Below are 72,089 nucleotides of genomic sequence, written 5' to 3' on the forward strand. Positions count from 1 at the left end.
TCGCCTACGCTCGAATTCCTTCTTGGATCCGATTTCTCCACCGTCGAAGGGGGGGAGATCAGAACGTTGGAGTGATGCATCAAATGTTGTAATGCTGTTCAAATACTGGTCATAAAGTCTTGGATGACGGATGATGGATGACGGACGACGGATGGCGGATGACGGGTTATTCTGATGAGGGACAACTAGGGTTTGACGGTCCTGGTCCGGTCTCGGTTTTTAGCAAAGACCTAAACCTTACCTAAACTTCGGTCCAGTTCTGGGTCATTCTTGTTCAATCCCGGTTTGATCAGGTTGACTTGTCAATATCAAAGTCAAAGTAGGAAATTTATGTTTATAGTAATGTTAAATATTCTCTACATTAAGTGGGTGCCCATGGATAGTCAAATATGTGGTGTCTACGAGCTCAATAGAAACCTCTCTGTCGAGTTGGATTTGATATTTTTAGAATTTTATAAAAAATATTAAATAAATATCAAGTAATATACTTTTAGTTCTGGTACGGATCGACCCTTGGACCTAAACCTGATTGACCAACCAGTCCACTCTCAAATGGAGCACCTACGGTCCCCGGTTCGGTCAGGTCAAAACGGTCCTGTCCTAAATGTCCAACCCTATGGACAACGGATGTGTGAGTTATTCTGACGACGGATGACGTATGGGGCAACGGATGACGTATGATGGATGATGGATGGGTGATGGTTGAAGGTGAAGGTGAACGATGATTGGAGGTGGATGGGTGACAGATGACAGATGAATGATGGTGGACGATGAATGCCGGATGAAAGATGAGACACGGTTGAAGGTGGATGAGCGACGGATGATGGTTTTGTGATAGTTGACGATGGATGTTAGACGCCGGATGACTGATGAGTGACGGCTTTGTGATAGTTGATGATGGATGATGGATGATGGATGATGGATGATGGATGATGGATGATGGATGATGGATGATGGATGATGGATGATGGATGATGGATGATGGATGATGGATGATGGATGATAGAAGAGTGTCGGTTGAAGGTGGATGGGTGACAGATGGCGGATGAATGATGGTGGAAGATGGATGCCGGATGAAAGATGAGAGACGGTTGAAGAAGGATGAGTGACGGATGACGGCTTTGTGATAGTTGACGATGGATGTCAGACGATGGATGTCAGACGTCGGATGACTGATGAGCGACGGCTGATGGCAGATGGGTGACAGATGACAATGATGGATGAGGGATGAGGGATGATAGATGACTGCCGGTTGAAGGTGGATGGATGAGGGATGATAGATGAGTGCCGGTTGAAGGTGGATGGGTGACAGATGGTGGATGAATGATGGTGGAAGGTGGATGTCATATGAAAGATGAGAGACGGTTGAAGGTGGATGAGCGATGGGTGACGGCTTTGTGATAGTTGACGATGGATGTCAGACGTCGGATGACTGATGAGCGACGGCTGATGGCAGATGGGTGACAGATGACGATGATGGATGAGGGATGATAGATGAGTGCCGGTTGAAGGTGGATGGTTGACAGATGGTGGATGAATGATGGTGGAAGATGGATGTCATATGAAAGATGAGAGACGGTTGAAGGTGGATGAGTGACGGATGATGGCTTTGTGATAGTTGACGATGGATGTCGGACGCTGGATGACTGATGAGGGACGGCTGAATGCAAATGGGGTGACAAATGACGATGATGGATGATGGATGATAGATGAGTGCCGGTTGAATGTGGATGGGTGATGGTCGAAGACAAATGCCTGATGACAGAAGGGTTGCCATAGATGACAGAAGACAGAATCAGATGGAACGGCATTTCGGCCAATCATAAAGTCTGTAGTTTCATTTCAGGGGCTGCATCGAATGGATAATTGAAAGGACGGAGGACAGTTTTAAATCTAGAGTAAATCAGCGGCACCTGATAAGCCCAAAGGAGACTCATTATAGATCCTTATATTCTTCTAGGACAAAGGCATTTTGCAACAATGAGAGAGATTTTCCAATTCTCTTTTATCTTCAAACTTTGATCAATGAGAAACACCAAGAGAAAATAATGGATCTTAAAATCATTTTCTTTCACTCGGCTCAATAAACTAGTATCATTCAAATATTTTTTTTACTTGAATAAGGGGTCTATTTATAGATCTAACTGTGAAGATAGGTAGATGAGAGAGATGAAATGGCCCTCAAAATTCTAGCTCAAAATTCCTTCTAGATTGTCAATAACTAGATTTGATGTTGAATCATTCTCAGCCACTAGATTTTTATCTCTCCTTCTCAACCCACGCATCAGATTGTGATCATGCAGAATCCTTAGATTTTCTGAAGGTTATGTAACTTTTATATATTTTTAATCATGAACTGGCCTGTATTTGTCAACAAAAGTTGTATCTCAGATTCTTAAAAAAAGTCATTATAATCCACAATATTATTGCAACACAAGTAAAAAAATGTGTTTAGGTGCTTTCATTCCTTCCAAGGCACATCAATGGTAAGTTCTATCCTCAGTTTTTTCATTAATCATCTTTTCATTGGTCCACATAGGTCAATGTAATGAAAAGAAGGAAACGTCAAAAAAATGATTCATGATGCCTTTGTTGGTAATGAGATAATAAAGTATATCTTTTTTCATTTTCTGCCAATCATGTCATGCCACCCACCTGTACCAGATTTTATGACTTTTAAACTTTGAGTAAAACATATAAATTAATGACTTTTCCATCGTCTCTGCACGTGCATTAATTTCAATTTTAATCGCATATTTTTCTATTGGTCCGCGTCACCCTAGGGTTTAAGAAAATAAAAAAATAGCAGCTAATTATTGGTTATTATGGTATCATGATTTGTGATCTCATAATGGAAGCTGTTCACAATTATTAGCTGCATGAATTATCACCAAAAATTGTGATTGGATGCCATTCAATAGAATAATAGGGCAACACTTGGCAGGGTGGGAATTTAAGACCAAAAAATGCTAAATAAATTTTGGTGCACAAAAACTATGCCATAAAATACATAGAGCATGCACTCCAATTTAGAATGTCAATGTTTTCCTGAAAAAAATCTCAAAATTTTAAAAATATATTTACTTTAAAAGAATCTTTAACATATGATGTCCAAAAAATCATTAAAATACCAATAAATCAAAAAATAAGAATATCTCTTTGAAAATATATTTAATTATTTTGGTTTGATAACATATTTTTATACGTGTGATAATGAAGAGAAATATAAATTTCATAGTATTAACCTAATAATCCATGTGTTATCAATAAAAATATGACAACCCTTAAACATTTTAATGATAATACTACAACTTGGACTAAGAAAAAATGTACATTAAGATAATGATATCATTCAGAACGTATATAAGATTGACTCAATATTACCATAAGTGGAGAGCTCTTAATATTTAGAACACGTCTTACAAAGATTGGAGGATGAAAACCCTGGTAGTTTTAGTATGGAATAGATGTTACATGAAAGTGGCGATATTTTGTGCCTTAACTCTGAAAGATTATATTGCAGCTCAGATCTCAGATGTAGGTGACCTTGGTATCTATGGATTTGCCTTGATGTGTAGAAAATGTTTGTGAATATTTTTAGACAGACAACATTCAAAAGATCTCAAAAGTGGACAAAGGCCCCTCCATTATTTTTTTGGGGCTCACAAAATGATTTTCAGAAAGTTCACAAATAAAACAGTATCTACCTTAAATTTAAACAGTAACATTTCAAAATGACATATTTGCACATCTCCATTATGAACGATGAGGTACAGACTTACATAGCTCTCATAACAATTATGATCAAGGTGATACAATTCAAACGTTAAATGTGAAATTTTAATTAATTAAAGCATTAAATGGTGATGTGTCAGAGAATGATAATTTTCAATAAAGTATTCTTAATGAACAAATATTCCTTGGATTAAAATTTAACCAGTACAGTACTTTGGGACTATACCTGAGTTGAGAAGCACACATCATGGAGGTAAGACAAGTTTGTGTAAATGGGGGTATCTTAGTGAGGAGGTCAGCCCAAGGGAGTAAGGGTGTTTGACAAGAAAGGGGATCAAGGCCAGAGTGGTAGTGATATAGGCCTCGGTGGGTGGCAGGGATTGTTATATTGGTGTTATATGCATCTTGTATCAAGATAGTATTACAGCCCTGGTTAGGGATGTACATATCAGGATTCCTTGGTGACTTTTTTGAGGAGTTGAGGCAGACATACTTGGGAATGGACATATGAGACATTGAGGTTCCTGAACCAGGATAAATCTACTTGCATACTGTGAGATTGGGAGTTGAGTGATAAATCCATGAATCAGTAAAAACAATGTAGGAAAGATAACGAAAAAAAATAGTAATTCACCCCCCACCCCCACTCCTTAGTAACATCACCACCAACTCAGGACTTTCATTCGAGACTCATTGAAGACCCACCATCTCTCCTTTCTCTCTTCCTTGGAATTAAAAGATCTTCAATTATTCATATATGTGTGTATGGTGTTTTCAATTCCTAAAATCTAACTTTTCGATGTTGGACCCCCTCTTGCATAAATGTTTTCATACTCATGGTCTCTCCAAAGATTTATAAACATTTCAGGCAGTTAATTTTATCTACAATGAGATTTATAATAAATCATTCTATCATCCTTTCACCCACTCCAATACTCATTGGCCTGCTAACAAGTCCCAATAACCTTTGACCCTCCAGAATGATCTTGAAAACTCATTGGCCTTACAATTCATCGATGCAAACTTGCAAACCCATTTTGATTAACATACAAGTTTGGTAGGACACAGAAACCTTTAAAATATATTAAATATTTGTTGGGACACTGAATTATTCTTAAATTAAATAATTATCATAAAAGTTTGGAAAAAAAATAGAAATATCAACAAACAAAGCAAGAAGAATCCAAAAATAATGTTTTTAATTCATTTTATTCATAATGTTTATGTTTGATTATTTTGAAATATTATAAATATGAATTTATATAATAACCCATGAATGGATAAATATGTGTGTAATAAAAGATAACTCGTTTATATGCAATAAAAGGTTTACAGAATCTAAGTCGACTCTGACAGCCAAAAACAAAGAAAAAATAAAGCATCACATTTGCACGGGTCTAACGTGGGGGTAATTGGCTCCTTGAATAAGCATCTTTAAGCCATTCAGATGTCCAGCCTATAGACATACCAATGCAATCTTTAGATGGTGGGATCTCCTCTTCTAGTCTCCCTAAAAGCAACACTTGTGAAGAGGAGCATAAGCAAAAGGGCACTCAATTGTCTCACTTCGATATAAAATGAGGATGCACACTCTACTTATATTTTTTGAGGGATTTATTCAAAAATATCCCTAGATTTTTTTTCAAAAATCTCATGTCTCTAAGAATATCTAACATAGTTTTCAAACTTAAAGTATATCCACTGACGTCCAAGAATCTTGTGCATGACCCTCTAGGTTATCATATTATAACTTCAATGGCCCAAGAATCTATAATGACGAACCATGTTAATTAATTATACCTGATATATATTAGTTAATCAATAATTTAACCAAATTGATTGGTTAAGTCGTTAGATCATGGGGTGCCAAGCTACTCCATGCCCTCTCTCTCATGGGCCTTTTATGTCATCAATTATTGTATGCACATAATCCCCTGTTCATGTGAATCTCCAGAATGACTTATGTTACGGTTATTTGTTAAATCCTAATCCATCATTCCATTTAGTAGTGATGTATAATAGTGATCATTGGAGATAGTCTTCTCCAATGTCTCGACTACCCGGTTGAGGGATTTAACTCATCTTCTATTTGAAATCAATCTCCTATTCTACTGAGGGTGGATGATCTCTTTTTGACCCCTCAATTTCCTTCACATAATTCATCCTATATTCAAGTTAAAGTCTAATTTGAATATCATAATTAAGGACTCACAATGAAAACATATCAATCCATCCACAAGGTGTCTTTGGTATCTCAGGTCTAAGGACTACTTATATGACAGTGAGATGAATCAACCTAATTGATGTGTAGGTACAATATCATTCAAGGATTCATACGGATCAATTCTGTGAACTCTTTACCTAAAGAGCAATCCCCATTTTTTGTTAGTGTTATTACACTATTGCCCACAAAATCAGCCATACTTATCACATAATCAAGTTAAATGCTATTATTCTTTACATATAGTTGAATTTCGTTCAAGCCCTTTCCCTATTTTTGACAAAATGTGTATTTTCCATAAAAAACCAAAATTAAAGTATTTCTTATGACGTTTAAGAGACCATTTGTGCTTGACCCCTTATGCTCATGTATCGGTCTAGTTAACGACTATAATGGCCCAATACCCTTTATTTGGCTTCCAAATTAATTAACTATATCCTTATATAGATTAGGACACCATTCACCAAGTCTTTGAGTGCCCATTGTACCATGAGATTGATCAAGACTCTTAGGATCTAGTAGCTGCCCCTGGCCTAGGCTGCTTGTTAATTTTGACTCTATGTCTGTTAGTGGTATGTTCGTGATAAACTCAAATGAGGGGTAAAACTACGTCATCGTGAAACTGAGTTTAATCACTAATATTTATAACCTTTAATCGTAAAATAATTTAATTAGTTAGTGATGAGTAAGGGTCATCTCCACAAGTAACTGATGTTAGGGAAGGAACTCTCTCGATCGGGTGAATTCGAGAAGGTGAGAAGAGTTATGATAGCATACGAGGTAGCGAATGGGTGACGATAGTTATCGCGATAGAGGTAGTAGTAGTTTATAAAGATGGACGAATATCGTGCTAGTACTAGTAGTGGATTGTTGAGTAGGATGAGAGGATAAAGGTATATGGAAATGATGGCATGAGACAAGAGTAGCGTCAATGATAAGTAGTTTTTTTTTTGTGTTGAATGATTTATGGTTTACTAATTTAGGGTTTAATGTAATATGAGATTATGTATACAAGAATCGATCTTGACAGTGTGATGTGGATGGTAGTGGATGCGTTGTGGAGGTAGTGAAACTAAAGTAGAATGATGATTAAAATGGGATATATAGTTATGTATGTCTTCTTAAACGAAAGGAGATTAGTAGGTGGCAAGATCGTAATAGTGTAGTTGAAACATGAAATAAATGATAGATGAGAATAGATGGGTAGGATATTGGTTGAAGATGGAGGTAGATGATTGATAGTGATGGATGATGATGATATTTTAACTACCTAAGTGTGTTGAAGAATAATCAATGTAAGGCAAGAGGGTAACCTTAGATCCATATGTTCCGCATAGATCAAGGCATCTTCCAAATGCAGACCTCCTTACTTCTTTGTTGACCTTCTCCAAGTACTAGAGACACCAAGAGACCCTTGATGGACCTTCAAAAATTCACTTTCTTTCGATCAGCCTCTTAGGAGGAAGTGAAATTAAAGATTTTTTTCACAAAGATCAAGAGCTCAATTTATAGATCCATCCATATGGATCTATAAATTTTGGCTACCCTTAAAATTTTGGCCCGATGGGAGTTCTGGATCATCGAATATCAAGCCTGGAAGTTGGGCCATTCCTAACCGTTGATTTAATCAAAAGATTTCTCTCTCATCATCTTCGTTAGCACCATCACATCATTCGGTTAGGGTTTTGTATTGTCATGGATTTTAACGTAATGATTGGCCTAGATTATTCCTCATCATACACAATCGACGTCTCCTTTTGCACCATGTGGCACCCCTGGGAAAAAGACAAAATAGTACAAAATGGTATGTTATTTAATAATTGTGTCACGAGTGACATGACGGTATGTCAGCACGTGCCACATCAATGCATTCATGTTTTAATCCAATAAAGGGATGACACATGGGCACATGCACACATGGCGCCATGTGACACGTGACACATCCGTGCAACTAAAATTGTTGACCAATCAGAGAAAAGGAAAAATAATTTTTTAATTCCTCGCTCTTAGGTCGTTGTGTGACATTTATTACAAACAAAAGATTCCCTTTTTTATTGGGCCACTTCACCCTGCGCTAGAAAAAGTAAAAGTAAAAACTGTTATGCTTGAAATGCCATTATGGCATCACTAGTCACGATGACGTAACAGTTTAGGCTAATGCTTACCTGACACCAACATTATTCCTACCTGTGGTTGGTCGCCATTTGAAGAACCTAACGGCGACACGTGGCATCGCAAAAATAAATGTGTTAAAGATATTCATATTAAATTATTAAATAAAATACCATTTTGTACTATTAAACAGGTTAAAGATATTCTAAAATTCATATTAAATTAAATAATGGCCCAAAAATTACAAGAAAATATGTATTTCAAATTAGAAAATTCATATCTTTATGCCTTTAATGTAGAAAAATTCCAAAATAATTATATTCTGACACAAAAATTATCTTATTTCATAATTTTAAAAAATGCATTTTTACATATTTTTAAAAAATTCCTAAAAATATGTAAAAATGCATAAAATTCAGAATATTTTTATAAATATAAATTTAATCATTTTAAGCTTGATAACATACATATAAAATTAATATAATGCAAATAAACATGTAAATATGGTCAGATTAAGCTAATAAAATGCATGTTATCAGTTTGCAACGTACAAATAGAATGTATCTTACTTGTTAATCTTACATGCTGAGCCATTGCATCAAATCAAATATCAGGTTCAACATGAAGCAATAGGTTTCGTTTTGCTTACTTCATAACTAGTCATTTCAAACACGAAGCAATAATGGTATGAGTTGTCATAAGATAACGAGGATGCAATTCACAGAGCTGTGGTAAAAAAAAACATTCTTCCCTTTTAATTAATGATAGGTTGAGTCTCTAGTCCATGGGGTGCCAAGCTACAACTTGTGTTGTAGAAAATACAAAGGAGTCTGTATCAACTCACTCATGGAATCTGTCTATCACTGGTTATAGTGTACATAGAGTTCATCATCTACTTGACACACCTAGGATGACTTAGGATGTGGTCAACTATCAAACCCTAATCGGCCATCCGAATTAGTCTTGATTTGTTTAAGAATCATTGAAGAACTCTTTTATGATATTCAATTACATTGTCTATTGACTTTGTATCATCCTCTTCCTTGAGTTGTCTCCTATCATACCGAGGGCAGCTGATCCAATCTTCAACTCTCAATCATTTCATGAAATTTTTTATGCACTCAAACTAAGATTATTCATAATTTCATGATTAGGAACTCATAGTTAATAGCCCGAGTACATCCATCTGTTCACAAGACTTGTCTAAGTTGTAAGGACCACATACACAACTATAATGTGAATCGATCTGATTAATGGTCTGTTATAATACCATTAAGATATTATTATGGATAAATTTAGTGAATCCCTTTTGTGAAATAGCATCTACAATATATTCTTGGTGCCTCCACACTAACTGGTAAGGGACCAGCCATACTCATATCTGTGATATTAGATAGTGTTATTCTATCCTGATACTTAGATGCTCTTCTTGAGTATCCTTAGAATATGAATATTCACTTAGAACAAATGCGTAAATACTAGTGATATCTATATTATGATCTCATCATAATTCTCAAAGTTTGATCATGTATTGATGGAATTATTTGTAACCATCACATATCATATATTGTAATTCTAAACATGGAATGATAAATGGAACGTGTGATTGGCTTGCGTGCCATAAATATTTTCATCATTCTGATCACATTATAATCCACTAAGTCATTGTATGTATTTGATGACCTCATTACAAACATTATACTAGGTGATAATGAATAAAATTTTACTTTAGTGAACATAAACATGAGATAGAGTGGGTTAACGACGACATAATATCCATTAGATCTCCCACCTTATTGCACATGGTGAGATCATGTTAAGCTTCTCAAAATTACGAGTAATTATTTGGGATATGAGATAAAATGCAATATTGATAGGTTAAGATGACAATATTTATATATATGTGTGTTATCAAGCATAAAATGATTAAATCCATTTTTATAATGATATTTTGAATATTTTTATTTTTAAAGTATTTTTTGGGATTTTCCTAACAAGAACTTCTAAAAGAAAATACTTTTTTGAGTCATAATATGATTTTACTTTATTTTTTGACATTATATTAGAGATATATGGATTTTCTAAGTCAAAATATATGGATTTTCTAAGTCAAAAAATATATCCATTTATATTTTCTGTGATATATTTAATTTTATATGAATTTTAAGATGTTTAATGATTCAGTGACCAATTAGTGCTTACGGTCAATGATAGGCAACAACAGATCACTAAATACACACTATTTTGGCATTGAGATTAGCAATGCCATAATGACAATTAATGGTAATGTTTTTCATTTGTGTTTTTTTTAATCGCAATTATTTCATGTTGACTGGCCAACAAAAGTGGTGCACCTGGCGTGCCACAGGACATGTGGTGACATGTACACACGTGGCGCACACATGTCCTCTTTTTTTTAAAACATATGTTGATGTGGCATGCGCTGACTCAGCAGCATGTCACACACTCATTCGCTTTATTATGTGAAAATTATAATTATAATATCAAAACATTATACTCTTATTTTGTCTTGTCCAATACATAACTTGCAGCATGAGGAGAGCCATTGATCAAGGATGATGCGGGGAAATCTAAGCCAATCATTGTATCTAATTATTTGATGAGAAAAAACCCTTAAAAATGGCATGACGATGCTGACAAATATGAGGAGAGAGAAATCTTTGAATTAAATCAACATCTAGGAATTTTCCAACTTTAGGGCTTGATATCGGATGATCCAAAACTCTGATTGAGCTAAAATGTGAGGCTAGCTTAGTCTTTTGTCCTCTATCCATCCATGTAGTTGGATCTCTAAATTGAGCCTTGGATCTTTGTAAAAAATATTAAAGCTCACTTCCTCCTAGAGAGGAAGATTGAAAAGATTGAAGTTTTGAATGTCCATCGAGAGTGTTCTTGGTGTCTTGAGTGCTTGCTCCTCATTCATCATTCAACTCCTACTTCTACCGCCGTCACGACCATGGTCTCTATCACATGTCACCTTAAAACCTCCTATCTTATATTTAAACCCTAATTTGAATATTAACCCTACATCAGATATGTTTTGTTACCATTTCTCCTTAGTTTTCATCTCATATTATTGTCACCTCTTCAGATCTTCCTTCGTCCTACCCTCTCATTTCCACTCACTATGTTTAAGATCACCAACTACCACTCATGGTAATATTCATCTTGCTCTTATTTTATCTATCTCAGCTCACCATCTCTATGTTATTGCTATCTCTTACGCTATATGTATTCCTTATTGACCTCTCAAATTCACTCTATTGAGAAGGCTATTTACCTAAGATCCATTCCCTATGGAGACGACCCTGCTCACCACTATCTTGTCAAATTTCTTTGAGCAAAGGATTATAAATTTTATTTATAAAGCTCAAATTCACAACGACATACATTTACCCTAAACTTGAGTTTATCAATATGCCTTTGAAATAACAACACAGTTATCAAACATATTACCTCAAAAGTTTGCGACTTCAACGACACATAGGATGTGAAAGGAAGGAAACCCATCTTTATATATACTAGATTATTGAGGTGTCCGAACCTTGTAAAGAGGCATGACCTAGATAAGCTAGAACCAAGAACTGTGTTGTGTAGTTTCGTAGGATAATCAAAATAAACAAATACTGTCGGCTGCAAAATGGGTTATATTCTAAGAGGATGAATATATTCTACAACTAGTAAATGGGAGTAGAGTAGTATTGGAATAAATTTAAATCTAAATGCAAATGCTATAGAAATTGAATGATATTTCAACTATATGTTTAAGTACATACACATAAGTCACATAAGTGAATAGAAGTACTAAGACTGCCTAATCAATTTGTTAGACATATCATTGCAGGTGAACTTGAGACAACCCAAAAAATTCAAATAAAAAAATTGATTTGGATAGAAAATATCATATATATAAGAGTAAGGGAACCTTTAGTATCTACCAAAAAATAGCTGATATTATTTTTTGTAGTCAGTAAAATAAAACAAATGAAAAACTCCTTTTTTATGGAAAAAAAGATTGATATCAATTATTTCACAAAATCAATAAGAAAAAGAAGAAACAAAGGTCATGCCAAATTTCAAGTTGCTAGTTTCACCGACAAGGTATGAAGGATTACTTCCCATTGGGAGTAACATCAAAAATAAATTTTCATCCCAGCGAGGTTTACAAATGATCCTGGGAAAATGTCAATTGTCTCTGGCGTATTTTTCAAAGGAGAATAGAGCATGTTATACTAAATTTAATGTTAAGTTGGATACTGGGGAACCAATAACTCATTAAGTTAGTGCAAAGATTTTATCAAATTAACTGGTTCATAAAAAAATGAGATGGCGATGAGCCATGGATTCTGAAATTCAATTATGATAATTGGTTGATCCTCCCTAAGAGACGACATCTGTCAGGTGCAAGTGGAAATTGAAAAAAAAGATCAGTACAAATGAAAAAGTTGACATATACATGGCAAGGTTTGTTGCAAAGGTTTATCATCAAAGACAAGGAGTTGACCACAAAAAAATGTTCTCACCTATTTTGATTCTTAAATCAGCCAGAATAATTCTTGTCGTGACTACAAATTATGACTACGAGAACGGGCAAATGGATTTTAAGACTGCTTTACTCAACAGAAATTTTGATGAAGACGTGTATACAATATACTTAGAGGATTTTGCATTCAAAGAGTTTTCAGTAAAAGTGTGAAGGTCACAGAGATCAATTTAAGGGTTAAGGTAATCATCACAAAATTGGAATCTAAGGTCTGAACCTAGAAAATGCCTATTTTCAACTTAGAGGGTGAGAGGAGTAACAAAAGATGTATATATGATGCGGAACATTCAACATAGCTTTACTAGCAGTCAACATGCTCATTTTTGAAGTATAGCCCTAAAGTACTTATCACAAAGGACAATAACTATACAATCACTAGACTATTACTTAGTTCATCAATAAGTTAAAGACCAAGGGGGACATCTATATGTGCATTTCAAGTTTGTCTCACAAATTTGTCCAACGCAAAAAAAAGGATTTAATAGACTTTATTAAAACACCTTTAATTCAATGAATAAATTATATGAAAATAAGGATGACTAATGGAATATATAACTAGCAAAAATGTTCTCATTCCCATGGAAAGTTTTTTGTCAAACTAGTAACTCTTTATTTATGAGTCAAACAAAAAGACTTTAAACTTAATAACTACATAATATAGGCCCATCTTCATAAGTACCCAGTGCTCATGGTTAGACCCTAATTATCCAGTTTTAAAAAATATGTAAATAATGGAGACTTATGAAGATGTTAATGGAGACTATATTAGGATTCATGTTAATGTTAATTCATGTTTATGTTTTTCGTGTTAATGTTAATGTTAATGGAGACTCTCTTTTTTTTGCAAATATTATTCAGTAAAACATTGAATGCCATGTGTGATTCATGTTAATGGAGACTCTCTTTTAGTTTGCAAACATTAAACCAATCCGTTGATTCAATTTTTTGTAACATTTAACTTGTCGCCTGCAATTTATTAACATAAAAAATTAATTCAAAAAATGGTTTAAAGGTTTCACTATATTCTCTCTCCATATAAATACGCGTATATTCCTCCATTGATTATCTAATAAAACACTGAATGGCGTGTAGGGAACGTGACGTCTGGGAAGTGACGCGACGGATAACGAACAGTGACGGATGGGAATGTGACGAGTATTTCATCACGTTCGTGTCTTGTGACACGTTCCAGGTTTTTTAAAAAATCCTTCACATTCTCGTCACGTGTTACCGCACGTGTCATCCCGTCACCGGACGGTGTCACCGTCACAGGTGACAAAAATTCAAAGCTCAGTTCTCTCTCTCTTAAGTAGATAAATTTTAAAGGTTTTTTTTGCAATTTTTCAATGTTTTTACAAATCTGTCACCGACATCATCTGTGACGTCTGTCTCGTCACGTCACCCCTCCTAGGACCTCCGTCACCGTCACAGATATTTCGTCTCCATCACCGTCACGTCATTTGTCACCGTGACGTCTGATGTGACGGATGACATCTGGCATTGCCTAAATTGGCGTTTGCGACTCATGTTAACGGAGACTCTTTTTTTGTTTTCAAATATTAAATAAATCCATCGATTTATATTTTTTGCAACATTTAAGTTATTGCCTACTACTCATCAACATAAAAAATTAATTCAAAAAATGGTTTAAGGGTTTCACTGCATTCTCTCTCCGTATAAATACTTGTATATTTCTTGATGGGAAATTAAAAAGCAGTTGAACTTGCTGTGAAGTTATTTGGAATGCGCATTCAATTGCGGAGGGGGAATCCGAAGGTTGGGGATGGCGTCCTTCCGGTCATTGAAATCCGGCGTGTTCGACAGAGAGGAGCGTAAATTGTGAGTTGATCATTCTCGAACTTTCGCCATCGTAATTTTTCCTGGATTTTTCGAGCTCTGTGGTGCATAATCTTCTTTGTTTAGCTCAGGAGGGAAAGCGAACATGAAATACATATAATAATTGCAATGTTATGTTTTTATTATTTTGATTTAGTCTGGTCATTGAGATCCGGCGTGTTCAACAAAGAGGAGTGTAACCTGTGAGCCGATCATCGTCGGATTTTTGTCTTCGTTATTTTTTGGGATTTTTCGAGCTCTATGGTGCATAATCTTCTTTGTTTTATCTCAATAGGGAAAGAGAACATGAAATACTTTTATTCTAATTGCGATGTTATGTTTTTATTGTTTTGATTAATCTTGTCATTGAAATCCGGCGTGTTCACCAAAGAGGAGTGTAACCCGTGAGTCGATATTCTTCTTTGTTTTAGCTCAGGAGGGAAGGAGAACATGAAATTACTCTACTATTCATAAAGTTTATGTTTTTATTCATTTGATTTAATTTGCCGTCGGGACCCGAAGAATTTGTGATTCTTTCTTTTGCAGGCAATACCAGTCGTACATCCGAGGGCTCAACGCATATGAGCGTCATAAAAAATTCGTTAAAGACTATGGTACCATATCTTCTTCTCATTGTATCATTTTTTTATGTTCTGTGAAAAATTTGCCCCATATCTTCTTCTCATTGTATAATATTCTTGTGAGAAGAAATTAATATGTTGAATAAACTTAAACTTAAATTTTTATCATTTATGAATGATAAAAATTCCAGCCGGCTCATAAAGAGGGTATGTGGTAGCCACTTGTGAGAAAAAATTAATATATTGAATAAAGTTTATCGAGGAGGCCCGTTATAATTGGCTGAGACGTTATGTTGTAGTCCGGAACTGCAATCAATTTTTCGGTGGCCCACTTATTCTCACTGTTTATCTCAGTTGCATGTGAGTATTGTGAACTGTTCAATGTAATCCTATTAACTCATAAAGCCCCGTCTTAGCGTGATGAGCAGTATTAATTACTTACTGGTGGTTCAAATGCTCGGGTGTTAGCTTCACAATTTCCCAGGCGACGGTAATATTAATTTTTATGGAGAATGCTTTGTTTTATTGGTCGGTATATGACGGCAATATAATTCGTGACCAAACTAGTGTGAGAAGGGAGGATTGAGGCAAAACCGAAGAATTTTCAACCAGATGTTTTACCCTTCTCGTAGGAAGAGGTTATTCTTTAAAAGGTTTAAGGTTTGTCAAATGCATCTCTGACCAGAGAGGTTGTAAAAGGCTACTTGAATGCTTACCTAATTGCTTTCTCCTGTACTAACCTGATCGTTTTCCAATGCTGCCTAACTACTGAGACTTCTGGTTGGTTCTCGGGAGAAATTCCATTCAGGATTACATTTCTTCTCTTTTTTTGGATCCATGATCGATAACTGTATAATTAGTTTAGAACTTCACGAGAACAGTCTTTGTTGTAACCCATGTGCATATATCCTGGTAAAACATGTGTCGCTGTTTCTTCCTCTCCTCTTGTTTCCATGCAAGATTTCGATAATGATGATTACAACTTTAGGGTGCCCTGGATATTTGTGAACAGACTATATGACTGGTCATGAGGCGCCTTATTTTGCTCTAGTACTTTTATTACCACTCTCAGTCTGTCCAGAAGCTTTCATTGATATTGTACTGTTTAGTCGTTTGGCATATTTTTAAATTGTCTTTTTTAGGCTATTTCTTCTACGCTCTCTCCATGTTGTAGGGGCGAGCTTTTAGTGACTTTAGAAATTTCAGTTTGGGTTTGGGGTCACTCTCAGAGTTTTCTGCGGCTTTGTGCTTTGTTATATACTAGAGATTTATCTGATTCTATTTTTTTAGCAATTCTTACCTCTTCATACGGTTTAAACAAAATGGAAAGCAAAATCGATGCATATAATGAGCTGTTTATCTGCAGGATTTTGCATCCTAAAGTCACTGAATGAAGAACAGTCCCCTGGATGGAAGCCAATCAGGGGGCTACTTTCATTCATACATTTCATTTGCTCTTTTTTCTGGGCTGCCTCACATTTCTCTTAAACAAAACCTGATAAATGTTTTTTGGATATTTATCTATGAATATTTTCTCTGTCCTCGAAGTCGTTGCAGTCAGTAATTCAATTATATTCGATAGTTTTTTCCCTAGAAAAGATTTCCCACTGGTGGATTCAAATGCTTACCAACCATGTTAAAAGCTTTAGCTGATAGCAAGGGTGCTACTTTTCATCTTTCAGCAGGATGTTGTTCTTTGATACGTTCTTCACAAGAACGTATCATCGGCTTTCAAATAGAAGAACCCAACAAAATGCACGTGCGAATGTTCGCATGTGTGAATCAGATTAAAAAGAAGAGCAACCTGCGCCGGGAGGGAATAGGCATTTTCTTGGAATTCTTACCGGAAATCGGGAAGAAGCAGCCGAGCTCTGGAGGCCGGAGCAGTGGAGGATCCATCCGCGGCCGGATGGGAACTCTTCCATCAGGGCCGTTCCATTTCTATCCATCTTTCATCTCTCTCTGTCTCTGTCTCTCTCTCAAGACAGATTTGTCAGAACATTCTTGGACATTTCTTGATTTGTTGGCAATAGAGCTCAATCGTGTAGTCCTGGTTAATTCCTTTTGTGATACAAGCTGGATGTAACATTCTTCAACACTCCCCCCACAACACCTGCCGCTAACCTATTCATGGTCCAAGCGTGCAGTGTTTTGCTTCTGGGATGGGAACCTGTCACCTGGCTCTGATACCGTGGTGGATTCAAGCGCTCACCAACTGTGCTAAAAGCTATAGTTGATAGTGAGGGCACTACTTCACCAAAACATTTATCTTCCAATTACTTCTAATTTCAGTCTAAATTTTTTTCCAAAACTTTGGTTCTTGTACACTAACCAATATGATGCCTGAGCATTAAACTATTTACAAGTATAATCAGACCGGATTCAATTTATATACCACATCCAGGAATGGAAATTTTATGTTCTTTTTAGTAAAGGCAAAACTGTGACTCTATTATTTATATATCCCACATCTCTTGTTAGCCTTTAATTGGTTCATATGTTCTTCAGTGATGATGGGACAGGGCTTCCACCTTTTCTTCTTAAAATTTTGCCGATTGATGTGAATGACTTGATGCCCAAAATTACTTCCTGCCATCCTGTCCTCAAGTGAAAATGTGGGAAACTTGTCTGATTGCTGTTGAACTTTTCAAGATTCTGAGTCTGGAGACTTGGTTAATGTCGTCAATACTTCTAGGACTTGTTCTCCATGTTCATCAACATCTGGAGACTTGGCTGATGTCAAATTTCTTCGTTAAGATCAGTGAAAGAACTTATGTTGTAATCTGGGCCTTTGACATGTTTGAGCAGGATGCAAGAAACAATTAAAATTTTCGACATGAAGATTAAATGACCTTTTAACCTGTTAGGTTGTGAAGCATTATGTGGAACAATTTTAGTGATAAAATGGACAGGCATTTAGGCTGCACAATGAAGGCAAGGGGATGGTATCTAGCGGACAAGTTCTAAGGCAATATGCAACTCCGAAGGGTGATGGATTCTGTAGGGTGCAACAAATGAAGACTGACACGCCCTAGATGTATGCATCAGCCAATGAATGGAACATTTATTTCTTAGATTATGGGACGTGATTTGTTTAAAATGAGAAAGGCGTCTATAATAGCAATATATTGTGCTTTCTGTATCAATTCTCAGCAAATATACAATGTGATGAGCCACTTCTTGTTACATACCTGGGTAGGAAGTAACATTCTCTCAGCACCTGACCATCCTGCCCATGCATCTCCAAGAGCCTTTTAAAATACCGTCTGGGGGTTAACTTCAGCATTCGTGGTCAAGGTTTGAGAATCCCATAACCCCTGTGGTTTAACTTCGCCGGTTTCTTCATGGGGCGGGGTGTTCTGGTCTTCACATCTTGGGTAATTTCCATTAAATGTTAGTATCTGTTTCTCTGGGATGTGAAATAATACTCCAGCAGTTTCTCGTAAGCTGCCAACTGGGGAGTTAGGTTTTGAGAATTGAGATTCGTTTTTCGTCATTTTCATCCATATCTCAAGGGCTGAACCATTATCTGTTGTGGATCTTATCGCCAAACCTCATATGCTTCGTTAGCACTCAAGACGATTGACCAGCACTTGCTAAAGTCAGGGTCAAGAACCTGACACAGTAGATTGCCTGTCTTCCTCTTGTTTTAGGAATTGTACACGTTTTGGTCCACTGTCTTGTTAGAGTGTACTAGCTGGCCTAAAAGGTATGCTTCCTGCATTCAAGCAACATTCGTTATGAGATTCTGACCAGAAAATAATTCACTCGAAATTCACAGCTTCTTCGCGCAACCCATTCCTAATTAGCTTTTCCCATCTAAATATTTTTTGTGATTTGCCGACAAAGCTTTTAATTCTACATGCATTGGATGAGTTTTTGTATCATCAACCCAGTTCTGTAATAAATGGAGATCAGATAAATTGTTTAGAACTCAATTTAGAGTCTAATTACATCTTTGTCATTGTGCTTTCTTATTGTAATTGTGGCCATCTATATAAATCTATTTGTCAGCAAAAAAGTGACACATTAAACTATACACTTTACTTCCTCCTTTTGGAAGCCTTGAAAACAATTTTATCGCGCCTCAGAGTATTTATTTTCTGAATTATTTATCTTTAAATTTTGATTCGGGTCTTTAACAACGTATAAGTTTTACAACACGAATATGCCTGTGTTTCAGTTGATTTCTATGGAGAAGTAAAGAAGGCACATCAAACCATCCCAATCAAGACTGATCAAGATACTTTAAGAGAAGGTTATCGGTGAGGAAGCAGTATACCCATTTCCTTTTGGTTACAGAGAATATCAACGGGCCCCCCCCCCCCCCCCCCCCAATACTAATGGGGTTACAAGTGCTTCCTGTTTATGATAGGCCTATTTGGGAAACAAACAGTAAAATATAAACATAAAGAAAAAAAAATAGAAATGATGCTTCTCTGGCTAACATTTTTTTTTGTTTGTAAAAAATTTGGGATATGTGTCAAGGTGCGGAGGAGAAAAGGGAAGTAACACACTCAATTTTGAGAAAAGAAACAACACTATTTCCATTAGTAAAACTACTGTATATATGCAGATCATTAAGCTGCATAGTAAAGACCCATTATGAGGTGGTTACAATGGTGATATTGCCTAGAAGTGTGCGTAGCACGCGAGGAACATCTGCTATGTTTTAACAAAATGAATTTTATGATGTTTGTGAAACACTGCAGGCGCAGTGCTCGTCTGGATGTAACAATCATTGGGTAGGGTTTGGAAAGAAGAACCTGAAATTCACAACTCAAAAACCACTGGCTTAAGTACCAGTTACTGGTGAAGGTTCCATAGGAGTAAGTCACTAATGGGCCTAGAATAAAAAAGACAACATAAGTGATTGGCTTATGTACCAGTATGGGCCTAGTCATGTCGGCCCAATACCAGTTACAAGGAAAATAGATAAAAAAACACAGGAAAGGATGCCTGTATTTTTTTTTGAAAGAAAGATAGGGGAGATCACACAAAGTCAGTGATCCTCCCCATGAGAAAAATAAATGATCTTTAAGTATATGCAGGGCTTAAAAAGGCTGGCCGGGCCATTGACCCCGAGCTTTTACACCATGCAGCGGTAAAAACCACAGCTGTTTGTACCACAGCATTCATGATGCTTCCCGTTTGTGGAAGATGACTTTGTTCCTGTGCAGCCATAGTGCCCATAGTATTGGGAAGGGTGGAACCCGCCTCTCGCACCCCCTGAGTGCTCCACTTTGTATAGAGTCCCAAAAAGCCTCCTCCAAGGAGGCATCCACTCCCGTAATTGGCTGACAGGACCACACCACTTGGGTAAAAGAGCAGTAGAAAAAGAGGGGAACTCAACCCTTATCACTGTTTGCACACATAGCCCATTGCGCAGAAGCTTCTGGGAGCCATCTCTTTCAGACAACCTTTGTCAATGATCTGCGTTGAAGGAGCAGCAAGCAGAAAATTTTCACCATAAGGGGGAACTTTTGTCGCCATATGATGCGCGTGGAGGATCCTCGGTTACTCTCTGCTATGTCTGCGGCTGAGCTTCACATAAGCATCTCGGACAGAGATGGATGCATGGATGATCACACCCATCCTGTGTCCCTCCCAACAGGAAGAATGCCGATATTCAATAATGTTAATCCAATACCCTTGGATTTCAGTCAGTTGCTGTTTGGAAAAAGGATGAAAGCAATTCAGAGCAGCTCTAAATTGATTTAAAGTGAATATGTTTACACAAACTGGAACAACTTATATTTTGAAAATACTTTTATAACCTACATTCTTTCATGAAAAATTTGACTTATAGTGTTTATGAGCTCAAGTTTATTTCTTATTTCAAATGTATGCCTTGTCGAACTCCAAGGGTATTGGATTAAAGGAGCGTGACGTCGGAGGAAAGGAGCGTGACGTCGGAGGAGGACCGCACAAAAGAGGGTGGTGCAAAGCTCGCAGGTTTCTGTTAGTTCTGCGTAAGGCAGTGTAGGTAGGTCAAGATAGACATGCCGGGGCAAGAGAAGGGGTGGACGGAGGTGAGAAAGGGGGGGGGAGAAGACTGTCAGGATGGGGGGAGCATGGCGGTGGCCGTGGACAGCCATGGCGAAGGAGGACTCAGGCGATGGAGGAGTGGGGCCGGGAGCCGTAGAGGGCATGCTTTAGGTGTCTGGGAGGGGGGCACCACGCACGTGACTGTCGAAATTCGCTCGTTTGCAGACGATGTAGGGGGGTGGGCCATCGACAAGCACAATGCCCAGATGCAGTCTCCGACCATGAGAAGGCAAAGGAGATTCAAAGTGCGAGGCGGGTGAGTCTTACCCAGGCCGCTTGCATTGTTGGGAAGATAGAAGCAGGTGAAGTGAGAGTGGAGAAAGTACGGGAGGCTTTGGTGCAGAAATTTCTGGAAATGGAGAAGTCGGAGGTAAAGAGGCTGGAGACGGGGGACGTTTTGGTCCGAAAAGTTCCGGCGTCTGATTGCATCGCAATGTGCGGGTGGAGGCAGGTTATTGGTGACGTAAGAATTAAATGGCAGCGCATCATCTGGACTGGAAAGGTCAGGGATAAAGTGTCGAGGCCGGCTATTATTGATGTCAGGGGGGTACCAGCCGCATATCGATCCACCCTGAACATGGAGGCACTAGTCCGATCTATTGGGAGGCTGCGAGGGGTCGTTACGTCGGGCTTAGAGTCAGGTGACCCTGATCTGGCAGTTTTGGATGTGGAGGTGAAGGAGGATGCAGTGGCCTGGTCGGTGGTCCTGCTACAGGGTCGTCAGGGCACATTTCATGTGCGAGTAATGGAGCGCCAACCACCAGCCCCACCTGTTGCAGTGGGTCATGAGCCTCGCATTGAGGAGATGGGAGGCGGAAGGCGAGAGAGGTTGCCTGCAAGGGAGGGGGAGATAGGGCTGGATGCGAAGATCAGCGGAGGTGTGGTGATAGAGACGGAGGCAGGAACCAGGACGGTGGAGGAAAAGGGGAACAATGGAGAGGAGAGCTGGCGGGTAGTAGAGGATGCAAGCGGAAGTGAAGGCATGAGGGAGTCACAAAGTTTGGGAGCGAATGAGCAGAAATGGACCAAGAGAAAGGGCACCCTGCGGTTGTCAAGAGAGAGGAGATTACTGAAGGGGGACCTATTGGGTCGTTGCATTGGTTATGAGAGGCAGCAACTCTATATCAAGAACGCCAACGGAATGAAGATATGGCTGGAGGTTGGGAAAGGTGGGCGAATGCATTTCCCCCGGAACTGGATGGCAGTGAGAGTGGGAAAATCAAGGCGCGACAAGACGGAGAGGAAAGCAAACAAAGCGAGAAGCGGAGCAATGGAGGCGATTGAGACCGAGGAGACACTCGAGCTGGCGAGGGAGCCGGTGGCGATCGAGGTTGATAATGCAACACGAGACTCAATGGTGGGTGTGTTCGGAGGTTTCACGGAGACTCAAAAGGACAGGAGGGGCTGGTACCAGGATCCATGAGATGCATATCATGGAATGTGCGGGGGCTCCGGGATGTCAAGAGGAGAGGGATTGCGGGCAAGTACTTACGGGAGTGGGGTGCCACGGTGGTGTGTTTGCAGGAGACGATGTTGGGGGATTGTGGCGTAGGGGAATGGCGTGGGGTTGGAGGGAGTTTGCTGGAGGGTTTCATTTCGGTGAATGCAACTGGGCGGTCGGGAGGGGTGGTAATTGCTTGGAACGAGAAGCTCTTTAAGAAGGAGGAGGCATGGCGTGGTCAATTTGCGGCAGCGGTAAAGTTGACAAGGAGTGATGGTCTGGGGTTGGCCGTAGCTTCAGTGTATGGACCAGCGAACGCCAGCCTGAGGGAGGGGTTATGGGTGGAGCTGGCGGAAATTGAAGATAAGTGGCGAGGGATGCCATTGTTGATTGGGGTGGATTTTAATGTGACGCTGGAGATCAATGATAGGCCCAATGGAGCAGGGGGGGCGTGACCAGGGGTCGGAGGAATTCTGGGCCTTCTTGGCGGCAGCAGGCTTGCAGGAGATGGGGCCCAATGATTGCTGCTACACATGGTGGAGTTCGAAGGGAGCAACCTATAAGTCTCGGTTGGATAGGTTCTTGTGCTCAGTGGAGTTGACGGAGAGGTTCCCCGGGACAGATGTACAAGCATTGCTAAGACCGATATCGGACCATACACCGATCTTTTGGCAGTCTCATGAGGGCGTGGGGCGGAACACATATTTTAAAATTGACAGGTCATGGCTGCGAGAAGGGGGCTTCAGAGAGGAGGTAAAGGAGCTATGGCGGACGCATTCAGAGCAAGCGCCAGGGACGAATAGATTTGCAATTCGCATAGATGGGTTGAGAGAGCACTTGAAAAGCTACAGAAGGAGGATAAGGGAGGCGAGATGTAGAGTGAGATACGAGGCCCTCACAAGGATTAGAGAACTGGACGAGGTGGAGGATAATCGTACATTAATGGGTGAGGAGATTCAGGAACGAAAGAGGTGGAGAGGTGTGGTGGCAGAGGAAGATAGGAAGGAGGAAATGGAATGGAGGCAAAGGTCCCGGCAGCTTTGGCTTAAGGAGGGGGACGCCAACACAAGATTTTTCCACCTTGCAGCAAATGGACGACGGAGAGTGAATCAGATTCTTTCAGCGAAGGTCGGTTCACAGAGGTTTACCGGTACGCAGGCAGTGGGGCGTGCAATGGCGGAACACTTTCGTTTGATGTCACGGCGGGGGGGGGGCAAACAGATGGCGGTGGACGGGCCAAGGGGCGTCTCAATTAACCCAATGTCAGAGAGATGATTTGGTGCGGCCTTTTGATATGGCAGAGGTTCGAGCAGCTATGGCAGGATTGAATGGCGAAGGCGCCCCGGGACCAGATGGCATACCGGTGTTCTTCTACAAGGAGTTCTGGAATGAGGTTCAGGAGGATGTGATGGCCACATTGGGGGAGTTGAGAAACCCTCACGCAAATATGGATAGGATAAATAAATCTTTTCTCTTTTTACTACCGAAGCGGCAAGGGGCAGAAAATTAGGCGACTACCGGCCCATATCGTCATCCAACTCCATATATCTTATAGCTGCAAAGGTACTGGCCAATTGGTTACAAGGGGTGCTTGGGGACTTGGTTGGTCCATTTCAGTCTGCTTTTGTTCCAGGTAGACAGCTAGCTGATTGTGCAGTATTGGCAGGGGAGATTATTGCTTCGTGGAAGGAGAATGGGACCAAGGGGTTCATGTGGAAGGTAGATTTTGCGAAGGCATATGACTCTATGGATTGGCGATTCTTATGGGCATCGTTACGAAGGAGAGGCTTCCCGGAGGAATGGATAAAATGGGTGAAGCGACGTGTGACGTCTCAGTCTTTTGCGGTGTTAGTTAATGGACGTCCAGAAGGTGGGTGGATTAGATCACAGAGAGGGATCAGACAAGGGTGTCCTCTAGCACCAATGTTTTTTGTGCTGGCAGCTGATGTATTAGCCATAAGTACATCCTTGGTATGTGGGAGGGGATGTATTAGAGGTTTCCAGACGCCGAGCAAGCCATTGGGCATCCCTCTGCTACAGTATGCCGATGATACACTGTTCTTTATCGAGGGATCGGTGGAGGAGGCCAAGAATTCGGCACTCCTGCGGGTGTTCGCGGATTGTACGGGACTGCACATCAATGGAGGAAAATCAGAATTTGTGGGCTTTGGTATGTCTCCGGAGGAGGAGACCCAATGTGCCAGTGCACTTGATACGCCAGTGGGATCACTGCCGATGAGATACCTGGGATTACCCCTATCTGTCTGCAACCTACAAAAAGCAGATTGGCAACCAGTGGTGGAGAAGCTGGAGAGACGTTTGGAGGGAAGGAAACAGAGAGTGTTGTCGCGAGGGGGGAGACTTTTGCTACTGCGATCTGTACTATCAGCAATACCAACCTTTTATCTTTCCGTGTTTAAAATTCCGGTGGGTGTTGAGAAACGACTAAGCGGGATCATGCGTAGATTCTTTTGGAAGGGGGCAAATGCAGGGGAGGGGCGTGGCATGGCTCTGGTTTCATGGAATGACATCTGCATGTCAACTAAACTGGGTGGACTTGGAGTACCTCACCTAAATACACTAAATGTGGCTCTTTTGACAAAATGGGTTAGACGGATCGTGGGACCGGAGGATGACTTGATTAAGGATGTATTGCGGGACAGATACGGCTCTAACTTGAGTTGGGAGAATTTGATGAACAAGGTGAGGGGGGAGTCGGCTTTTTGGAGAGGGTTGAGGAAGGTGTTTCCCATGGTTAGGAATTTCTTCCGGGCTCAATTGGGGAATGGCGCGTGCTGTAGGTTTTGGATGGACAATTGGACGCCACATGGACGATTTCAAGACTTGTTTCCTCGACTGTATGCCATAGCCCGTCATCGGCAAGCTTTGGTGGAAGAGTGTTGGGATGGTATGTGGTGTCCAACCTTTGCGGCCAGTTTATCTAATCAGCGGGTGGAGGAATTCATAAGCCTTCAGCAAGCATGGAGCAATTGGAGGCCATTGGAGGGGATGACAGATGGGTGGGTGTGGGCATTGGGCCCTTTCTCCAGCCGAGGAGTATACCAGAGGTTGACAATATACCGCATTGAGGACCCGAGCGTCTTAGGGGCATGTCGCTCAATTTGGAGGCAAAAGATACCTCTAAAGGTTATGGTGTTTGCCTGGTTGCTTGCCAGGAAGCGGATAATGACCCGCGGGAGACGTCGAAGGTTTGTTCTGGCTGAATCCTCATTGTGCCTTCTGTGTACGGAGGAGGAAGAGGAGTGCGAGCACCTTTTTCTCCAATGTCGGGTTGCTCGTGCACTATGGGCTAGCCTGGGGCTAGCAGAGATTACGTCGAGCTCGGCATTATGGGCCACACTGCCGCGGCGTCAACGTGGCTCTGACAAGGAGCGGGGGCTGAGATTCGCGGTGCTTTGGGCTATTTGGTTCCACCGCAACGAGGTCCTATTCAAAGGAACGGCAATATCGGTGGACAGGGCAATAAATGAGGTGGAGAGACTTGTGTATGTTTGCTTTGGTCTTGGATGAGGTGGGGGGGTATGGGGGGCCATGATGGGCCATTTTTTTCTTGGCCTAGAACCCTCCTGTTCTCGTGTACTGAGGATCACCAAGATGGGTGATCTTCTTTATTGTTTCACAAAAAAAAAATGCCTTGTCGAACTGTCATTCTGCCATCCTAGATACAAAGCAGGAGGAAGTCACATGCAAGTTCTACTAATTGTCAGACTAAGGATTTATGCATGTATTAAGAAAACAAAATATTTGAAAAAATATTTTTCTTGAAAGAATGGAAAAAATATATATCTATAAAATTTTGCTTGCTGTTAGAATTAGCTCCCTCTAAGTTGCTTTGGTTCTTCCTCTCCAGTGCCTCTTCCTGTCCTCTCTTGTGTGGCTAGGGTTTACTAAATGGAAAAAGGCTTTGGTGTACTCATTACGGCTGGTTTAAATACCAGCCAATACAAATAAGTGGGCTGGGTCCACTCATCTTAAGTCACTTATCTCATGTGGGAGAATAAGGGACTTAACGATTAAGTCGCATGGGTTCACTTATAGAAAGAATTTAAAACAGGGAAAGGACCCTTGCTAACACTTGCGTTTGAAAAAGCATGGAAAAGATTAACATAGTGTAGAAGTGATTCTAGTCGTTCAAGATATGTACCTTTTTTGCACATTTTAAAATATTTCTCATTGAAGAACTCTCATGTGGTAGAAGACAGAGGTTGCATAAGGAAGACGGAGACTTAACCTTAACTCAATAATGAATAAGGATTAGTAACTAAGTATTTATAGAGAGAGAGTCTTAATTGGACTCTTCGATATTGTTTTCATTGATAAGCATACATTGCGTACTTATCAGTCAAAGAAGAGGAAAGTCCATAATCCCACACGTGCAGCTTGATCCACACGTGCAAGAATTTGAATAAAGGCGGGAAAGTAGCTGAGCATATGGAGGCAGGAATCGGGTATAAATAAAGAGGAGCGGGACAACTGAGAAAGGGGGATATTTTCTTACCTGTTTTCAAGACTGCTCGAGGAGATAATCCCCAGTGTCCACGTCGCCAATTCGACCATCCAAGAATTCTTCAACCGCATCGTTGCTGCAATAATTCTCTCATCAACTTCGATCTACTCCTTGAGGTTTCTCAATTCCATCTGTAACCAGACTGGGAACATTCGTGTTGAGTTCTGTGGTGTTCTTTGGGTTTCGACCTACTTCTTATAGAAATTCTTTGCGAAATTGCAATACGAATTGTTAGACGTACCCGGAGTTCTAACACACATGCTCTATATCCTGAAGATGTCTTTTACTCCACCAGTTTAGAAAATCAACTGCCTCATGTTTAACGTTCAACTTTCGCTGGATCAAGTTTCAAGGCAGGAGAAATCTCGTAAGCTTAAAAAATAATGATAAGACTGTTTCCTTATATTTTGTGTAGGTGTGTCCCTTTTTGCTTATGGTAGACCAATCTTTAGGACTTATATTCACCCAGTCAATTTAGTAGTTAGAATGGTCTAATATTTACCCTGTCAATTTTCTTCTCTTCTGATTTTTATTGCGAATAATCCTTTTTTCTATGCCACATGATATAGTTTCTCCTCAGCTTTTTTCTTGATAAATCTTGTGCTGCCGTGAATTTCCTATTTCTATGCCTAATTTTACGTCATATCTGTGGAGGAGTCTATGGTACAATTTTTTTTCTCTGTTCAGAATTTTTTTTTTTATGTAGGTTCATTTTATCTGAGGAAGACGATGTGGGTTCTTCTTGGGAGAAAAGACTCGTAAAACGTTACTATGACAAGCTTTTTAAAGAGTATCCTTCGATGTTTAGCATGCCTTCCCCTCACTCTGAGTACCAAGTTAATTACTGATGTTCAGAGAATTCCTTTAATCAGCTTTTGGGACATTTATTTTGTATTCCACCGTCAATATATAATTATACCCTCTTAGGCATTGGTTCTACAAAAAACGAAATTCTTGATTCCAAGCAGTAGGATTATGGTGGCTCATTGATATGCTCCTCTGGTGCATGAACTCAAATAGTGCGGATTTGAGCCAAGAATTTCAAGAATTGCCAGAAATAGAAGTCTCCAACGACAGAAGAATTCCTGTCTAGGAGAGAACAGCAAGAGAAGAAGAGTAACAAAAGACTGATACAAGTTCGGGCAAAAACTAGGCTGATAGCCCTAGTCTCCCTCTGGATTGGGAGGATCTTCTGAGCTCTAGCCCCTGGTCACTGCAGCAACTGACTCGAAGCAAATCTTCCCCATTCCTAGTCCATTTCTCCTTTATTTTTAGGCAGATGCTCCTGCAGAAGACCACCCCTGCACCCAGGAGACGACTGGGAGCCCGAGGCGTGCACTACTCCGTCTCTCTCTCTATCTCTCCCTTCGCTCTCTCTCTCTGACACCTCCCCCTTCTCTAACTCTCGGCGTGCCAACTCCGTCGACCTTCCCCTTCTTCCATTCCTTTTCACTAGTGTTCTGGACTACTCTCTAAAGAATCCATGGATCTTTTATTAACAAGTTCGAGTTCATATTCTCGTGGAGGATCTACAACGGAGTCGTAACACTTTGGTATCAGAGCCATGGAAGCCCGCCTCCAGCAACTTGAGTTTCAAATTGCACGGCTTCTTCAGATCCTGGAAACTCAAGGGGGGACACTCCAGCAAGCGTCGAAGACAATGCCGTCGCCTTCGATGGCGGCCCTTCCTCCGTTGCCACAGGAGCCCCCGCCTGCGACTCCCCTTCCTCCACCCGACTGGCAGATCGCAGATCCTGTTCTTCAACCGCAGGATGAGCACCAGAGCATTCCAGACAACCCTAATGGGCCGATGCTGGACAGGATGGCGGGCCCACGAGAGATGTCCCAACGAGAACGGGCCCGCGCAGCGACGCTTACTGAAAAAAAGCCCACAACTCGCATCCGCTGGACTGTCAAGGGCAATATCCTCAGAAGCGCGACCCACCGAGCCCGAACAAGCAGTAAGAGCTCCTCATCTTCTAGAAGCAAGACCCACAGATTCTCGGCCGACTCGACTGGGGCCCGGTCTGGTCAGGAGTTCCGTCTGGCCGACTCAGAATCTTGCCGAGCGGGAGCTGGGCGAAGCCCCGCTCCGTCCTCACAGCCCCCGCACACGGTTAGCCTTGCAAGAAGGCAGGGGATACAAACCAGAGGGTCAATGGGGAGCGACCATGCGGCCGGGAACAACTCATCGACCAGCGCGGGGCTACAATGGGGAACTCGCCTATTCCGATGACGCTGACTTCTTCCACCGTCAACCGCCCCCCCCGACGGCTGCCAGCCGTGATGCCACGTCACGATCACCATGTACAAGGGCTGACAGAGTCAGACGAGGAAGAGGGTTGGCACTATCAGGAACGGCCACGCCGTGAAAGAACTAATCACCAGCCCCCACACCCAGCCCAGAATTCTGGACGCCATCGCTCCGCCGATATTCCAGTATTCTCTGGAGGCGACCCGGAACGCTGGCTGAGACACGTTGAACACTACTTTCGAGCATTCTCGGCCCAAGAGACAGAGCGACTTCGCATCATGTCGTCCTACATGGAAGGCAAGGCTTCCGCCTGGTTTTGTTTCAAGGACGACCGTGCTGGGTTCAACAGCTGGGAAGACTTCAAAAAACAATTAAATTATCTGTTCAGATTACAACCAAAGGAAGCCTATCATCAGTTGTTCAAGCTACAACAGACTGGCTCCGTGGACGAAGTTGTCTCGGCATTTGTGGACCTCATTGGTTATCTGCCAGAAATTTCAGAAGCCACGGCAATGCATGCTCTTTACTCAGCACTACGACCTGCACTTCAAATCGAAATCGACAGACGAGAACCCCGCTCCACGGACGACCTCATCGACTGTGCCTTCAGGGCGGAAAAGATGTTGGCTCCATTGGAACCTGTGACTGCCAAAAGAAGCGCTCCCGGGCTACGTGTGAGCGCCAAACCCTCTCGGACGTGGCGCGGGGCCGCGCCGCACGGAGCATCAGAGACCGAGACCCCTCACCGGACCCCTTGCCAACTCCGGCTCACTACGGAAGAATTTGCAAACCGGAAGGCTCAAGGCTTGTGTTTCCAATGCAAGGACAAATTTGGCCCCGGTCACGTCTGCCGAAAAACTCTCAATTTCTCCATTGTCATGGACGCTGACGAGTCGACCGGATCCTTTGTGGACGAAGAGGATGAGTCCGAGACCGAGCCGACCCCTCCCGAGCCACCCATTGTGGAGATCAGGCGTCTCCAACTGCAAGCAGTCACGAACATGTCGTCACCGCACTCCCTTCAACTGCGAGGCACCCTCCACGGGCAAGCTGTCACCATCCTCATCGATTCGGGTGCCTCGGACAACTTCATCGACGACACTCTGGCACACAGATTAAGATTGACCAGGATGACAACGTCGTCCTACTGGATCTGTTATGGAGACAGTCGGAGCCTCAACGGGACGACTGTCTTCCAAGGGGTCCCCCTTCAGATTCAAGATTACTGGACTTCAGTTGACTGCATTCCAGTGCTGAACCTCTGCCTTGACGTCATCTTGGGTTTTTCGTGGCTGCAGACCCTCGGCTGGACGACTACCCACTGGGATCTACTGCTGCTACGATTCCAAGTGGATGGGATCTGGCACACGCTGCAGGGAGACCCGAGTGACCCACTTAGCAGCTGCTCCCGCAGCGTTCCAGCTCTCGAAGGTCCCCACCGGCTGAGCCGTCCCGTGCCAAATTTCTCTGACCTCGTTGTCTCTTGTGCAGCCTGCAGGTGCCGCTGACTTCGCTGAGAAATTCCGCACTGCATTTCCATCGGTCTTCCGGCCTATGGGCGCTCTACCGCCCCAGCGCTCCTGCGTTCATCAAATCACGTTGCACCCAGGATCAGGGCCGGTCCATTCCAGACCGTACCGATATTCACACCTGCAGAAGAATGAACTTGAAAAGCTAGTGGAAGAACAACTCCTCGCCGGCATCATCCGGACGTCGCACAACCCTACTCCAGCCCCACTCTGCTAGTTAAGAAGAAGACAGAAGTGTGGCGATTTTGCGTGGATTATCGCGCACTTGACAGCGTGACAGTGCCCAATTGTTTCCCAATTCCCGTTGTTGATGAACTCTTGGAGGAGCTCAATGGTGTGTGTGTGTTTTCTAAACTCAACCTCAAGTCTGGGTATCATCAGATCCGGATGCGGCCAGAGGATATTGAGAAGACAGCCTTCCGCACACATTTGGGTCACTACGAATATCTGGTAATGCCTTTTGGACTTTGCAACGCCCCCGCCACCTTCCAGTCGCTCATGAACACTATCTTCCAACCGTATCTACGTCAATTTGTTCTGGTTTTTTTTGATGACATACTCATTTACAGCCACTCAGAGAGTGAGCACGAAGCGCACTTGATGAAGGTACTGCAGGTCTTAGCGGATCACCAACTCCATATCAACCTCAAGAAATGCTTCTTCGGCCAATCCAAGCTAGAATACTTGGGCCGTTGGATCTCCGCTGATGGGGTAGCCACCGACGCCGGGAAAGTGGAGGCAGTTCAAGCTTGGCCAGTGCCCTCAACCATCCGCCAGCTCCGAGGGTTTTTGGGCCTGGCAGGATACTACCGTCGCTTCATCGCCGGTTATGCCATGCTAGCCTCACCCCTCACGCAACTACTGAAGAAGGGCAACTTCAAGTGGTCCGCCGACGCCCAACAGGCATTTGAGAATCTGAAGCATGCCTTATCCACCGCACTGGTCCTCGCCCTCCCAGACTTTGGCCAGCCGTTCATGGTGGACACCGACGCCTCGGGGTTGGGTGTGGTCGCCGTGTTACTCCAACACGAACGTCCAATTGCCTTCTTCAGTCAATCACTGCCTACGACAGTACGAGCACGCTCTGCTTATGAACGGGAATTGATGGCCGTCGTCCTCGACGTGAAGAAATGGAGACACTATCTGATGTTCCAAACATTCATCATTCGCACCGACCCGCGCAGCGTCAAGGACCTCTTGGAACAACGCGAAGTACAAGGGGATTACCACCATCTCCTGACCAAACTCCTGGGATACCAATTCTCCATTCAGTATAAGTCCGGCAGCTCCAACCAAGTCGCTGATGCTCTCTCTCGCCAAGTAGCAGCCGAAGATCATCATCTGGACGTGGTATCAGTATCCACGTGGGGAGACGTGGCACAGGTCCGAACCGAAGTGGAAACCGACCCAAAACTCCAGAAGGTGGTACAACAGTTGCGCCGAGCGCCGAACAGCCAAGGGCACTTCTCTTGGACCAACGAGACGTTGCTACACAAAGGCCGTTTGGTGCTTCCTGCTGCGTCGGCACTCATTCCTCGAATCTTGACCGAATTCCATGACTGCGCACTCGGAGGCCATTGGGGTTTTTTGAAAACGTACAAGAGAAAAGCTCAGCAGTTCTATTGGAGTGGTATGAAGCGAGACATTAAGAAGCATGTCAACGCCTGCGCTAACTGTCAAAGGTTCAAGTCGTCAACCCTCTCGCCGGTTGGACTCCTCCAACCACTCCCCATACCACAACAGATTTGGGAGGACATTTCTATGGATTTTATTGAAGGACTGCCGAAATCACGAGGTATGGACTGCATCCTTGTGGTCGTCGACCGCCTCAGCAAATACAGCCACTTCATCGGGATGTGTCATCCTCTTTCGGCGCGAACCATGGCTGACAAGTTCGCCAGAGAGATCATCAAACTGCACGATGCCCCCGTACCGTTGTCTCCGATCGCGGCAGCTTCTTTTTGAGTAACTTCTGGAAGGAGCTTCACACCTTACAGGGCACTCAACTGAAATACAGCTCAGCGTATCATCCCGAGTCTGATGGGCAGACCGAAGTGGTCAACTGATCACTCGAATCTTACCTTCGCTGTTTTGCAGGTGACCAACCGAAGAAATGGAGTGTGTGGCTTCATTGGGCTGAGCTCAGCTATAATACCTCCTACCACAGTTCCATAAAGATGTCTCCCTTTCAGGCGGTTTATGGCAGGGCACCTCCCACACTCCTTCGCTATGGCAGTTCTGCAACGCCGGTCAATGACCTCGACCGCATGCTTCAGGAACGCGGAACCAGATGCTATCTCTCCTCCGTCAACATCTGGCCCACTCCCAGACTGCAATGAAAGCCACCACTGATCGCCACCGCCGCCCTGTCGAGTTCAACGAGGGCGACATGGTTTACTTGAAACTGAAGCCATATCGCATGCGCTCACTTGCCCGCCATTCCAACGAGAAGCTAGCAGCCAAGTTTTTCAGCCCCTACAAAATGACACAAAAGATTGGCCCTGTGGCCTACCGCCTCGCCTTACCACCCGAAGCCAAGATTCACCCCATCTTCCATGTCTCCCAACTGAAACCGACGGTGGGAGCAGCGCATACCACTCAAGCCTGGCCGGCGGGACTGACGCAGGAATACGAGTGGAATGTCCAACCAGCCCGGATCACCGCCTTTCGACTGTCTGCCCACGGCCTGCAAGTCCTCACGCACTGGGACGGTCTCCCTGACTTTGAAGCCACCTGGGAACTGGCCGATAAGTTGCGCAACCAGTTTCCAGAATTCCAGTTTGAGGACAAGCTGGTCGCATTGGGAGGGAGTCCTGATACGATCTGTGCCCGGGTCTATGAACGTCGTGCACGACCCAGACACCAAGAGGGAGACCCGGCCCAACAGAGCCCAACATCGCATCCTTAAGAGCGGCCGTTGAGGATGACAGAGGCACCTTTGATCAATCGTAAGTCATTCCAACGAACACTCTGAGGTCGAACCCTTAGCTCATCTCTTTCTCTCTACCCTGCAGAAGACCACCCCTGCACCCAGGAGACGACTGGGAGCCCGAGGCGTGCACTACTCCGTCTCTCTCTCTATCTCTCCCTTCGCTCTCTCTCTCTCTGACACCTCCCCCTTCTCTCTGACTCTCGGCGTGCCAACTCCGTCGACCTTCCCCTTCTTCCATTCCTTTTCACTAGTGTTCTGGACTACTCTCTAAAGAACCCGTGGATCTTTTATTAACAAGTTCGAGTTCATATTCTTGTGGAGGATCTACAACGGAGTCGTAACAAAACATGTGTTGCATGAATATTGCTTTCAAATTTTCAAAAAGACAACCATCTTTCAAGGGACATTCTATTTCCAGTTAGGTATTGTTGGAGTGGTAGATGATCAATCTTTCCTCTTCCAAACCCTTGTCGACAAGAGGAGAAATCATGATATCCGAGATGGAAAAACAGAAAAAATGATTTCTTGATTGATGAGTGATCAGTTCCCTTGTACCCCTTATGTAATGAGATACAAAGGTGGTTACATGTAGCGGAATCCTATAAAAGGAAATAACAGTAAAGGAAATGGTTTGCTGACAGGTATACCCATGTACCTTCCTTTTGCCTGATGTTATTGCCATTGTTATGGACGGAAAAAATACTTTAAGGACATTGAACCCTTATCAAAACAAAGGTGCTTGGATCTAATTATTTTTTGGAAAATAAAAAATAATTCTTAATTCTTCATCACCTTGTGCTTCGAGAAATTAATGCTTCGAGAAAGTACTTGACACTTATCATGTTTTGAAATTAAAGGGCCTTTAACTTCATTGAAAAAAATAGATCGCAGTTTTTTTAGTGCCTTCACTGCCGAAACTGTTTAGTTTTTTTTTATAGTTTAGCCACTTTAACTGTTCTATTAGAAAACCATAAAGCCGGGATGCATTTCTGGAAAAGATTCACAAATCAAGTATCGCTTTTTTGACCACATCTAGTGTTCGCGTGATATTTCATCCACAAGGAAAATCAATGAAGAAATACCTTTTTCATCTGCATACAATTTTCTCATAAGAAATGAATCAGTTCTGCATTTATTTTTACCTATCTCGGTCAAAACACACGAATATATTTCATTTGAATATTTCTTGGGCCCAGATGTAAGCATCATTGGTCCTAATTGTACACATCCGCTACTTAATATTTTTGTTACACTGCTTGGACGTTTATCATGGAAACCTCAACTTTTTGAAGATACTGCATTGCTGACATGACTCAGTATAAGAAAGGCAGAGTAAGTTAAAACATTGCGCTCTCTAATATCTTATGAAGAGACATAATTCATTTCTCCGGATTTCTTATCTATGAACTCTACTATGTTGGAAATTTTCTCCATTATAAATTTATTCCTTGAATAAAAATGTCTTGTCGAGTCATAAACCATGGAAATATTTTTAAACAATCTTTACTTGCTTTGGTCCTTGGGTTTCCACTTGGTCAAGGTCCCATGAGAAAAATATCTTTCGTTGACCTTGGCAGCTAATTTGAATACCCAGTTAAAGTTCAAAAAACTTGAGTTCTGGCTGGAGTCACTTGTAGTTTGAATAAATAATTGCTTTTAATGAGCTATTTTCCTCATTTCCTGTCGAAGCGATTGGATAAGGAACAGGAGAGATAAGGGCGAGGGCTATCCTCAGAGGCTCTTTACAGTTGTGGCCGTTAGGGTTGACAAGAGAGCCTACTCTCCCACTTGATCCTCTGTACAGTTTCCCTTGTTGAAATGTCTATTTCAGCAACGTGGCCTCCCCATCACTTTGGTTCACTTAAATCAGTCCGGTTGGAGCCGATCTGGGCTGGTTCTACCATGCAAGTGCCCTGGCGATGTCTTCCCCTTGCGTCCTCTCCTGCGTCTGTAAAACAGCACTGCTGGCCCATCATAGTCCTTTTATGCATGATAAATTTGTAATTTAGTAAAACGTCTTCAGAAAACGGATTAATATTTATGCAACATGAAAATGGTAAATAGAAGTTAAAAACATATCCCTAATTTAGTAATTTACTCTCTTAAAAATGTAAGAAATACTTGGGCTATTTTATGTCTAATGCACCCTGCTTTTCAACTCGTTACTGTAGTTCTTTGTTGAACTAAAGTTATATTATCTTCTAGTTTGAATCTAAATTGCCTTCATCGTAGCTTTTATTGATTTTAAAGCTTTTTTTTCTCTCAGATCGGATTAAGATGGAGGACAGAGAAGGAAGTTATAACTGGGAAAGGTCCCTGGTGACTTCATTTCCTTATTTGTCTCGGTTCAAAATTCTTTCTGTTATGTATGAATGAGTTCGATGGTTTCTATAGGCACTGCATCCTTCATATTCTTTTGTTTTACTCATACATTTACGCACCAAACTCTGTCTGAGAGAACATTGATTGAAACAGGTGAGATGGTTTATCAGAACGGAGTCCAAGTCTCCATGTTCAATAGGGAGAATTCGTGGAGCTATAGTATTGAACTACTCACATGGGAGAACGTGATTTGATCCCTGATCTTATACGAGGGTACTTTTGACTGATACAGCCTCGTAGGTCATATCGTCCTCTATATTTTCAATCAGCCAGGCCTGATCCTTCCTTGTCCTGCGCTGTTCCATTCCATGGATCTCCCTCCCTCTCTCTCTTCTCCCGTTCATCTGGTTAATTTCTCAGGCCATTTCTCTTGTCATTTTAAGTTGTCTGTGTGGAGCTCCACTTACTTCTCTGACGTCATTTTCTTTTTCCTTCTACCTTTTTATTTCACGAAGTCAGTCCTAGTGTTGAATCCAGAATAATCTGATATTTTACCTTTAACTTCAATTCCCCAGTTTATGAACACGTAAAAATGCCATTACATTTCTCATTTCCTTTCCTACTTTTACAGGGCAGTTCATATGTGGTAATAGAGAGTGCAATGAGAAGAGTGACTTGAAAAGTTATGAGGCATGTTCTTTTTCTCTTAATTGATAATCGGTAATTTCCCTTGTTAAAATTGATAAGAGTATTTCCGTTATCTGCCTCTTTTTCATCTTGAGCACTGTCTTCTTTGTTTTAACGCATCTCTCTTTTTGCATATGAAGTCTCACCGGAGATTCAAATTGAATTTATATCTATATTTAATTATTTCTTGGGAGAGATATTGGGCTGTTGTCTCGTTGACATGTGCAAGGGTTTATTCTGTCGATGTGATGTGTTCTCAATCTTCTCAACAGTTAAAATCGTTTTCTGAGTCATCCGCTCAAGATTTTGATTCATTTTTTAGACCATCGACGATATTCTTTCAGCAAGCCCTTGTCATTTTTAAGGGATTTCATTTACTATATTTACAACATTCCTTCTTATGTTGGTGTGGAGTCCAAAGTCTACTGGTACAAGTTGACTCCAACAGCTATTTCTCATTTTTTTTTGGGTTTACAAAAGCATGATGACTTCGCGTTTTTCTTTTTGAAACATGGCATGGTGACTCTGTTGTATTCGTGTGTCTAATCTTTTCCATAGGTTAATTTCTCCTACCATGAGGCTGGAGAAGATAAACAAGCCCTCGTTAAGTTAGTCGCTTGCAAAAGGTTGGCCTATTTTGTATATTTTTAGCTCAAGAATGAATGATACAGAAGGACAGTTTTTTTGCATGGCTTTTGCTGACTTTTATTTCACATACGTCTACTGGAGTAAAACTATAGCTTATCCTGTGCTGCTACTAGAGTCTTTGGGAAAAGGATATGGGTCCTGTAAAGTAGTTCATAGATCAGAGGATAAAGATAAAGTGTAGTCCTATGAAGAAGTATACTCTGACTTCTTAAAAATAAGGTTATATACTCTGACAGACCTACATGTTCCGTGCTGTGCATTACTTATCGATACTGGTATTGACATCCTATACAGGTATCTGCATTTTATGTTATCTAATAAATCAGAGTCCGATACTGGTAATGACATCAGTTGTTGATATCGGATATCAGACTGATCATGGATGACAGTAACGGAGACAGATATCGGACCCTGCGACCGGTTGATGATATCTATATGATAACAGATTTCGATAAAAGTTCTAGATGTCATTACCAATAGTGGATATCACTATTGTTATGGGACAGATCTGTGAGACTTTTGGACTTCTCGTTTGTTTATAATTCTGTTTCATGATCCTGGTGTGTAATACATAACATTCATACTAGTGGCGTCCCGTCGCGGACTTTCCGGTCACTCTATCATCTGTTGCCCCATTGCTCACAAGCCTGCTGTTGCCTGTCGTCACATCCATAATGTTGGTCGACTGATGAATGTTGAGTGACAAATATGGCTATTGGCTAAAACCCCAAGTCAGTATTAGTGTTATGATTTAAATTTTTAAGAAATTAAAATTGTTTCATACTAATCTTTATTTCAAAAAAAAATTAAAAATTAAAATTTACATATATTTACTTAAGAGTATCAATGACAGTGATACGAACCTGGATCTAGGCTCGTATCGGAAGGAGAGTAGGGGACGAGGAGGGTAGAATTTCCCGGGGTAGAGAGGTGAAACGGGAATGATAAGAGGGGTCGAGCAGAGTGGGTAGAGGGGTCGACCAAGGACGAGCCGGCTGAAGATCCGGTGAGACGATCACAAGGATAGGGGATCGTAGAGGGAGAGAAGGAGACCAGACCCAGATGAGGAGAGGGGAGACAAGAACTTCTTTCTTCTATCTTCTTGGCTGCCCTCCTAAAGAGAGGGCATCCCTATTTAAAGGGAAATACATAATAGCAAATGTCTAAAATGCCCCTGTGGCCTAAATGACGAAACTACCCCTAGATAGGTTAAGGATCCTATCAGACAGATATATGATTTCGCTTTGATATCCCATATCAGCATCCACATAAACCCAATAGTGGATACGGATAACACTATCAGTGACCAATACCTGATACCGATATCCTTGTTATTGATAGCCTTCATTTGATAATGGCAGTGGCGGATACCAATATTTGCCGTAATCTTCTCTTTCTTTGTGTAAGTGGGTTGCATATTATAAGTGGTCCGCACATCCTTTTCTTGAAGTTTTTTATTTGTAAGTGTGGGCCCCGGCACTCCGTAAGGGGGATCAGTATTTAAACTGGTTCTGACCTAATGCAACTGTGCCTATTATTTTTTCCAAACCCTAGCTGACATAGGACTGAGAGACTGGAGGGAGCTCTCAGGATCTCTGGAGAACAACCAAGTCTTCCTAGTCAGTTTTGATAGCAACTGATACGTTAAGAATATTAAAGAGTTAGTTTGGGACAAGATCTGAAGGATCTATAATGGGGAATAAGCAGTTCCTTCGGTAACAATCTTTTTGATGGTGAGGAAGCTACTAGAGTAAGCCAAAAAAGGAAACCTTTATTCAAAATAAATAATGAGAAACATTTCTGTACCTTTACAGTTTTCATAGTTTTATGAAATATATTCTTTTATTTTTCTGGAACGTTATCTTTTCCTAACTGCAATTGTCATTAGAATTTTTTTGTTTCTCTCTTATTTCTGGGGAGTAGGAGAGCCTGCAAAGCTTGCATTTCTTTGTCCCTGTATGTTTTGGTAAAATATAAAGGTTTATTTCTAATTTTTCTGAATGGACTCTCCTGATTTTTCTTGAAGATGTGGAGAGAAGCTTGTTTATAAAAGGATGAAGGAGAAAGAGAAAGAGAAAGAGAAAGAGAAGGAGAAAGAAAGGGCCAAAGACACGGATGATCATAAGAAAAAGAGGTTCTTGGCTTATTCGATTTGGCGTTTCTCCAATAATTAACATAAGCATACAGTTCTGATAGTCAACTGCTATTCAGAGTAAGAGAGGAGCGAGAAAATAACTCAGTTGATGAATGGGATGGACTCAGAAGGATGAACAAAGGTCTGGCTTTCTCTCTCTCTCTCTCTCTCTCTCTCTCTTCTCTCTTCTCTCTCTCTCTCTCTCTATATATATATATATTATCCCCTGTCTCTTTTTAAGTAAACTTATATTAAGCTAACAATTTTATCTTCTCAGGCATTGAATCCTCTACGTCTTCGTCAAGGAGAAAAACAGAGGAAAAGGAAGAGTTTGAAGAATTTCTCCAAGGAATGTTTCCATGATCAGCTCCCTGTGCGTTCTTCAGAACCCTAAATTTTCCCTGTGGTGGATTCTAGCCAGAAGGCAAAGTATTTCTCTCATCTTCTGGCTAATCATACTTAAGATTATCAGAAACTACCAGAAAGATGGGGATTCCTACAATCAAACCCAATCTTTCTAGAAATTATTGTGATGGATGACGGACGACGATGAATGACGGTTGCTGATGGTCTGGACAGGGCAGAACGGAACTCCGTTCAGTTCAAGGAATAAAATTTCCGGTCTTAGTATTCCCCAAAGTCATTCCCCAAAGCCTGTGTTAAGCGGGTGACGGAACGGAATGGCATTGACAAAGGAGTGATGGATACTGATGCTGGTCTGCCATTTAATGGATGATGAATCCTCAGCCCTCCCCAAACTTCGGGTAGAATAACTCCCTCTAGATGAATATTGAGATTAGAACAATAATAATAAATCAAACCATTTTAAAAATTGGTCATCTTTTAGATAATCAGGTTTGCTGATCAACAAATGGACTCCCCACTACCAGAAATTTCTAAAAAGAAACAGTAAGACATTAATTAACTCATCTATTTTTGTTGTCAGATAACTAAGCTTCGGGGATATTTATTACTTAAACTTGCTGTAGAAAGACATTTCATAATACTTCTGGTGATTTTTTGTACGTGAGAACATATTTTGAGGGTTTTTTTATTTCATTGAAAAATGATTGACCCAGAAAATGAGGTCTCAAACAGTGTAGGTTTCCTGACTCACTATAAATCATTTAACATAATTTATTTTATTTCTCTGTTTGAATAACTAGTCAAAATAATTGAGTGCAAATCAACCAACTGACATGATAGTTTGGATCTAATTTCTTAGTTGCTGAATCAATTCTGTAACAATCTCTTCCTCCAATTTGGTACTCAAATTGTCTGCGAATTGGGTTACTTTGGTCAATCTCCAATGTATTTAATGGACTTGATGTAACAAAATAGAAAAAGAAAAAATGCAAAGTAATGGGCTGATCATTTTGACTAGACACAAGGAACTGGCTATGAAAATTGGAATATTTTTTTGTGCCAGGGTTCAGAGAATTAAAGTGTTCAGTGGGAATCTTAAAGATTGAATCATAATTTTAAAGATATTCATAATTTATTTGAATCATATACAAAAATCTAAATTTAATCATAATTATATTCAAAATATGTTCGGTTCTTTCTTGGGCTAGTGTTACACACAAATCTCATGACCATTTACAATTGCAACTGGGATTTTTTAGCATGTTCAATGACTTGTGTTTAAAACTGTCTTCGATTGACTATTACAAATTGAATATTTTCAGCGCAAAGGTTCAAGACATCATTAAAAGGGTTTAAGGAAAGCCTTAAAAATTAAATCCTCAAGAGCAGCATCCTTTCTCTTGGTTATTTGTCTTATTGTAACTTTGAATATTTAACATTCTCAATGTCCTGACTTCAATTTTCATGAACTGAATCTTTAAATTTAAATGATTTTAATTCAGTGGGTCAAACCAAAGGTTCAGGGACAGGTGAAGAGTTGCCCAGATATTATTTAACTCTTTGAGTAAATCTACAACACCAAATGTTGTTTCCTTCTTCTCAACATCCATAGATTATATCCATCCATCCACATCTACCTACTTATTTTATTTTATCTGTCTTATCCATACACATCATCCCTCATTATTTTATTTAATTATTGACGTACCATAAATCATGCATGCAAATCAACATTTTTTAAGGGTTTATGAAGTCATATGATAAAATAAAGATGCATTTTTATATTAAATTCCATTTTCATCTTTTTAATGATGTAAAATGTCATGTTTTTAATGAGTTTTTTTTGCATTGCTAAAAAATATTATGAAAATTTTTGATTAAGCAGAAGAAAATAAAAAAAATTCAAAATAAAACAAAATAAAATAAAATAAAATAAAAGAACATTAAAATGAAAAATAAAAGAACAATAAAATGAAAAATAAAAGAACAATAAAATGAAAAATAAAAGAACAATAAAATGAAAAATAAAAGAACAATAAAATGAAAAATAAAAGAACAATAAAATAAAAATAAAAGAACGATAAAATAAAAATAAAATAAAATAAAAATAACATGAAAATAAAATAAAATAATAATAACAAATCAAAAAAGGGGGCAGCAGTCAAGGCCGCACACCGCAGGTGCACCCAAGGACAGCCCCTCAAAGCAGCCCCGACGTAAGAGTTGTCAGCACCCAATATAAGTTTGTGTCATTTCAATTCATTTTTTTACGGATTTTGAAATTTTTATATTGTTCCCATTCTCTATGAAACTATGGGCCGGGTCGGATAAATTAAAGAAGAACTCATGAGCCCACGGACCATCCTTATGCAAATCATTAAGGTGCATACGTGTGGGCTTTGCATGGCCCAAGCCCAAGCTTGAGTCAAAACAGGCTTTTTAATAAGTCGGGCATATAATCTTGACCATTCATCTCCTTTAAGAAGATTGAACGGTCAAGATCAGTTCATATATTTATTTTATTTTATTTTATTTTCAGGCGACAACTCAGCACGAAGCGCCAACGTGGATAAATCACGCGTGGGCAGGTAGACAGTAAAGGCTGACGTGGTGGAGCTGACTGTGCGGGGTTCACCGGAGATAAAGAGGGTCCACAGCTACGATTTATTCATAGCCGTTGAACTCTCTCATAGAGGATTGGATGGTCCAAAATAAACTTGACCGATTTCCCCCTCTTGCCGACATCTCCGTCGCCGGCTACTTCACCCTGGCGACGAGAAGGCGGACTTCCGTTGATTCGTCGCCGGAGACAGTGCCTGCATTGTCCCATACCAGTCAGGGAGGTCATTGGACCATTCCTGACCTATAACAACACTGTAAATTGCCGAAAAAATGATCCTGCTGCCGAATTTTAAGACATAAAATCAGAGTTTTTTTTTACGGAGTGCCTTTTCCACCTCCTCTTTGCTTGGTGTTCTCGCTCGTCAGTTGTGACAGATCCGTGGCCTGAAGAGATATTTGAGAGAGAGAGATCTTAGAAGAAAGATCAAGACTAAATACCTGAAGGACGACGCAGCTGGGAACGGGGGTCAGGAGCCGTTGGTGACCTCCACTAGTTGCAGAAATCCGATAAGTATATTTTAAATTTTCATACGTATTATATAGTATAAGGATTGAGGAATCATCTCTTCAATCCATCTCTTTGAAATCGAATTAACTCGATTTCGAGCAAAAGATCGAAAACCATTTCAAATATTTTCAACCCAATTAAAAATCATAAAAATATATGATAAAATCTAGGAAGTTATACTTCCTATCCTAAATAGTACCTAGATAAAAATAACTAACAAATTGATTTTGTTTCTTCCAAAAATAAATATAAATCCAATTCCTTCTTATAGGCATTTTATCGAACTCTTCATCTTCAATATTTGACCCTGCATTTTCTCCTATAAATTGACTCGTAAAAATTCCCTTTCCTAAAATCACTAATCAACTTCCAATACCTATAAAAAAATTTGAGGTCCAAATAAAATGTATGGGGTAAAATCTCTTTACAAAATTAAGTACAAGCTTACTTACTTCTATTAACAAGCTATCAAAACACCTAAAGGTGTGTGATATCTTCACTTCATTTTTAACCACCTCTTGCCTATTAACACTCCTTGAGTATATTCTCATATTCTACTTAGTTAGCTTCAGAAAATTCATCACACTCTCCTATCTAGTATCCATATATTAATAATCACATTACTGATTTCATTTAAGAAAATTTTTTTCTCTCCAATCACCTACTTATTAGTTAATTGGACTCTAAGAGCCAATCCCTGTGGAGACGACCTTACTAAACACAATACATATCTGAGTAAGATTACACATAAAAAAATTGTATTTGATTGTAGCAAAAATAATAACGACACAAAATTAACACCCAATTTTCGCTTCATCAATTATCATCATTATCCACTATCCCAGCTTATTTTAGTTTATAGTCCTTTATATGCATTATTATTACATCTTTACTTATCATCCTTCTCATCTCACCACACTTTCAATTTACATGATTCACTTCTCATCCCCTAGTTACCATTAAAAAGGCTTCAATTGCCCAGTATTTGGTCCATGTGGAGAGATTCCTTGCTCATCACTAGGTAATGAAATAATTTTATAAGTCAAGCTTTTATATTTTTTATTGATTAATACCTAAAACTTGTTCAATTACCTAGGCCTGATTCATGCTATATTTAAAAAAATTTAGGTTATACCTGATGGAAATACATGTGGTCGGCTAGCCAATCACACATTCCATATGTCGTTAAATGTGCATTAATACAACATATTCATTATACTACATGTGATGGTTATAGTGAATCCCATGAATAGATGATTAGACTTAGTGAACTATGATGAGATTTTAATACGGAGATCACTAGCATTTAAACATGAGTTTCAAATATTCCTACTCGAAGGATACTCGATATCAACATTGAAGTATCCAGATAGAATAACACTACATAAACTCGCCCATATGATATGTCTGGTCCTATATGTTGGGTTCAGTGCCTTGGTTCGTCCATCAAAAAACACATTCCATGGATGCAGAAGCATGTAGATTGATTCACAATCGATCTTTAAAATCAACATATTGAATGTACCTTTTGGGGAACTCATTGCAACCTTGACTTTGCCACTCCGAGATCGTTCTGAATCCATTCATACGTCTGGCATCTAGAAGTATCCATGCGATCACTCGGTTCTTGGATCTCCACGTCTTCTTCTTCAACTCTTCTTGAAAATCTTGAAGATCTCCTCACCATGAAGACACTCATCCTTGGATGAGTGGAGAAAGGGAGGGACTCTCAAATCAGTCTTGCATGTGTGGTTAAAATGAAACCCCTTTCCCTCTTTATATTTCACTTAAGGTTTTTCTCAAAAAACACTACAAAGTAAAATATATACACCAATGCCCTTATGGTGCGTGTGACCCTCTAGGCCCATGTATCATTCTAGTTAATAACTTTAGTGGCCCAATAACATTTATTGACCAACCTTATTAATTAATATATCAACATATAAATTAATTAAATAAGGATCAATTTAACCCAATTGATAGGTTAAGTTTCCAGCACGCGGGGTGCCTTGTGCTCTAGAAGATACCGAGTAGTCTCTAACTCTCTCATGAAACCTTTCGCATCATCGATTACCATATATGTATAATCCATCATCCGCGCGAGACTCTCAAACGATTTAGGGGGGCAAATATTCCCATATATCCTGGGTTTTTAAAAAGGTCCGCGATATATCCCGGGTTTTTAAAAAGTTCCGCCATCTATCCCAGGTTTATTTTATTCTGCGATCTATCCCAGGTTTTCTAAAAGTTCCGCGATCTATCCCAGGTTTTCCCGACGATGATGTGGCGTTTGACGCGGACGCCCAGGTGGGCAACTGGGCTGACTGTAATAGACGTGGCATCCAAGTCGGACGCCACGTCATCGTCGGGAAAAAACCCCACTCTCTCTCCCTCCGCGATCTCTTTCTCTATCTCTTCCACGATCTCTCTCTCTCTCTCTTCCGCGATCACCTTCTCACTCTCTCTCCCGCGATCTCTCTCTAATTCTCTCTGGGTCTCCCTCTCTCTCTCCCCCCTCTCTCTCTCCGCGATCTCACTCTCTCTCCCCTTCTCTCTCTCTCTCTCCCTCCCTCTCTCTCTCCGCGATCAGTCTCTCTCTCTCTTCTGCGATCTCTCTTCCCCTCTTTCTCTCTCTTCCGTGATCTCTCTCTCTCTCCCTTCCCTTCTCTCTCTCCCTCCCTTTCTCTCTCCGCGATCAGTCTCTCTCTCTGCGGTCTCTCTTCCCCTCTTTCTCTCTCTCTTTCCGTGAGACTTGGAGAGAGAATGAGAGAAAAATGAGGAGAGAAAAACTACATGTCTGAAAATTTCCTCCAGGAACCTAGAGAAAGAGAGGCACCAAAAAACCCATATGCGGCAATTTTACAGCATACACCGCCATCTCTCTCTCGTACCATAGATAGAGAGAGAAAGAGGGAAAAATACATATCCGGAAACCTAGAGAGAGAGAGAGTGAGAGAGAAATAAAAAAACCCTTATCCAGAAATTCAGTAATTTTATAGTATCCGGCGCTGTGCGCTCTCTCTCTCCCTAAGTGGGACCTTTACTTTCTCTCTCATAAGTCCCTAAAACTAACCCTTTTCTTCCATCTCCCGATTCATCATCCCTGAATTATTTCCTGAGAGTAACGACACTTTTGGGCTAGTAACGACATCTTCATAATCTAAACCGGTTTGTCGCTCTTGTCCGTGGTTGAACTGCTCATGCCGGGGTAAATGATGAACTGTTCTTGCGACTCCCGCCCACCTCGTTCAATAGTGACAAACTGGCCTCCGTAACCTCCCAAATAACTAGTTCTCCGCGGGACACCCGACGTCAGTATAGAGAGAAACGTACCCCAATTTACTTATTAATGCAAACAACGAATTTACATGCAAAAAATAAATTAAACTTATGCAGGTGTACATTGTTCCACTAGCTCCAATTATTGCCCCATAAACTGGCTGTTCTGGTGATTTTCCTCTTTGTAATCGAACATCAGTACTTTGTTCCACTTGCTTCTTTCGTCCCTACAAAGGATACAAAACCGATTAGAGTATGGCAACTTATGAACAAGTACACCATATATATATATATAATGATAATGAATCATACCAGTAACTTGCCGACGCTTTTCCGCAAATTTTCAAATGCGGAAGATGAAGCCTCTCCCCTTTCATGCGCAATGGGTCAAGGATATGGTTGGAATACCTGTTGGCTAATTTTAGGAAGTTGGTTGTCTCTATCAGTCTTTGTGTGGCATGCGTCATCCACCTCAAGCCGCGAGGTTTCTACGACTCCCTGTGAACCCTATATATTTGTTTAAAACATGTTCCCTTATCACGGTTGACAAATTCGAAGAAGGTAAAGTTAGATTCGATTCATACCATGTCTGTAGCCTGATTACGTCTTTGAGGGCATGTCTTCCGATTGTGACCAAATTATTGGCAAAGAGAGCACTGCTTCTGCGCGCCTTTATTCGTTAATCATTGACGATTAAGATCAACTCTCTCAACCATGTCAACTCTTCTCTTCATCTTCGGCCTCCCAGGTTGTCGTTTGACAAGAGGATGGAATACATAGTTCACTTCATCTTCATCCCACATGTTTCTCATATTCATTGGTGGTATACCCATATGATACGCCCTCTGGTACATATCTCTCTTGTACCAGTCAGCGACAAAATTTTCAGGGTCATCCTTGATCCAATGAATGCAAGTGATAGCATGGGGGCAAGGAATACCCTTTAAATGCCCAATATCTGCAGCTACATTTCCGGGCGCGCAGGTCGACCACATATCCGTCTCCAAATATCATAACTTTGAATTGATAATGGCCAGCATGTTTGAGTGTGCATTTCCTAGACTTCAATTTGTTGTCTTCGAGCAAGCCTCTTATCCGGGGGCATAACTGGTCGGAACTGTTAGAGAACAAATCCCTTTTGCTCACTATCCTCAGCATGCATGCACTCCTGATATCTTCCAACATGTCTATGATATGTTTTCCTCTGTACGGCAAGATGTAACTATTGAAGCACTCACAGATGCTGTTATCAATCGTCTCACATTCCGGCCATTGACTGATAAACGCCATGCAAAACTTGTGCACACCTACGGCTTCAAAATCACGCGCGACCTCAGGTTTAATTGACCTCATTTGTCGTAGGAGCTTCTGGAATTCTTCGGGATTTGTGCACTTGACAGTCCTCCAAAAAAATTCTTCAACAGCTCTGTGGAATGCCCCCTCTTCTTCCAATTTGCGAAGATATGCCTGGCACAATTTCTGTGCTCTGCATTTGGCAACAGTTTTGCCATTGCATTACCTAGACCCGTCTGCTGATCACTCATAAATGTCCAACCGATACCATCAAAAATCCCTAGGTCCTGCATTAGCAATTCAATAAACCAAGTCCAGGAATCTTCGTTTTCTCCTTCGACCACATCCCAAGCAATTGGAAACATTTGGTTGTTTCCATCCTTCCCCACTACACTCAACAACTGCCCTTTCACCTCAGCCTTCAAAAAACAACCGTCCAGTCCAATGAATTTCTTACACCCCTCAAGAAAACCCCTAGCCAAAGACTCAAAGCATATATAGAGTCTCTTAAACCTAACGTGCGAATCAGGGGTGTCCGTATCGAGCACTAACTTGAAGGTGATATTCTCGTATACCTTCCTCAATTCAGCTACCTAGGACGGCAACAAGTGGTAGTGGTCATCCAGGGATCCCTGAAGCATCTTTCGAGGAGTAGATCTTGCTTTGTAACACGTAGTCTTCCCCACCGTGATTCCAAATTTATGGTTGATCTCCTGTATCATATCGCCGACAGGCCAATCAATATTCATGCGAAAGTTCTCGATGAAATGATTCGCAATCCACTTATAATCAGCTTGTCTATTCCTTGCAGGCCTACTGCACGTATGTCTATCGTTTAATGTCTTCACGAGGATAGCATCTTTCGTCCGGCTCCAACTAGCATATACCCGCCACGGGCAATCGTTACTGCAGAGTACTTCAACCTTTGTCTCACAAGACTTTTTCAATCTAAAACTGAACCCATTCCATGCGGCATGGTTTTTCATAGCCGCCATAAATTCAGCAGCCGACTCAAATTTCATGCCTACTTCAAACCTAATCTCCTCAAGGGGGAAACTGGGATCGTACCTTTTGCATCTAGGCACAATCTTTACATTTTTCAGACTCCTCATCTGTATCAGTGGGAGTTATTATCTCATCTTCAGAATTAGCATACTCACTACAATTCCCTTCTTCACCAGAATATCCTTCAGAATCACTTCTACACGCGTCACTTTCACAGTCATGCTCACTATCGTAATTATATCCAAATACATTTCTCGCCTCATCAGCCCTATTCAACGGAGATAATAAGAAACAATAACTGACGTACTGTAATAATTCTAATTTCACATTCACTTATATGGTGAGGAATAATAACATATCGAATAAAAAATTAATGTGTGTAATAAATGTGTGCTTACATTGTTTTTTACTTTTATGTATGCTAGAAGAAATGATGAAATTTGTAAAGGACTCCTCGAATTCAGCGTTGTCTCTAGGAACAATGTCAAATTTGAGCTGTCAAGATATATGTCTAAAATCAGATTGAGAGTCACAATGATTGTGCCATGTTGTGAAATCCTGAGATTAAGAAAAATCTTTCTTGGTTCAGATGATAATTATCGAATATCGAATACCGAATGCAAGATGGATATCGGATATCGTGTACTGAATTTATGGAGGGGATGATTCCGTTGTCGATATCATGGTATCGAGGTCTTATTGGGATACCAAATGGTTCTAATTGGTGTTGAAATACTGATATAGATATTCAATATTGAATATTGTATACTCCGACTCATGTTTAGAATACCAAGAGCACTATTCAATATCGATTGATATCAACATATCCAGCGATATTGAATACCACCGCTGGTATCGGAATATCGATATTGATGTCGCTATCCAATATCGCATTCATTTAGATCCGACACTGAACGAGATCCTTTGAGATATTGATACCTAAACTAAATATTCGATATTCAAATCCATGTTTTGAAAACTGATTTCTGATCTGCATTTAATTAAAAAAACCCCGCGGAAGAAGTATCGATATTAGTCCGAATATCAATTTTCTGGATCCGTTAACGATACCGAATATCGATGATGGTATCGATATATCGATAAAAATATCAATTATCAAATCCAATTAAACCCGATACTGATTGTGATCCAATTGTGATATCTACATCTAAACTCGATTTTCAATATTCGATATTTGGACCCCTGTTTCGGTATGTGATATTGGGATCAATATCGGATACTGAAACGGAGTATTGAACACCAATAAGAATCAGTATCCAATGTTGGTAAAGAAAAATCGTGGAAGAAGAAGAAAATTGCGAAAGAAGAAAAAAATCGCGAAAGAAGAGGAAAATTGCGGAAGATAAATACCGGTTTTGCAGAATTGATCCTTTCGCCCTTGAATGGATCGCTCGTTGAAATCATCGGAGAGATGAAAATGGTCTTTTCCCCGACAATTTACGATCGAAGATGATGACTTATTGGGTTTTTTCCGACGCTGACGTGGCGTCCGACTTGGATGCCACGTCTATTACGGTCAGCCCAGCTGCCCACTTCGCCGTCCGCGTCGAATGCCACGTCAGCATCAGAAAAAACCTGGGATCAATCGCAGAACTTTTAAAAAATTGGGGATAGATCGCGTGAAAAAAAAACCTGGGATAGATCGCCGACAATTTAAAAAACCTGGGATATATGGGACTATTTGCCCCGATTTAGGGGTATGGTTTATCGTCAAAACCTAATCCATCATTCAATTAGTACTGATGCGTAGCGGGGATCATTAGAGAATGCCTTCTCCAATATCCTCACTGCCCTGGCTAGGGATTTTTCTGTATCGTTTTCCTTGAGTCAATCTCCTCTTATACCAAGGGTGTATGATCCCGTCTTGACCACTCTATCATCTCCGTGAGCTTCTAACTACATTCGAGCTATGACTTGTTTGAATCCCATGATTAGAGGCTCATAAGTCGTAGTTAAAATGTAGTCATCCATTCACAAGATGTCCTTGGTGTCTCAGGTCAGTAAATCACTTTTACAACCGTGATTTGAATCAACCTGATTGACATTTAGGTATAATATCATTCAGGGATTCGTACAGATAAATTTCGTGAAAATTTTCTCCAAAGAGCACCCACTATCTGACCCTAGTGTTACCACACTAATAGCCACATGATCAGCTATACTTATCGTATAAGTAGGATCAGCTAGTGCTATTCTATCTGGATAATTCGATGTCCATCTCGACTATCCATCGAATAGGAATATTAGAATACATGTTTAAAGACTAGTGATCACTGTATTATGATCTCATCATAATTCACTAGGTCATTGCACGTATTCATGGACTCCATTATAAACATCACACAAAATAATAATGAACGCAAATATTTTATTCAATGAACTTAAATAAACATAGTAGTGTGATTGGCTTGACGGCCACATAATATCCATCACTATAGCCATTACTGTGGAGACACTAAGGATAGACAGTGGATGCTCTTTAGTGGAAAGAGTTCACTTAATTGATCCGTACGAATCCCTGAATGGTATTATCCCAAACTGTCAATCATGTTGATTCATGTCACTTGTGTAAGTGGTCCTTAGACTTGAGACACCAAAGATGTCTTGTGGATGAAAATTTTTACTTTGACTACGATCCACGAGTCCCTAATCATTGGATTTTAAATGGTCGCAGTTCGGGTGCTTCAAGGAGTTCATGATGGTGATTGAGTAGTCAAGTTGGGATTGTCCACTCTCGTTATAAGAGGTGCTAGCTCAAGGAAGATGATGTGATGAAGTCCATGGTTTCTCCGATGATTTCTGAATGCATCAACACTAATTTAGATGATCGATTGGGGTTTGACAGTTGACCATACTCTAAGTCATCCTAGGAGTGTGAAGTGGATGAGGGATTATATGTACATGGTAATCGATGAAAAGCAGATTCCATGAGTGAGTCAATATACACCCATTTGTCTCTTCTAGAACACGAGATGTGGCATGACACCCCACGGTTTGGAGACTCAACATATCGATTGGGTTAAATATCTAAAATCAATTACTTCATATGATGAGATAATTAATTAATTTGGAAGCCAATTAAGGTTATTGAGCCATTGGGGTAATTAACTAGAGTGATACATGGGCCTCGAGGGTCATACACAAATGATCTTTTGGACATCGAAAATATACTTAAGTTTTGGGGGTTTTTATAAAAAATACCCGCTTAATATAAATAGAGAAAGGCCCTGAAAGAAATTTCACCCAGGCCAGAATCTTTTAAGGGCCTTTCCCTTCTTATCCCTTCCCCCCATGGCTCCTCTCCATTCCTGATGCGAGCGAGATGGTGTAATGGCGGCGATGGAGGTTGAACAAAACTCGTCAATGTGAAGGAGGATATTTAACAGGCAAAGGCCTGTGTGGATACTTCTAGATGGTGCACACATTAGAAGCTCCACATGATTTGTTCAAGGATCGAAGGAATCATGTGGTGCGATCGTTGCCGAGGTGTTTTGTTTCATGTTGTTTTTAATGTCGTTCCGATTCTTTAAAGTCTTTAGCTGCTTATCGTTTTGAGTTTTTCATCCAAATCAAGGCCTCTAGAACCCTTCAATACTTAGAAATGAAACCCTAAAGACATTTTGCATGTACTTAAGTTTCTGACTTTGACATACAAGCCTTTGTTTATAGGAATCAAAATTGTTAAAGCTACAAAAGAAGGATATACCCATAAAAGTTATTTTGCTGTCAAGATGAAATTATTTACCATTATTAATGAGGAGACAGACTTTAAAAGTGATTAACTCAAGTCACCATTTCAAATATGGATGAACAATTAGGCCTTGACAATTGAGTTTACTGAAATACATTCTTGGAGTGTCGCGTAGATGAGAATTTTTGCGTATAGTAATTTTTAATGGGTAGACTCTATGTATGGGTAGCATAAGACCATTAATTTAAAGGACACATACTGTAGCTCAACCTATAAGTTAGGATAAATTAAAGTAGCATACTTGATTGGACAGTAAAGTGTATTGGGACTACTGGTCTATTAATGAGATGCGTGATTGACCATAGAAGGTCACACTAGTGAGGTCCTTGGACAAATGACTATAAGTAAATAATTGAATTTTTCATGGAAAAAGCTAGTTACTATATGAAGGCTTGCATGACAAGGGTCGAGGGACCTAGAACCATCCTTCCCTTCTTATTTCCTTATGACTCCGTGAAAGGGGGGCTTGCATGATAAGCTTCAGTAGCTGGAGTAGATTGGCTCTCCACGAATAAAATAGAGAGAAGGGAGGATACACTACAGTCGGTGCACGTGCCCGTCCACGCCCAAGGCGGGACGGATCAGGTACGGTTCATGCGTGTTGGGCGCGTGGGCTAATAGGTGTGTGCGCGCGCGCCAAGCGCCACACGCGGGCGCCAACACGACACGCGAGCGCCAAGCACCGCGCGGGAGTGAGAAGTGCTGCGCGAGGGTGCGGGACGCGCAAGCCGGGCGACGTGCTGCAGGTGCGGCGCTCGGAGTTGTGCAGGGTGTCGTGTAGTGGCCGCGCGGGTAGCGCGCATTGCGTGTGCGGGGTGTGGGGATGGGAGACATCCCGCCAGGAGACTAAGGCATGTGGCGCACTGAGAGCGCCGAGACGGCATAATCTCAATTTTAGGATTAAAATTCGTCGTTGGTGATTGAGATTATTCAATAAAATATATTTGACCGTACTTGAAAATACGTAGTTAGTGATGAGTACGGATCGTCTCCACAGGGAACGATGATTAAGGAATTACTTTCTTAAACTAGTGATGATCAATGAGCGATCGACAAAAACACAATTCAAGGATATGAGCGAGTGATATCGATTAAGAAGTACTTAATTTATATGTTAATTTAACTTAAATAAAAGAGTAAGTGATTGTGACGGACACGATAATGAACTATGGTATGAACGAGGATAGTGGTTGGATATGGAATGGTACGATGGCAAGGATGGAGAGATGAGAGAGTGGGGACGTAAGTGAGTGAAGTGATAAATGAAACGTTGATAAAAAAAAAACTATAACTATGATAACGATGATGTTTGGAGAGAAACAACGTAAGGCGAAGACACTTACCTTAGATCCTTACGTTCCGCCACGATCACGGCGATTTGCGAGTGCCGGTAAGCTCCCCCTCTTCTCTTTTGTCTCTTCCACACACCCAAGACACCAAGAACACTCTTGATGGATCTCAAAACTCACTCTCTTTCAATCAGCCCACAAAAGTGGGAAGCAAGTTCAAGATGGTTTTTACAATGATCCAGGCCTCTATTTATAGATTAGAGGTTATGGAGAGAAAGAGGAGGGGAAGATGAAAAGTTATGGCCGTTGGAAGTTGAAGCAATCCTAGCCTTTAATTTATTCTCTCTCTTCATCAATGTCATCAGTTTGTGCCTGTTAAGAAGTCAAAGCACTTGGTATTCTGTGGCTTTTTGTATTCCGTGGCTTTTCATATTCCATGCCTTTTTGTATTCCGTGGCTTTTCATATTCCATGGCTTTTCGTATTCCGTGGCTTTTCGTATTCCGCGACTTTTCATATTCCGTGTCACATGTACATGTCAAAAGGATAAAAAACAAAGAAAAAATCTCTTTCTCAATGCTGATGTGGCGGCGCATCCGCACGCCACGTCACACTATGCCATAAAAAAAACCAAAATACTTAAAATTTCATATTAAATCAAATAAAAGCCCAAAAAATACGTATAAATATATTTTTTGAATCAGAAAAATCATATCTTTCCAAATTTAATATCCAAAAATTCCATAAAAATCATATTCTTTCTCAAAAATTATATTCTTTTAGAATATACTATTAGAAAAATCCTAAAATATAGAAACATTTCAGAAATTTGTTCTAAAAATAGATTTAATCATTTTAAGCTTGATAACATGCAAATATGAGTAATTTAATGCATAAATACGCATAAATATAATAATATAAGGCACTAAAGATGCATGTTATCACTGGGCGCGCAGCGCCCAGCTTAGGGACGTCGAATACGGCGGCGTTGCGCAGACTGCGCGCGAAGGTGTTGACACGGGTGCTGGTGGCGTGTGTGATCGTCAAGGTAGGGGTGGCATGTGTGATCGCCACGCCCGCGGGCGCACGGCGCCTGGCCCGGGGCACTTGTGTAGCGGCAGAGCGGGCGCACACGCGGGAAGCGACGGACTTGAGGCTGCGTGGCGACACTACCCTAGCGCAATTCGCCTCGTCTCGTTCATTGTATCACCCCTCGTCTTCCCCTCATGTAATGGTCCCAACAATGATGTACTCTTTTATGATATTAATCCAATGACCCTATTCCCCGACGGGGCTGCATCCCCACCATCTCCTCTAACCCCTTACATGCGATCTTAAGCATTTGCAAAGACTTCCACTACAGGAGATCAAGGCTGCTCAGTGTTTTGCTCCGAGCACTAAGGCCGGCACACTCCAAATTCGAGCAAGAGACCTAGCTCTAGATTTGACAGTGTGACATAAAGGGATAGGATAGATGTCAGAACCCACCAAATATAACTGTCATGAAATAAAAGGAAATCAAGGTCTGTTGGGTATCTTGGTCGTAAGACCAACATGCAACACTCCATCTAACTTTCCATTGTCTTTTGATTTTTGGTGCATAGATGCTCACATTCAATTGGAATAACTGGATAAATTATTTGGAGCTAGTCCTCATGAAAACTACAAAATGTAGACACCGTGATTCTATTAGTTCCTTCATTAAATGTCAAATTTCTAAACAGTTGACATATGATTGGTGTACAATAACTATCTCTAGCATCTAGACTATCTTGTTTTCAAGTTGGGTTGATCATGGAAATTTCAGATTAAAAGCATGACATCTGAGTGTTGTACTATAATTTCAGATTATCATGTTGTCAATATGGTTATAGACTACATGCAGTCTGATTTGAATTTTGAATACCTGAATAAACCTGAGTCAGAAAATGAGTAAATATTGACTTTTGTCTTATTATAGATCTTACATTTTAAATTTATCATAATATTTTTAGATTTTGGATACATAATTTATATTTCATTATGTTCAACGCTTATAGTTTCAATAACCATCCAAACAATCATAATATTTAAATAATAGGCTGGCTTTAGACTTATTGGAATCCCCATATTCATAATGTATCTATTTTTTATTTCTAGTACTTCTAAGTTTTATTAAATGATACTATCATACCAATATACATACATACACACACAAACACACTCACACACAAACACATATCCTTCGTAGGCATTATAAGAAAAGGTCTGTTTTTTCATCGTTTTATTATGCTTTCAGAAAAAATCAAGATGCCTCCTGCCTGGTACAAACTAACCGAACCAATTTCATAGTTTCAAGTCATACAATACAATATCAACACTCCGGCTGAAATTCAAGCCAACAAACAACTTGTTTAAATAATTAGTTTATGTTGAACCTCTCAGCGCTAAGCTTTATTTCCGAGTCGGAAAATTTGACGTTTGAGAATCACAAGCATGATTATCATAATCCTTGATAAATTTAAATGAAGCAATACATAATTTACAAACCTGTGTAATGTGTCATTTTGAGTGCAAAAGACAATAGTGGGATTGTCAAAGCCTTCATGGCTAAGGCATGTGCCTTATTACTTGGACAAGTTATAAAATATGGTTCTCAGTGACAAACTTAGTAACTCATCTTCTATCAGTACAATGTCCACTTCTCCTAATGCCAATGAATGGGGTGAGAAAATGAAATAAACTCAATATATTTTTTAGAAGTTTGGGATATTCCCTAGCCTTCCCTGAAGGTGCTATTAGACCCGTTAATTACTTGTTTAATCATAGAACAAACACAGGGTCAAAGGGTCTAATACCACAATTAGGGAAGGGTAGGAAATATTCTAATTTTACTTAAATATTGAGTTCACTTGTTCTTCTCATCCATTCAATGGCATTTGGATAAGTACAATACTATTTGGGTAGAAGACAAGCAACTAATTATGTCTATGATAACCATATTTTTTAATTATATTCAATCCCCTTATACCATGTTGTACTTTGGAACAAGGCAATGAAATCATACTCAGAAAAAAAACTAAAGAGCAGTTATAAATAATCTAAATCAGTCTCCCTTTAGTAAATAAAATCCAAAATTATATCTTTGAAAATCATAATCAATTAAAACTATTTTTTTCAAAGTTGGTTTGATAATTAATTACCCCAAGATAGCTATACAATGAAACTTGCATTCTTTATAATGCATGATGGAATTAAGAATAGCCTTTACAAATTGACAATCAAACAATTATTGTCATCACACATCCAAAAAATTCAAAAATGCCTATGAAAAAATCTCCAAGTACCCACAGTAAACGTGACAACTTGCTCACAATAAGGAAGAGGATTGTCATCAGGATTATACAAATCACATTGAGATGGGAAGATCTCTGATAACATGCCAACATCAGGTCATAAATAAGTTCTTTCATGCAAACTTTCAGCACTTTAATATTCTATGAAAGTTATGCTTTCTATAATGACTCTCCTGCAAGATAATTACATTATTAATGTCTAATGTATACTTCTTTCAGGATATTCAAGTCCAAGATTCAACTTAACCTATTTCTGAGGTAGTTTCTTAGAAATCTATTTTTACAAATTGTGAATTACATGTCTTTGAATGAAACTACTTTGACAACAATATCAAATATTAATTCTAGGATATCACCAATGGAAGAAAACCAACTAAATGGAGGGAGGTTGACGTAATATCAAAATTCATTCAAAGACATGAAGAACCAAACAACATGTTATCTCATGAGGCAAAACCTCTTGAATACCCTTTGAATGAAGAACCAAACATACAAAAGTGAATTATGCTGATAAATTGTAGAGTATATTGCCCAAGGGAAAGGTTCAAATGGATTATCCACTTCTATAAATATTTTTTTAACAAATATTTTTATAAATTATTGGTTACTATTTGGACATTTATCTTAGAATGTCGCTTTAACAACACCAGTCTGAGATCTTAATTTGGACATGATATGAAGGAAAACTGAACAAACCAGCTTATTCATGGATGTTCTACCAAGGAAACCACCAAATATATGATGCCTTAATGCAGTGCAACTTCTTGAGTACCCTTCGAATGAAGAAATAAAGAGCAAGTGCACAATTAAACTAAATTAGGGGAAAAAAGATGAAGATTCATCTTCATTGTCATGATGTCAATTAAGCTCTTTAATTTCTGATTTTACGATGAAACTTTACCCAGACCGGAGGCAAAGAAAATAAAGAAAAACACTGATTTCATAACCTTTCTTAAAGAACCAACGGGTCTGAGGTTCTCATGAAGCTAAATCATATTCTTCAAGAAAGCGCACCAGATAAATGAAAGAATTGCTCTAAAGTCAAAGTAAATAAACTAAGTAAAAGAGCTTCAATCCGAATATACCCTCTTTTTAGGCCTTTTCAGCCATAAAACCCTGTACTTGCCACTTGACATGACACAAATGGCTTCACGGGTCACTCGATACTGTTCTTCAGGGACCGGAGAAATCAATACTTATTCTTCTAAAGAGGCAGAAATATTAGGCACAAATTCAAGTGGCTAAATTAGATATTACAGAACAAGCAGAAATTTCTGATTTATGAGTTCTTTTTACTGACCCCCATCATAATCCTTCTCAGTTCCGTGTATATCTTCAGCAGCTCCACCACCACCACCAGTGTTAGATCCTAAATCTTTACCCGATTCTGTGTCATTCGGCCAAACTGTTGCATTAACGTCTGAAGGCTGCTGATCTGGCTGCGTTTGATTGGTTTCGGCCTGTTTAGTTTCAATCATGCCGGATATGGCCAACTTTGGAGACCACTCCAACATGTCATCAATAATGTTTGATACCCTCTTTTGATACCTGCAAAAGATGATAGACGAAGCTCAGAAGACGGACCTGAATTTATAAATGTATCAATAGTGATAAAAATGCCACAGTTTCTCCGGGATAACCATTTTCTGGAGTTTAATCATGAACTCCAAAAATAATAAACTTAGAGCCGTAACCCCAAACTAAATGGTGGAAACATGTGATGCCAAAACGCTTTATTGGATGGAACGTCTAAATAGATGCTCAGAGATTTAGATAGGAGACTCGTTCTGGGAGAAAGAAGACACCACGGGAAAATCTGGCATTCCACCTAATTTCTTGGCAAAGAAACTGTAGAACTCCACAGAAGATGGGAGTAGAAATGAGAGAAATGGAGAGCGGTTGAGAGAGAAATGGTGAATAAAAGATAGGAATGCCAAACTCAATTATTGTAAGGCTCCTTCACCTTTCTATAGAGAGAAGTTCCCAACCGAAAATCACATGAAAGAACCTACTTTAAACAGAAGCATTTTGACTTGTCAAAAAAAAGTTGCCCATAACATCTCTCAACAAAATCGTTCAATTTTATTGAAAGTGGGATAGAATAAATGAAGAGTAAATAAGCATCAAAAGAAAGAAAACAACTTTATTTTTAGACATTTTTTCATTTCAATATGTTTACAAGTCAAACGTTTTGTAATAGAACTCAAAAAACTGAAAATTTTGCCTCAATACTCTAACTAAAAGAATGGAATAACTAGAAGGAGTGAATAAACAGTTTACCTGGCCCTCGCCGCTTCATCAGGGGCATGCTGCCTAAGAAGAAAGATGATAATAACGACTAAAGTGGCATAGAATAACCTCGATGTCCACTTAGGTGGTTCCCCTTCATCTTTCTGGGGCCAAAACCTCACCAGCTCTCTGAAGGTTGTTTCTTCTGCATTTAAATTGGGAAAAATCCAGATGCGCTTCCCGAGGACTATCCATACCGCACCAAACACCGTTGCCCTAACTGCAATATCAAGAATTTGTTGAAGTCAACATCCTGTCTTCGTTGGGAAGTGATGTAGCACCCTTGTATCAGATGTTAGGGTGATGAAGATGACCTATCATCATCCTCATCTGCAGAGAGAATGATGAGATGAAATCATCATCGTCAGCCAAGCCATAGATGAATGATGTGAACAGGGACGACTCTTCAGCGTCCTGTTCTGCAGCCAGAATGATAAGGATGAAATCATCATCGTAATCTTAGCCACAGATGAATGACAAGAACAACAACTCTGCCCCCTCGTCATCGGAAATAATTAAAAATGAGAAAGTGGAGAAAAAGACGAATCATCATCGTCATCTTTCTCTCATCACCTTTTTGGTGAAAATGAATGAATATACAATGATGAAATGATGAACTGATAGGGTTCCCCGAGCCGAGTCGGGGGCATTCTCGTCATGTTTGGCCTTATGTTCCTTTAAATAGCACAGCCCTCCCTCTAGGGAGGGCAGACTGGAAGTTTGGTTCTTAAGTGATCTTTGGTGTTTTCCCTCCCCTCTCGTCTCCTCTATATCCAATCTCCACCTCTCTCCACGATCCCCATCCTTGCGATCATCTCTGCCTCACCGCATCTTCAGGCGGCTCGTCCCGGCCAATCCCTATCCCCTAAGCTCGGCCTTCCCCCGACCATTCCCGTTCTCCTCTCTACCCGGGAACTTCTACCTCTCCTCGTCCCCTATTGTCCTTCCGATACGAACCAAGATCAAGGTTCGTATCGTGATCCTCCTCTCGTCCTAGTCCACGACTGGTGTGAACTGGATCAGATATAGCATTAGTATAATGGCAGGCACTCGAATCTTCACATAAGTATCATATTTGGTCTGCATCAAAGTGATCAACTATACTTTCTTCCCTGCCTCTCTTCCTTTTTATATTTCTTTCTTTCCTTGTCCAGATATGATATTATGGAGTTAAACTCACCCTATGTGTCATGAGAAGAACGGTAGCAAAATAAAACAGCAATTCGATGATTTATTAAGCATACATAAAATAAAAGCAGTTCACTTCCCGGTCAGTCAAAACTTCTATTCTTAATTCAAAAGTTCTGGTAAAAAATATAATTTGAAGAAATCTGTCACTTAGTGGCAGCAACAGTAGAAGCTATCTAATATTAACGCTGAGAAAGTTAATATTATAAAATATGTTAACGGAAAAAACGATTTCCAAGGGCAGAACTCATCAAGAGAGAATTACCTAGAAGCAGGCTCAGTATGAGGAGCAAAGCTCCAGCACACGAGTACAGAACAAGGAGTTTACACTGATAAGGATACACAGGGAACAAGCAGACTGCCACTGCCACCAGAGGCCAAAGAAATGAAAGAATTGTTTGCCATAGAGTACGCCTTTTCATAAATGTCCAAGCAAAAAATGCATCATTTTCTGAGAACACTTGATCCTGCGAAATAAATTGATGAATATTACAATGATTTTTAAGAATTTTCAGATGATGCGCTGCTTTGAAAATTGGCATCAGGATATGGCAATGTTATTTAAATACAGAGAATAAAACAATCAAGAAAATTTGAAATCTACAACTTAAATAAATTGACAGAAACGAGATACAATACAAATATAATAACCGCAGGTATCAGAAACATTTTTAGCTTGACGGATAATTTCCTTTTACGTTTCCACATGGAAATGAATGAACTTTTGAAAATAATGTTTTATATTTGTTTCCGGAATACATCAGAAATTATTATTGAAATGATATACAAGGACCAATTTTTGTCTCATTCTCCAGAAGCTAGAGGTTTTTAGGTCATACCGAATAAGTGGATCACCGCCTATTCATCAGGTGAAAATTTTGTTCCCCACAAATGTTCATCATCTTTACCGTTCTGCTCAGATAAAAGCTTTGATTACTTCTCATCATGGAGCATTTCACCAATGCATTAAAACATTTACTTGGGTAGCACATTAATCAATTAAAATTAATTTCAAAACTCATGGACGGAATAAAGAAAGTTAGAACTACATACGATGCAAACAAGCACCAGTAAAACAAAGTAGGTGTGAAAAAGTAATACTGCAATTAGATTGCGGTTATATTCCGGAAAAGATATCCCTGAGAATGAATAGTTTTATTTAATGGAATATGAATTAAATAACAGAAGGACCTGAGGTGGAATAAAAATGTAATGCAAGATAAAATAAATAACTAAAATCTCACTCGAAATATCTCCAAGTGTGCTGGCCACGAAGATAACTTTTTCTTCCCAGGACGAACCGTTTTCACGACACGATCACATCGAACAAGAAGATTTTTCTGAAGCAAAGTATTAACGATGTCTTCCACATCCAAATTCTTATCAGATCCTAGGATATCTTTTACTTCAGGGTGGTTGGCCATAAACGCAACAAAATCTTTTCCTCTAAAATATTCAACTCTTGCCTCTTGCAAAACAGCCCATCTGGATTCAAGTTTCTTATTGTCTCTGACTTTCTCAGCAAAAAGTTGATACAGATCCTTCGTAGGAGATTTCTGTGTCAATACAAAGCATGTGGGGACTTGTGAGTCTTGTATAAATATATTAAATTGTAAATCATTCATTACGACACATGAAACAAAAAAAAATCATGTTCGCTAGTAAGATGCAACACTAAATATTACAGATTAAAGCTATTGTCTAAACCACGCCTTGCTGTGATGATCAAACTCAAACTGAGTGTCACATGTTTGCTGCCATCTGACAGTTTGAAGTGTACACTCTACAATATAAATCTCAGGTTAGCCATCTGAGAACCATTATGATTTTTTAACATCTTAGTATCACTAGTTCAAAAAAAAAACATTTTAGTGTCACACAATGAGTTAAAAAGTCATAAACTATGTCCAGTGTGCAAAAGCAAATTAAAAAAGCTCACACCATTGACTTCCACGCAAGAAATGGAAAACGAAGGAAGCCTGATTTTTTTCTTGATGACTAGACAGGGTGAAAATAACTCATTGAAAGTAGCTCGTTGAAAACTTTATTAGATGCAAATATAAGAAATATTTCTAGTATGAAGAAAATAATGCATTTTTTAATAAATGGAATAAATAAAAAATTCAATATAAGACCATACAATAAAGATATCACATCAGTTTTTGCATATAGTTTCAAAAAAACTTCCACTTATAGTTCTCATAAAGCAAGTTCGTAAAATTCTCTAATGCAACTGCATGTGTCATATCTGACGATCTGTGAAATGGGATATCCGATATGACTTGCGGTATCAATGAATACTTCTCAACTTAGAACTCAAGAATTCACCAATGTACGTTCTGAGTTGAATAGAGAAAAGATGAGATGCGAAGAAAATAGAGAAGGTAGCTCGCTGGGTGGGCTCCTCCCTCCGGACTGTGCTTCCTCCCTACGGATCAGCAGGCCTGCTCCTGCTGCTCCAGCCTTTCTGGCAGTCGTAACCGTCAGCCTCCAGATTCAAGAAATGCCTGATCCCCCTCCCGCGCAGGTTACTGATATGATCCACCACCGCGTCTATGTTCGGAGGAAGGTATGGCAATGGCCCAGCCCAACCTATGGACGCCCCCATTTAAGCCCTCACTCGTGAGAGTAGAGGGCAAGAAGAATATCACTGTGAGTCTCACCTTCCTCCATCTCCCTCAAGCTCTCTCTCTGTCTGTGACACCCTCTCGCTCTCGCAGGTGGACATCGCAAGTCTGTTCGCGGGACGTTCTCCTCCTCCGGCGTTCCTCGCCCTCTCCTTACCATTCTCATTCTTCTCTTACTCCCCAGGAACATCTCTTCTTCTCTTCTCTTCTCAAACACCATTCAGTTTGCAGAATTGAACTTGAGTTCTATTGAGTTATAATTTGGAATCATTACATTGTGCAAGATCCGGTCTCGAATCAGGACCCTATCATTGGTATCAGAGCCAGCCCACGTCGCCTTCTGCCGCCACCTCTAGCATGGAAGCCAAGTCCGAACCCACCTCCTCCTCTGGCAGAGATGATGCAGCCGCGAAGGCCTTGGCCGACGCCTACGATTGCCACTTCGCTCCAGTAGCCATACAGATGCAGCAACTCCTGGCGGCGCTGCAGCAGCAAATGGCCGCCTTCTTGTCGGTGTTAGGCTTGCCCAGCGATGCACCCACCATCCACGCTCATGTGGCCCGAGGCAGCTCGAGCCAAGCACCGACGGGCGCCTTGGACAACCTCGTGGTGGCCGATTCCATCTCTGACGAGGAAGACGAAGGGGCGGTCTTCTGCATCCCCATTCGCTGCCGCTAGGTTGCCGATGCCGTCTCCTCATGGCCGGCCCGCCCCGGTCGCTCACTGGCCCAGCTAGGGCGGCGCCGCCCGAGCCACTTCCAGCCGTGGAATCAACGCCGCCCGACGCCATCTCCTCATGGCCGGTCCGCCGAGCCAGTGGCCGACCACCCCTCTCGCAGGCAGGAAACTCTAATGGGTCCCAGATGAAAGGCAAGGGGGTGGTGCGGACCCAGGAGAAAGGCTCTCCGCCTCCTCTTGACAGGCCCGACCCACTATGTTTCGGGCAAAACCCGCGCTGGGGCAGGCTCGAAACTGACCTGAGCAGCCCATTTTGACCGGGCCTGGCGCGGCCCGGGCCCACTCAGGAAGTCTGCCCCGGCGAAGAAGAGGACGTGCGGTTTGGGGTGGGTATTCCGCCCGCACTGGTCTGTGGCTGCACCCGCAGGAGCACTCGGTGCAGAGAGTGGAACCCACTTGTCACGGCGCTCCGGTTGCATACAACCATGGCCAGCGCATGGTCGCGCAGGGGAAGAATTTCGCCCATTTGGGGACGGGCCTCGCAGACTGCTGCCCATCCTTCCCCGGCACTATGTGGGGGAGCCCCGGTTGGAGAAGACGAGGACAAGTCCGACGCGCCATCCAAAGAATCCTGGCGTCCTCCGCCGCCCACGTCCCCCGCCGCCGTCCCGGGTCTTGGAGGGTCCACCGGACAGAGGACGGCCCCGTCTTCGCACAGCAGAACCTCCAATCTTCTCTGACGGGGACCCGGACCACTGGCTATGGTGCATGGAACAGTACTTCCGCTCCGTACCAGCGGATGATGCAGAGCGCTTGCACATAGCATCTTCATACCTGGATGGGAAGGCATCAACGTGGTTCTGCTATGTTGACAACCGCGCGGGGTTCCAAGACTGGTGGGCCGTCAAACAGCAGCTTGACCGCTGTTTCGGCATCAAGCCACAGGAGGCGTACCATCGTCTCATGCATCTTCAACAAACCGGGAGCGTCGACGAGCTGGTGGCATCCTTCGTGGAGTTTGTGGGGTAATTATCCACCCTCGCTGACGACACGACGATGCACGCGCTCTGATAAGAACCAGCCGGTTCGTATCGGGGTGAAGATGGAGGAGGAAGAGTGAGGGCGCCGGGGTGGATGTCGGCGTGCCGGGGTGGACTACGGCAGGGAGGGATCGGCGGAGTGCACGTCGCCGAGGGAGAAGAGAGAATACTTGAACCCAACCAGTTAACAATTCATGTCCTGCCCCCCCACAAGGAGGGCTACATACTTAAAGGAAACGTAAATGGAATGTTAAGACGGGAATGCCCCTAGTGGGCCTACTGGATCGTATCAATTACTCCCCCCTTCGGTACCCAGCTTGTCCTCAAGCTGGTGGTTTGTCGTATGTTGTCGGTTCAGCGGGGAGGTCATCGGCGTGCGGGGTGTTGTCAGGCATGACGATGTGGATGTTGAGCGTTTTGAAGCATCGATGCCCCGGCGAGAACTTCTCGTTGCACTGATAGCACAGGCCTTGAGCCTTGCGGGCGAGGAATTCCCCTTCCGTCAAGTTGAGCCGGCGAGGGCGGTTGGACGGGCAGCGGTTGTTGGATGTCGGCGTGGGCGTCGCGGGGTCCTTGAGGGCGCCGGTGTCGGCGTTGATGGTTGGGGAGTCCTCGATTTCCTGGAGGATGGCTTCCGCTTCGAATGCAATGTCGATGAGGTCGTTATTGGTCTGAGGGAGACAGCGGTTGATCTCACCTTGGATCTTGGTCTGCAAGGCGGCGTAGAGAGCGTACATGGCCGTTTCCTCAGCAAGGTCAGGGAGGTAGCCAATCAAGCTCATGAACTCGGACACCAATTCATCCACGGTGCCCGTTCGGCAGTATGCGTCGCGAGGCTTGAGTCCAAAACGCCGGTTGAGTTGGCGTTTAAAATCCCCCCAGCTCTGGAAGCCGATGCGATCGTCGAGGTAGCAGAACCAGGCGGATGCGGTTCCCTCCAAGTAGGATGAGAGCAAGCAAATCCGCTCCGCATCATCCGCCCGGTAGGCCTGAAAGTATTGCTCCACTCGTCGCAGCCAGCGCTCAGGATCACCGTCAGAGAAGACTGGAAGGTCGGCGTTGTGATGACGATGGGCCAAGGGTGGTTGGCTGGCACGTCCTCGGCGGCCACGAGCTTGATATCCTCGGGGTTGGAAGTCGAATTCGCAGTCGTCGTCCCATATGTCGTCGTCAGTGTTGTGCACTGGTCCACGGTCGTGGCGGGGCATGACCGGCGGAAGACGATTTTGCTGGCGGCCCCCGTGAGGACGGGGTTGAGTATTGCAGGGGTCGTCCCCTTGTGGGTAGAAGGGTGGCGCCCGATGTCCCGAATGGCCAGTCCGACGGGACGGAGAGTTGGGGCGCGCCAATGACAGCTCTGTGCGGGCGAAACCACCAGGGCGGGGGTGACCATGGATAGCGTCATGTCGTGTGTACCTGGGAACGGACTGGTTCTGGGTCCCCTGGGAACGGCCTCTGGCAGAGGGCCCCCAGCCCTCATCTTGGTCTGGGCTTGGAAGGCCCCAGGGTGTGTCTGCTGAGGAGAAGTGCCCTAAGTTGGGCCCATCTTCTGGGCCACCTTCCCGCGTCGGCCCTTTCTGAGGGTGAACCGGGCCAGTCAGGGCAAGGAAGCCCGTGTCTGGCCCGTATTCCCCCAAACTCGGCCCGCCTGTCTCACGCCGGCGGGCCATTTCGCGGCGGGACGGGCCGGACGAGCCCTCCCCAGGGCCCCGGTTCGGCCTAGGGCAGACGCCCTGGTCGACGGGTCCCCAGGGCGGAGCCCCGACGGCGGCACCCCTCGAGGGTTCAGGGACGCCACCTTCAGGGGCCGTCGTCGTCGGGATGGACCCTTTCCTTATGCCTCCCAGGGCGACGGCGCTGTCGCGGTCATCGGCTCTCGGGAGGGCGGGTGCTCCCACGGCCGGCGGTGGCCCTAGGACGGTGAAGGATGTCGGTGCGGTGGCAAAAGACGCCGGAGCCTCCACAGCCCGGTAGGGCTCCGGGGGCGGAGGAGGCGTGGGCGGTGGTGGTTCTGCTGGCAGGGGCGATTGGAGCGTCGCCCTAGCCGCCTCCAGTTGAACAGATACGACCAAGATGAGCTCGTTGCTGACGGCCCCCACCGCGGCTCTGAGCTGCTCCGACCAGGCCTCAGGGTGGCACTCGAGACCTTCTTCGAGGGCTTGCAGGGTGGCAGCCTGAGAGACCTCGAGGGCAGCCACCTTGGCCGCTAGATCCTCCAAGGTAGGAGTTGAGGCTTCGCCAGATCCTGTGGAAGCCGGGCAGACGCTGGAAGCGACGACATTGGGCCGGGGATGGCGGCGCCGATGCGATGACGGCGGCGCGCAATGGCTCTGATAGCAGTGATAAGAACCAGCCGGTTCGTATCGGGGTGAAGATGGAGGAGGAAGAGTGAGGGCGCTGGGGTGGATGTCAGTGTGCCGGGGTGGACTACGGCAGGGAGGGATCGGCGGAGTGGACGTCGCCGGAGAGCTCGACGGAGTGGACGTCGCCGAGGGAGAAGAGAGGATACTTGAACCCAACCAGTTAACAATTCATGTCCTGCCCTCCCACAAGGAGGGCTACATACTTAAAGGAAACATAAATGGAATGTTAAGACAGGAATGCCCCTAGTGGGCCTACGGGATCGTATCATGCTCCATGCCGTTCTCCACCCCGCCCTTGGAGCCGAGGTGAATCGTCTCTGACCCCGCAACACGGAGGAAATGATTAACTGCGGTTTCGAAGCGGAGGTGACCCTGGCCGAACTGCAAGACCAGGAGACCGTCGAGCTGTGAAGCCGCCTTGGGGGCTAGAAGGAGCACCGTCTCACGTCGCGCCCCCCGCACCAGGGGGTCCCAACGGAGGGCACGAGAGGCCTCCCCCCGCCTGTCGCCTCAACCTCACGGAAGACGAGTTCCTCCGCCGGCCAGCTCAAGGGTTGTGCTACCAGTGTAATGAGAGGTTCACACCAGGTCACCGCTGCAAGAAGGATTTGCACATCCATATCGTCACTTATCACCCCGAGGAGCCAGGTGGCGAGCATGAAGCCGAACCGGTTTCTGACGATGATGAGGGGGCCAACAAGGTCAAATTCAATGCAGTCCAATTGGAGTCATTGGCAGCCATGGGTCGCACGTCACCACATGCTCTCCACATTCAGGGCAATGTCCAAGTGTGGGTGGTCACCATGCTGATTGATAAGGGGGCTTCAGCAAACTTCATTTGTGGTCGACTCGCAATGGAGCTGGGTCTCCCATTCAGTCGCGGACACCCCTATCAAATCCGCTACGGCAACAACACTGTCACAAAAGGTGACGAACAGGTCGAGGTTGTTCCCGTGGGATTGCAAGGTTACACGGCTGTTGTCACCTTGCTTCCAGTGGCCGACCTCAGCACGGACGTTATCCTTGGGTATTCCTGGCTCCGTACCCTTGGCTGGACACAAGCCCATTGGGATCTCTTCCTCCTCAAGTTCCAAGTATACACTTTGGCGGGGAACCCCAACACTAGCCGCACCGGCGCGACGCGCCATTGATCCGACTGGCACCGTGGATGCTTTACATTATGTACACTTCGCTTTCTTGCCCTGGTGGATTTTCCCCAGCTTCATTCAAAGTGCAAGCATGCCTGGAACAGCAATTTCCATCATCCAGGCAGCCTACCTCCTCGCCGCACCTTTGACCACCGGATCGTTCTCATCCCAGGTACGGGTCCCGTCAACTCTCAACCATATCGATATTCTCATTTCCAGAAGAACGAGTTGGAGCGGCTAGTGCAGGAGCAGATAGAAGCGTGTATTATTCGCATTTCCACCAGCCCCTACTACAGTCAGGCTCTCCTCGTCCACAAGAAGGACAATGGGTGGCCGTTTTGTGTCGACTACCGAGCCCTCAACAAGATTACGGTTCGCCACTGTTTTCCCATTCCCCTGTTGGACGAGCTCCTCAAAGAATTGCACGACATGGCATACTTTTCCAAGCTCGACCTCAAATCGGGGTATCACCAGATCCGTGTGTACCCCGACAACATTGCCAAGACAGCGTTCCGCACTCACCAGGGGCATTACAAGTACCTCGTCATGCCATTTGGATTGTAGAATGCGCCGGCAACGTTCCAGGCCCTGATGAACCACATCTTCAAACCCATCCTCTAGAGGTTTGTTTTGGTCTTCTTTGATGACATTCTTATCTATAGCTGCTCCAGGGACGAGCACGTCAAGTATCTCCAACAAGTTCTTCAGCTCCTTGATGCCCACTCGCTCCTCGTCAATATCAAGAAATGTTTTTTCCTCCAAGACCAGCTCTAATATTTGGGCCATTGGGTGTCTTCCGCGGGTATTGCCACAGACGCCGAAAAGGTGCGTACCCACCGCGACTGGCCGTAACCTCTCACCCTCCGTCAACTCCGTGGATTTCTCAGGCTGGCGGGATACTATGGGCAATTCGTCGCCGGTTACCCTGCCATTGCATGGCCGCTCACGCGCCTCCTCAAGAAGGGCATGTTTGCATGGTCGCCCGAGGCCCAAGCCGCATTCGAGCAATTGAAGCAAGCTCTCTCTGCTGCTCCAGTACTCATCCTTCCTGACTTCACTCACGAGTTTGTGTTGGAGACAGATGCATCTGGCGCAGGCGTGGGAGAAGTGCTCATGCAACACAACCGGCATGTGGCATATTTCAGCCAAACCCTCCTGCAGACATCTCGGGCTTGTTCGGCCTACGAGCGGGAGCTGATGGCAATAGTCCTGGCAGTGCGCAAGTGACGTCATTACCTGCTTTTCCAGCCCTTCATCATCCGCACCGACCAACAAAGCCTCAAGCACTTATTGGAGCAACGCGAGGTCCAAGGAGTCTAAAATAACAAGATATTCATCATCCTCACCATCTTGGGCTGGTTGGCCGAGATATTGGCTATAACAAGATATATAGAGTTGGAAAACGCAATAGGACAAAAATCCCCCACTCAAGTGGCTCCTTGACATTTTAGGAGCAGCAACAAATAAGCCTGATTCAGACTTTCCAATTTTCCTTGCCAACACTCCTCCATTGTGGTCATCACCTCTGTCTTGACCCTCTCCCGAAATATGCTATAAAAGAAAACTAGGAGACCAATCGGCCCAGGGCTCCTTCTCCGTTCAGTCCCTCGATGGCGGCTTGGACTTCTGGCTCTGAGAAGAGGCATGCCAGCTCTTCCTGTTGTGCTCGACTTAATCGAGTTGCTATTCTTCTGCTCTACTTCCATTTAGGTCTAGCCCCTCACCATGATAAGCGCTAAAAATAATATATCAGCAATCTGCCAATGACTTTGGCTCCCACATACTTTTTGCTTCCTGCTTGCACCCACCAAATCTTGTTGGTTTCTTCAAAAAAAAAAAAACCAAATCTTGTTGGTTCTTCTCCTCGCTTTTGCATGTGTTAGCATCACCCACCTTCAGCCATAATTGTCTTGACCTCTGCCGACAATCCATCTCCAACTTCTGATCTCCTACTGATAATGTCTCTCTACGTCCATGTCGCTCATTTCCTCCTTTTGCAATAGGATGCTAACATCTTCTAGGTCATCCAAAGCCTTGATTTAGACTATGGCATCGGATCTCCTTCTATTTCGCATATCGATGGTATGCTTTTTTTTTTGAAACAATGGATGATATGCTTTTAAAATTCCTTAATGAGGTAGAGCAGACCTCCAATTCTGTTAGACAGATTTACTGTTGCCAATCCCCGCCACAGACCATCTGTCCATCATCTTGTTTTCTCCTCCCTTGGAGATATTGGAATCCAATATCCTGGATATCCTTCCTTATGGGCATTGATCATGACAGTAATGATGATCTGGAAAGGTGATTAGATCTACTTTTTAATTGTTCGACAATTATGGGTGAGGAATCGTCATTATGAGCAAGTCCGGAAAGATCAGGATTGAAACTGTACATTAGCATCCAAACACACGAAAGTGGTCCAGCTCTTCCAGAACGATTAGCATCATTAACATAGTACAATAGGCATCGCATCCTAAAAAATTATCACTCCCATCATTCGCTTTAGAACGATACCGGTTTCCAATTCTACACATCTCCGGACTGATAGCGAATGATGCTCAAGCAGACCCACATTTTTAAGTAGGGTTTACTAGGTTCCCAGCCAAAGGAAACATAGTTCAGAAAGAAACGCTTATCCAGGGCCTCTACCATTCCTTCCAAAAGCTCAGTTTAACAGTGTGACACAAACATTCCCAGATAAGATTACAATTCTACACCTAGAACCTGATCTCATGTAGGAATACTATCTAGCAAGAGGAGGTGATGATCAACCCAAGAGGACTAAGAAATCCGGCATTCCATTTGAACTGCACGAAATTCTGACCAAATCCGTAATGAAACTGAACGAGAATCTTCCAGGACCCAAAAAGGGGGATCAAGCTCAGTGCAGAAAATACTAATCGCCGACTAAAAAAGATAATCAAGGATGAAAGAAATGATAAACGATGCCCCGAAAACGATGCAGCAAACCGCATCACAAACAAAATATACTGAATTCCCGCTAAACAACTAATACGCCGAAATAATTCCACGAAATACACGGGTAAAGCACTTAGAAATGCATTGCCCCGGGAAATAACTAGCAAGGAGTCGATCCACGGATTGAAAAAAACCAACAGACAATGAGAATTCGCCCAAACCTTAGAAGAGTTATCGGGATCTTTCCCCCCATTCTGCATCAATCCCCGTCGGATCCTCTTCTTCTCCGTCCCTGATTTCGTCATCTCCACAAATTTCAACACTCTTCGCGACGATCAACTGACCAAATTCCCCGCAATCTCACTCTCTCAATCTCTCGATTTGGACAAAGAACATCCCAGAAGGACAATTTATATATAAATTTCTTACTCATTTCACCCTCATAAATAAATAATCTCTTCTCCGCCCAAACAACTAAAATTTTCCCAGGACGAGAATGTTATTTCCAAAAAAATAATTTAAACAAAACAAATCTGAGCGTTGACCGGGTCAAACATTTCAAGTCGCCTAACTTTGACTGAAAGGAAATTGCAAAACTACCCCTAATGGAGCGCACGCGGGCGGTGCAAATCGCTTCATAAATAATGCTTATACTTAAAAATCGAAAGTCCACAGATTAAGATAAAGTATACTAAGATGTGATTTATCTGCGGATTATTTTAATTATCGAACAGGAAGAGCGCGTAATGGCGTCAACGATGAAGGACCAGAGAGAGAAAGAAAATCGCGTCGGA

The 72,089-nt window shown here is 42.0% G+C and overlaps 4 protein-coding genes across 4 annotated transcripts in view; 2 read left to right on the forward strand and 2 right to left on the reverse strand.

Moving 5' to 3' along the window:
- Positions 1-67, reverse strand: part of LOC144712215 (RNA-binding (RRM/RBD/RNP motifs) family protein) — a 2,842-nt gene extending 2,775 nt beyond the window's left edge. The window contains exon 1 of the mRNA XM_078586423.1: positions 1-67. This exon is cut by the window's left edge and continues 83 nt beyond it. The gene's annotated coding sequence lies outside the window, so the exon portion shown is untranslated.
- Positions 68-14,345: 14,278 nt separating this feature from the next.
- LOC144711718 (folate-sensitive fragile site protein) lies at positions 14,346-40,013 on the forward strand. The gene is made up of 11 exons (XM_078585734.1): positions 14,346-14,471; positions 15,015-15,082; positions 19,233-19,314; positions 27,773-27,856; positions 35,074-35,113; positions 36,048-36,093; positions 36,735-36,793; positions 37,349-37,416; positions 39,465-39,572; positions 39,650-39,714; positions 39,850-40,013. The coding sequence occupies exons 1-11, from the start codon at positions 14,416-14,418 to the stop codon at positions 39,933-39,935; spliced, it is 762 nt and encodes a 253-aa protein (XP_078441860.1). The 5' UTR covers positions 14,346-14,415; the 3' UTR covers positions 39,936-40,013.
- An 18,212-nt stretch (positions 40,014-58,225) lies between these two features.
- Positions 58,226-71,685, reverse strand: LOC144711606 (translocation protein-like protein). The gene is made up of 5 exons (XM_078585589.1): positions 71,517-71,685; positions 61,762-62,073; positions 60,783-60,984; positions 59,321-59,549; positions 58,226-58,588 (listed from the first exon to the last, which is right to left on the reverse strand). Exons 1-5 carry the CDS (start codon positions 71,598-71,600, stop codon positions 58,333-58,335), a joined length of 1,083 nt encoding a protein of 360 aa, XP_078441715.1. The 5' UTR covers positions 71,601-71,685; the 3' UTR covers positions 58,226-58,332.
- Positions 71,686-72,011: 326 nt separating this feature from the next.
- The window catches only part of LOC144711605 (calcium-dependent protein kinase 20-like), a 4,760-nt gene continuing 4,682 nt past the window's right edge, over positions 72,012-72,089 (forward strand). Inside the window, exon 1 of the mRNA XM_078585587.1 lies at positions 72,012-72,089. This exon is cut by the window's right edge and continues 38 nt beyond it. The gene's annotated coding sequence lies outside the window, so the exon portion shown is untranslated.

The sequence above is a fragment of the Wolffia australiana genome, chromosome 14 (assembly GCF_029677425.1).
Source record: "Wolffia australiana isolate 7733 chromosome 14, ASM2967742v1".
NCBI classification, from domain to species: Eukaryota; Viridiplantae; Streptophyta; class Magnoliopsida; order Alismatales; family Araceae; genus Wolffia; species Wolffia australiana.

Coding starts and splice junctions, on each gene's coding strand:
- LOC144711718 (XM_078585734.1), top strand. CDS start 14,416: ATGGCGTCCTTCCGGTCATTGAAATCCGGCGTGTTCGACAGAGAGGAG. Junction 14,472..15,014: donor GACAGAGAGGAGCGTAAATT/GTGAGTTGATCA, acceptor TTTCTTTTGCAG/GCAATACCAGTCGTACATCC. Junction 36,094..36,734: donor GGAAGTTATAACTGGGAAAG/GTCCCTGGTGAC, acceptor CTACTTTTACAG/GGCAGTTCATATGTGGTAAT.
- LOC144711606 (XM_078585589.1), bottom strand. CDS start 71,600: ATGACGAAATCAGGGACGGAGAAGAAGAGGATCCGACGGGGATTGATG. Junction 60,985..61,761: donor CACACTTGGAGATATTTCGA/GTGAGATTTTAG, acceptor TTTATTTCGCAG/GATCAAGTGTTCTCAGAAAA. Junction 59,550..60,782: donor CATACTGAGCCTGCTTCTAG/GTAATTCTCTCT, acceptor TTGATATTGCAG/TTAGGGCAACGGTGTTTGGT.